This window comes from Ochotona princeps, chromosome 21 (assembly GCF_030435755.1).
Source record: "Ochotona princeps isolate mOchPri1 chromosome 21, mOchPri1.hap1, whole genome shotgun sequence".
NCBI classification, from domain to species: domain Eukaryota; kingdom Metazoa; phylum Chordata; class Mammalia; order Lagomorpha; family Ochotonidae; genus Ochotona; species Ochotona princeps.
In genome coordinates this window covers 32,475,475-32,544,475 of record NC_080852.1, presented here as the reverse complement: position 1 = coordinate 32,544,475, position 69,001 = coordinate 32,475,475, and the positions used below count along the sequence as shown (strand labels likewise).

Below are 69,001 nucleotides of genomic sequence, written 5' to 3'. Positions count from 1 at the left end.
CCGGTCAGCCTTGGGAGCTGACCCCTCCAGCTAGGGGCACCTTGTGTGATAGGGAGAAGGCCTGGGGTGCCCTCTGCTCAGCGGGAAAACTGAGGCAGATAGGACCGAAGACTTGGCAGACTGCTCCAATGTCACCAGGAGGGGCTGGACAAGACCCTAGCTGCCTGACTCCATGTCCAGTGCTCTTCCCTCCTCCACCCTCAGGCTGGCATGCAGCTCTACACTTCCCCTGCCTACCCCTCCCCCTTCTTCCTGCCCTTCCACCAAGAGTTTCTGGGACCTGGCTGCACGTGGCCTGGCTCCCACATGTGAGTGAAGCCCTTGGAAGTTTGCTGTCCAGTGGCACAGCTCAGTGAGCCCACTGTCACCCAGGACCCAGAAACAACACCTGCGAACCAAGCTTGTGGACAGACCACCTGGGAGGTGGAAGAAGGTAGAGGCCAGGAGGGCTCCTTGGAGGAGGTGCTATTTTCATGGAATCCTGAAGGCTGAGAAAGCAGCAGTAAGGCAAGGGTGTGGGCCACTGGGGGAAGGAAAAGGATTGGCACTGCCCAGGCAGGAGCTGGAAGGGGCAGAAGGCATGGAGGGGGCTCAGGGAGGAAGCCTTGCAGGGGAGGGAAGAGAGTGAGAGGAAGGAGGCAGGAAGTAGTTCCTATAGAGAGTGGAGTCGGCAGGCTGGAGCCAAACCACTGCAGGGCCTTACCAGCCAGGCTGCTGGGCGTTGGCTTTCTGCCGAGGTCCATAGGGGCCCCATGGCCAGACTGTGCTTGAGAAACCAGTGGTTGCAGGGGGTGGGTGTGGGGAGCGGGAAACAAACACCGTTTTCAGAAGCCCAAGACCTGGGCAGTAATTGTCCCACAGAGAAGATGCACGTGGCTGTGGTCCAGATGAGAGACTTCGTCTCCATTGTGACAGAGGCCATGCAAATTGGAACCACCGGACACACCATTTCCTACCTACTACCTGGGCAAGCATTGATGCAGAGCAGCTGCGCAGGGCAGCAGCCGGCAAGGTGCACGTGGGTCTGATACCCTGACCCAGAAATCTGGCATGAGCTAGTCCACCTGAACATGTGCTTACACTGTGGCCCAGCACCTGACTCCCTGGGTACCCATCCTCACGCCAATGTCACGGAGAGGCAGGGATGACCCAGCTGTGGTGGTGCTATCTGGAACAAGGGAAAGGGGACCCAGAGGGCAAGCTCAATGCCCAAAGTCCAAAGACTGCTTCGGTGTGTGGGAGCTGGTTAGTGGAGTACTATGCAGCCCCGAATGAAAGTGCAGCTACAGGTACTAATGGGCTCACCACCCTCCTCATGGGGAAGCCCCGCTTTTCTCAGAACCCCTCTCTGGGATCTCTGCACATGGCCAGAGCGTGCCCCCAGCTCTTTTGTGCTCTCTCCTGCTGCCTAGCATTTTTGCAATGGGTGTAACCTGCTTATTGTGTTATTAGTCACCAGCCGCAGAGAATTTGTTTCCCAGCAGATGCAGGATACTGCCACCAGGCTGCTCCTACTTCTGGTACCCTGCCTAGTGTGAGCCAATGACTGCCAGAACTGTTAATCTCTGGGCTCTGATTGGCTGGGTTAGTGGGAGCAGTGGAAGGAGGAGCATCTGACAGCCAATCATGGGTGGACTTGATGAAGCACCCTATGCCTGCTGGGAATTTTGCAGAGAACACACTTTAATCAAATATCTGACAGGGTTAAAATCCAATGTAGGAAGAATTGACCTCAAACTCAAGGTTACCAATGTCCCTCACCCTGCTAGGCAATTCCTGGATTCATATCTGCATCTGGCAACAGCCCGCGATTTCCTGGTAGAGCCTCCTCCCACCCTGGCTTGGGGTTAGCCAATGAGCGCAGTCCATCCTTCCTCTGTTTACAATGATTGGTTAAGACCTGGGCCGCAGACTTGAGAGAGCCACAAGACGTGTGGACCATTGCTCTAAGTCGCTGGACTTGTGGGTGTGGGCGGGGACTGCTGGACAATTCCAGTCACCTGCAGAGATGGGCCTGGGGGAAAATGGAGTGGAGGACAGAGAACAGGCTTGAATGGGGTGGGGGGGAGACGGAGAACGAGGATCCGCAGCGCTTGAAACCCACTCGTCCACTTTCCTGGGACTCAAGTCAGAGCCTCCCTTTGCAGTGGAACAGTGACTTTGCCACTTCAAGTGAAGGCTGGCACCTTGGCCCAACTCAGCAGTGTGCACCCCTGAGTCAGAACTGGAGTGGAAGACAGGGGAGGATGTGCCCTCCCTGCTCCACGACACCAGCCTGGTAGTGTAAAATCCCTCTGCCCACATGTCCCCAAGCCTTCTTTTCTTCCAGGACTAACAGTGTCATCACCTGTACCCTGGACCCTGCCATCTGCCTGCTCCATTGGTTCCAGTAGCTCTCACTGCTCTTCCTAAGGGATGGTACAGGGTCTCTGAGCAACTGTGGCCCCACTGTGTGCTCCCATCCCACACAGCCCATCCTTTAGAGGGTGCCCAGATTCCCTCTCTCCCTGCAGGAGTCCAGCTCCACTTGCTGTGAGCCTGCCCAGGGCACTGAGCTCTTCTGACCATGCATGGTTGCCGGTTAATTATAGAGGAGGCAATGAGGCTGGAGGGCAAGTGGCCGCCTTGAATGTGAGGTGCACCCCAGCTGGGGGCAACTGGATCTGCTGACCACTGCCCCTACCCCAATGCCTCCTCCTGTATGTGTGCAAAGCTGTCTCCTGCTGCCCCCCTGGGATGACCAGGGTTGTACACTGGGCTAGTGCCGAGAGAAGGTCCTGGAGTGGGATGAGAGACTATTTATTGAGCTGTTATTACATACAAGCTCTGCAAGCTGATTCCTAGGTATTCATCTAATCCTGATAACAGCACACCAAGTAGGTGGAGACATGAAAGCACAGCGAGGTAGCTCCCCTGGCCTCCTAGGTACAGGGCAGGCAAGAGGCAGAGCTGGACTTGAAACCTTCAAAGGCAGGTGGCCTGGCTCCAGGGCCTGGCTTGGCTGTGTGGTCTCCACATGGAGGACTGGATGCATGGGTGGCTGGGCAGAGGCTGTGGCTGAGTCCCCGCAGGAGTCTGGGCGTGGGGCAGTGGCTGCGTGTGAAGCTGGGACTGGGCCCATATCCCGAGATGGTATGAGGCCAGGGCTGGCCAGGCACAGGGAAGGACTGCAGTCCAGCTTCTTGGGGACTTCTCTGCTGCCAGGGGCTGCAGCCAGCTGGCCACTGTGGTCCTGAAGGCATGCCCACCCACTTCCCCACTGTGCCTGGGGCCTTATAATGGTTGTGTAGAAGAGAGCAGAGGATGAAGTGGTTGGAACAGGGCTGCAGCTGCCCAGAACACCGAGCTGGCCCAACCATGGGTGCACAGGTGACTCTGCGTGCTCAGCTGGGAGTCAGTGTGTGCTGAACTTTGGGGCAGTCACTCCAACTACCTCTGAGATTCAGCTTTGTCATCTGTGAAGGAGACACACAGCGTTTAGTGGCCAATGTGGTGGACCCGGGTGCAGGAGAGGAGCACCTCATCATCTGTTACAATGCGGTGACTGCTGCGGCCTTTAGCAAGTTAGCATTAATTAGCTGTGCTGTGCTGTCCAGGGGGGCAGAAGTGTGGGAGAAGGCGGGCAGAGGCCCGGAGGTGCCAGGAGGAAGGTCTCAGAGTGCTGGGCAGCTTCCAGAAAGCTCCCGGAGAGGCTTCGGCAGCTTCTTTGCCAGGGATGGGGGTGCTCCTGGATTTTGCTGGGGCCTCTGGCAGCAGCTCTCAGTAGGTGGCCTTGGCTCAAACCCCAGGGTGGGCGGAGGGGTGTGGCCAGGGCAGCCCCAACTGGGGAATTTGAGTGACTGCTTCTCGCAGTCCCCTACTCTCATAATGCCCGAGGGTGGGGTGGGTGCAGCTCTGTCATTTACCTGTTAGGTCATTGGAGGCTATTTGCAAGTTCAGAGGTCAAGGGTTATGATTTAAACAGAACTTTTCACATTCTTACAGGAAGAAGCCTCCAGATATGACAGGACAGTTCCTGCCTCCACCCAAGGTACTGTGTTAGAGGACAAACCAGCTGGAAGAGGGTTAGCTAGCTTACATTTCTTAGGGTGGAGGAAGACTTGGTAAGCACACTCAGAACTCCCAGTGGGTGTGTCTCCATCACAGGTTAGCAAGCCTGTAGGTGGAAAAGTTCAGCACCAACCAACCAACCTGGTAATAGGGGGTGTGCGGCATGTGCTGGGCAGATCACTGGCCACCATTCCTACTGGGCCAAGAGTTCTTGTTGGTCCTTCAGAGAAACACCCGCAGAGTGAAAATGAACTGAGAGATCATGAAAAACTTCAGGGAGAAGGTGCATGCATGAAAAACCAGGCGTGCTTTCCAAATGTTTTGCACCCAATCAGCTTGTCTTTTCATCATTCCCCACCCTCCCCCCAACTTTCTAGTGTATTCTCATGGTATGGTGTGGATAGTCTGGGTGTCCTCCAAAGACCTATATAATGGGGGGTTGCCTCCCCAAAGTCTTCTGCTTTGGTTAATAAATGTTCATAGTTGATGGATTGGGTGGGGAGATCTAAAGATGGTCTGAAGGAGTGGGTCCAGCTGAAAGTTTTCAGATTGTGGGGGGTGCCCGTGGAAGGTGGGGCCCTAGGGAGTGGGTTGTCTGAGATCAGTGTGACCTGGCTGCTTCCTCTGTTCTCTGTTCCCCTGGCTCCCTCGCTATGTCCTCTGATGTCTCCCAGCAGCCCAGGGCTCAGGGGAGCATGAGACTGCAGTGGTCAAGCTTGTCCCCGCTGGGGGGGGCTCTTCTGAAGGGCCTGGACAGCCTCCGTAGATGCGGTTTCCTCTAGCCGCCAGCAGATGGCGGCGGATGCCTCCCCGCGCTGCCAGCTTAGGCTCTCTCTGGCTTTGGAAGACGCCATCTTGCTGCAAAGGACCTTGAGCGCTCTATTTGTCTTTCCAAACGGATATGTCGGAACCGGAGTCGATTTCTCCCACTTCACAGATGGAAAAACCAAGTTCCAGAGTGCGCTCAGCAGACTTGGCCAGCGCCAGGTCTGCCCCTGCGTGGCCCCGCCCCATCGCTTGGGTTTTCACTGTGCAGCCTGAGGCAAGCGCCCTTCCTTGCTTTTGCGCTGAATGAGCGGCCCAGCTCCTGAGGGAGTCCCAGCCTCTGAGCTCAGCGTCCCGCCCCTCTCCTCCCTGCCTGGAGTGCTGGCCCCAGCGGCAAGGCTGGGCCTAGTCCTGTCCAGGGTGACCAGGACTTCTAAGAAGTGCCAGAAATTTCATCACAGCAGGCGGGGGACGGCGGGGGCTGGCCCGGGTGAGTCACAAGTGAGCGGGGCGTCGGGAGGTAGGCGCTGGCCCTTCCCAGACAGGAGGAGGAGGTGGCGGACTGGGCAGCTTTCCTGGAAGGAGCAGGGAGCTTGGGAAAGCCGCCCCGAGACCAAGCAGCAAGCACGACTGTGGTGGCTCCGTCCCCCACTTCCACACAGCTCTTGCTGGGACCCTGGCAGGGGCTCACTGGCTTACATACCCCAGGTGAATGGGAGCCCACTGCCTCACAGCAGGAAAAATTAGGCTGACTCTGGAGTTGGACCACTCTGGACTGGAGCCCTGGCAATCCCTGGCACCTCAGTTTGTTTGCATGTAAAATGGACACAATAAGGTTACTCAGGGGGTATTATGACTTTTTCTCCATGGCAAGTATCTTTCATGTGGTTCACAAGCTATGAATGTAAAAAACCATGCAGGTCTTGTTCCCTTTGTTGGGAATGGGTCTACAGGGCAAATTGCCCTTGGAAGGAGCCTGAACTTTCTTTTCTTTTTCTTTTTCTTTTTTTTTTTTTTTAAGATTTATTTATTTTTATTAGAAAGGCAAATTTATAGAGAGAAAGAGAAGCAGAGAGAAAGATCTTCCATTTGCTGGTTCACTCGCCAAGTGGCAGCAATGGCCGGAGCTAAGCTGATTCAAAGCCAGGAACTTCTTCTGGGTCTCCCATGCAGGTGCAGGGTCCCAAGACTTTGGGCCATCCTCTGCTGCTTTCCCAGGCCACAGGCAGGGAGCTGGATGGGAAGTGGAGCAGCTGGGACACAAGCTGGCATCCCCATGGGATGCTGTGTGTGCAGGGGAGGACTTAGCCACTGAGCCACTGAGCCACTGTGCCAGACCCGAGCCTGGACATTGATAATACATGGGTCCCAGTGGCCAACCTCAATTTCCCAAGTGGCTGGGAGAACTACACCCCTTTGTTCTAATACACTCCCCACCTCCCCTTCTCCGGTCAGAGGGGGCCCGACCCTGGAGCCCACCCTCTGCAGCTGGGGGGTCTAATGTTCCTACTGCAGAGTGTTCAAATGGGCAATTCAAACCGGAGACTCTTCAGCAGTTCTAACTCCCCTAAAGGTTCCTGAATCCCCCTCACCCCACTCCCAACCCCTGCTCAGCAACTCCTGCTGTGGTGGGGCTTGCTGGGAAGGCAGGACAGTAGGCAGTGTCACCCCCTCCCCTCGGGGTCAGGTGGCCCTGTCTGTCCACCACTGGCTGTCCTCTTTGCTGTACTTGGAGTTATGGAATTCTCTTTTGGCTGCCTTGGTGGGCCTAGATGTGGACTTGGCCTGTCCCCTGTGGCTGGGGATGGGCAGCAGATGTTAAACGGGTGTAAAGAGGGAGAAGGGAGCTGACCCAGCCCAGAACTTACTGTTGGGGCTGTGGGTGACACATCAGCCTTGGGAGGTGTGGAGCCCCAGTCCTGGTCCCTGCTAGTGCACCCATATGGGCAGCTGTTGCCCCTCTAGGCTCGATTCCCAGAGACCCTGCCAACATTGGTCTGCTTCTTTCTCCCAGTCAGCTGAGGTTGTTTGTAATTAGCAGTGACGCGAGGCAGACAGATGTAGCTGCCCAGTGCATTTAACAAGGATACTGAAGCCACAGGGGCGAAGCCACCTGCTGAGGGTCACGTGCAGGGATGTGGAATTAACCAAGGCCTCTCAGCCCCCAGCTCCGGAGTCTATCCTTGTGTCCGGGGCCCATTCAATTGTTCTTCTCATTTTGCTGGTGATGCCAGGACTGAGGCTGGGAGAAGTGCAGGACCTCTCCAAGACTCCCCAGGAAGGCTGCAGGTCCACCAAGCCCAGTAGCCCTCTCTGCCCGCCCAGGTGGGCCTGGTGGGACAGATGAGCCTCCATCTGTAGGCCCTGGTGCCGTGATGCCCATGGGGCTGCCAGATGGTCATGATATACCCAGTGTTACTACCTACTGCGTCCATTCTTCCCTGGCCTTATCAGCTTGGAACTTCCTCCAAGTGTGTCTGGACCAGTCTCTGGGGCCCCAGATTCTTGGTGGGTGATGCATGCTCTTTGTGCGATAACAGCTTGGGCAACTCTCCAAGGGGGAAACTGCTGGTTGCCTGGGCCAGCCTCGCACTCAGATAACGGGGACTGTAGGAGTGTCTCCTCCGTATCTGGGACTGCGGGCTTCAGGAAGGCTTGAATCTCAGTTCCCCGCTTCTGGTCCAGCAGGAATCTGATCCAAGAGGGTCTGGAACCTTCCAGGGCTCCTGGCCCCTCCCTCAGACAGGAGGAAGGATTCGCTCTGTTCCTCATTCGACAGACATACTCTGAGTGCTCCCTCTGGCTCCGGCTTCCCTCGGAGTGCTTTTGCATTTTAATTCAACCGATCTTTCCAACCATTGTGCGCAATAGGCCCTGATGTCATGCACACTTTACGGTGGAGGAAATCAAGGGCCAGAGAAGGGATAGTGGCTTGCTTAGGGTCGCACAGTGGGCAGGCAGGGCAGCCAAGTTCCCAAGCGTTGAGCTGTCTGCACCATGGCTGTACTTTAGTGGATGAAAACACCTGGGTCTGTGACGTGCACTGCAGGCAGAGGCGTAGCAGGGAGGGGGCCCCAGGGGGCCGCCTCGGCTGGGGTCTCAGGGAGAGATGCCTAGGGTGGGGACACTCCAGCCCCAGCTCAAGGCAAGGAGGGGAGACAGCCCAGGGTGAAGGGGCCTGTGTAGGGTGTGGACGCCAAAAAGGTTGGGCCCAGGTTTGCCATTCGGGCCTTGTCTCCTTCATCTCCTGCTGGCTCTTTTGTGATTCCTCATCCTCTCCAAGCCCCCTGGGCCCTTGTGTATTCACCGCCCCCCAGCCATGGCCGGGCAGATGGCTTTCCTTTCCTGTGTCTTGATGCTTGGCTATGTTCCTACCACCACCTCCAGGCCTGGGCTGCTTAGAAACTTCCAGAAAGGGAGTGAGGCACACTTAGGGCCCATAGCTGCCTTCTGTATGGATGAGACGGTGACCACTAGGCCATCAGCAGACAGCGGAGGGAGCTGATTTAGTGTCTCAGGTGGGCCCCAGACAGTGTGACATCAGGACCAGGAAAGGTACAGAGATGAAGAGATGTAGAGACCAAGAGAGACAGTCAGAGCAGACTGATGTCAGAGCAGAAGGAGGACTGGCATAATGACGTAGTGATGCCTGCGACACAAGCATCCCTCATTGGAGGACTGGTTCAAGTCCCAGCCACTCCACTTCTGATCTAGCTCCTGCTAATGCAAGTGGCAAGGCAGCAGAAGATGGCCTAAGTGCTTGGGCCCCTGCCACCCACGTGGCAGATACAGGTTCCTGGTTTTAGTCTGGCCTTTAGGATCCTGAGCAGGTGCTGGGGAAGGACTAGGACTTGCACTGCCTGTTCCAGAGTCCAGGCTGCTGCTCTTCTGGTGGGGTCTGGGTGTATAGCCCGGACCAGGAAGTAGGCCCTTGGAGACTGCCCTAATTCTCATGGGGCCTCTCACCACATGTGACTCCCGGTCTGCAGATGCTGGCGAGTCTGAGGTCAGCCCTCTGGATGGTCAGTGCTGCGGGCTAAGTTTGTGGTTTGCAGAGTGTCCAGGCTGGGCCTGTTGGCTGTGTGCTGGGGGCTGCCCATCAACAGGGGCTAAGCCATTCAAGAGAAGCAGGTGAGGAGCAGAGAAAGGTCACCAGTGCTGGCAGATGCCACCTCAGGACCATCCACAGCCCAATTGGACCAAGAGGAAGGTCAAGTCCTATAGTGCCCCAAGGCCGGGTCCTAGGACCATCTGTCTGCCCAAGGCATGGCAGGAAAGGGACCTGTTGGCAGGCAGGTGTGGAGCAGGGTCTGACTGGGCCCTCCCGCGGTGTGCAAGATTGCTGGGTCCATGTTGATGGGGCAGACGTGGAACTCGGCTGAGAACTAGTGGCGCCGCCTGGGGTCCGGGACGCGGGTGCGGTCCCCTCCCGGCGGGGCGCCGAGATCCCGCCCCGGAGGCGGAGGCAGAGGAGGGGGCCCGGGCGGTTCGTCCCGCCCGCTCGCCAGCGCCCCGCCCCGCGCCGCGCACAGCCGGGGGGCGCCGGGACTCTAGACGCGCCGACGGCGGCAGGGTGAGCGGTCTGGCCGACGGGCGGATAGACGGACTCCGTGCACATCGCACCGCGGTGAGTGCATGCGGCCCTCCGCGCGGGGCTGGACCTCTCCGGCCTGCGCCGCACCCGGCCCGACCGCTGCTTGCCGCTCAGGGCGCGGGGGCGCTCGGACGCCCGACGGCTCAGCGGACCGACGGATGCGCCCCCGCGGGCTGCGCACGCCAGCCCGCTGGGACCTTGCTCTTTGCTTCTCAGCTGTGGGGACGGCGCCCGAGCGGCGTACGGGGACCTTTTTACAGATGCAGGCACGACACCCGGTGCAGGGTGGGAGCTCGGGGGCTCGCGGATGGGGTACTTCACCAGCCAGGTCCGTGGGTCATTCGCAGTCTCTGGCCTTGTCCCGGCAGATCTCACTGGGGAAGCCTCCCACAGAGTAGGAAAGGCGGGTTCCTGGTGCTGCACCACCCCTGGCCTCCTCCCCCGCAGGCGCATTCACTTGAAGTTTCCAAACAGGAACAGTCTGCCTGGGCGCCACCATGCCCCTCACCCATCCCCAGCCTTGCAGTCCCGCCCCAGACCCCTCCCCCCATCTCTCCTATAAGCTGGGGCTCCCCAGGCTCATCCATTTCTCTCTCGATGCCTCTGCTACACGCGCAAGCCTCACATTCCCGCGCAGGGCACCAGGGTGTCGCTCAGACACGCTGCCGGCTGCACTGGCAAGCAGCTGTGTCCAACACGTGTGTAGCTGCAGCGACATATATGCATGCTTGCACACAAGGGCCCCATCGCATGTGCCACGCGAGGCTCTGGCATACCTGGGGCATCCAGCCACCCAGCCGCATCCTGGGACATGTTGGCTGGCCTCCTTGGGCACAGTCCTCTTGCTCTCCTGGGTGGAGTGGGAGCCCCAGCTGCTGGGGCGGGGGAGGCAGTGGGTGGGGTTGGCTTCCTGGTAGGGCCTGGGTAGCCCATTGGGGAGCCTGGGTGGCTCAGCCTTCAGGGGTGGCCCTCACTCCTCCCACTCGCCACTGCCACTGTGCATCCCTAGCCTCTCGCCCGACGTCATCCTAGCGGGGGAGGGGAGGGGATCCTCCCTCTCTGCTTTGCTGTCTAGGTTTTGCCCCATCTCAGTATTGTAGTGAGCACTGGAGCAGTCTGGGTTCTTCTCGGCCAGCAAGTGTCCCGCATGACAGGCCAGAAAAATAAAGGAGATCCCCTGCCCGGTTCCTGCCAGAAGGGAGGAATGGACCAGGAGTCACTGCCGGGGTGTTCCCTTGATCATCTGCATCCAAGGCTGTGCCATGGCGGATGGTGTGGGCAGGGGTGAAGTCAGGGAATCTTTCCCGGAGGCACAAACCTGCCAGCCCTGGCTGTGGCTGGCCCTGTGTGTTTAGCTTGGCTCTCCCCGTGTTATTATTATTTTAAAAAATTTAATTAGCTGCCAGCATTTACAAATTGGCAGGTTTCACCTTCAAGTCTGGGTTTCCATCCTCTTTTGAAAAATCACCAGGCCTGGCATCCTGAGTTTGCCTGCATGCCCTTGGGGCATCCCCCTGGTTAGAGTTGCCCCTGGGGAGGGAGGAGGCAGGAGAGCTGTTTGGTCCCAGTTCCCGTACAGCCCTGTGGCTCCTTCTCGACTCCGGTCTGCCAGAGTTGGCTGTTGGCTGTGGCTGCTGCTGGCTGCACAGCATTGCTCAGTTCAAGGGTAGCCCAGACTCAGCCAAGAAGCCTGGGTGAGCCTTGTACCATCCAAGGCCGCCCAAGGGCTGTCCAGGGCCTGGACCGTTCACTGGATGGCTTTGTGACAGCAGCTCGTGCTTTTTGCTGGGCTGTGAGGACAGTGGCCTCGGATGCTTGTGGAGAGGTGGCACGAGTTGCCCGGCACGCGTGGAGCTCTGCTTCTGCTCCTGTGTCCTGTGGTCCTCAACAGTGGGCAGTGGTGGGAGAGCTAGCATGTGACCCAGGCTTTTCTGACCCTGAGTTGCCAGGGGAAGCTTGTTCATCCTGGAGTGGTGAGTGTCCTGAGCCTGGGCCACAGCTGACAGACAGTAGGTACTTAATAGCTGCTGCTGGAGAACAGATTTTTTAGTGTGGAGTCAGTGTGCAGGTTCATGTGGGGCCGAAGGTGAGGTCTGGCCGTGGACCTTGGCATCCTTCTGATGCACTCCTGATGCTCGGCTATGATTCAGGGCGTGGTTCTGCCAGGTGTTCCAGGGCCGTGGGGTACAACTGCTTCTTCCATAGACCCTGAGTCAGCCTTGATCCTGAGGGGGCTGCTCCTGGGTGCTGTCCCAGCCCCCGTGAGCTTCTGCTCTAAGAGGCTGGATTCTGATTGTCATGTGACATGGGGTGTGACTGGAGAACAGGCCTGTACACAGCAGGGGCTTATATGGGCTGGCTGCAGTGCTGACCTCTCTTGGGCCTGCTGGAGAGGGCCACCCCTAGGCTTTCTGCTTTCCTTCTGGTGTGGGAGGCCCTGGGCTCATCCCTCCCTGGCTGGGCCTCTGATGGCTTCCCAGTGTCTGTGGTCCTGCAGTGGGGAAGCAGGGCAATGGAATTTGGGTGGGAGGAGGGCTGCTGCCCAGGAGGCAGGCGAGTCTTGGTCCGCCTCTTTGGCTTCCTGGTCACTGAACATGTTTTCTTGCCCAGGTAGGGGCAGAATAATCAGGGCATGTGCTCTGCCAACCCAGTGCCCCGTGCAGATCAGCAGCACCAGAGGCATCAGGTGGGCTGCAGGAGGGGCTCTCACCCATCCTGGACCAAGCATGGTGCAGGCGGGCAGCTAGTCCTGCGTTTGCTCCCATGCAGTTTCTGTTCTGTGAGGGAAGGAGCGGGGAGGCAACATATAACCAAAGAGGATGTATTCAGACGGGAGTCAGTGCTGTAAGGAGGTATGACCAGCCAGGCAGCCATATCTATGTGGGCCGTGGGCCGGGAAGGCCCCTTGGAGAAGTCCTGAGCTGGCTTGCCAGTGGTAAGGGGCCACATCTAACGCAGAGGGCCTGGGATGGGGCCCCCCCTCTGCATATATGAGGGACAGAGAAAAGAGGGGAAAAAAAAAGGCTAAGGCAGAGTGAGGGAGGGTGGCTGGAGGCAGAGAGGGTGGGGCGGGGAGTTTAGGATTTACTGCAAAGCTTGGAGCCAGGGAGCCAGGGAGCCGTGAGATCCAGTTTCCGTTTCCAGACGCCCCTGCTAGCTGCAGGACCAGGAGGCTTTGTATGTCTGGGACAGGACATTGACAGCAGTGCTTAGAGACGCTGTGCTGGGGCGGGGACCCCTCGGCTCAGGTTGGGGACAGACCTGTGGGCAGCTGGCAGGGTGCAGGGCGATGCCTGCCAGATGCGTATGGATGATGCCATTGTTCAGCGGCTGTAAGCGTAGAAGAAGTGCTCTCAGGAAAGAGTCAGGATGTGCTAAGAAATGTGCAAACTACCCATTGCCCACAGGTCCACAGAGCCAGCTAAGAGTGAAGGCTGGGAACTAATTGCAGTGGCTATCAGTGGTCACCTCATGGGGGACAGGGTGCCCGAGGACAGGGAGGGGGCATGCCACTGTGTGTCTCCTTAGGTTCTGGGTCTTGACCCTTGCCATGATGTTGTGCGTTCAAAATACTGCCTGAAATCAGAAGTGGCTGCGGGTGGGTGTTCACCTGGGAGTTTCACGTGGGCATCTGGTGGGGGGAGTTGTTAATCTCCCTCTTTGCGCAAGCTCACGAGGTGCATCTTTTCCCTCCATGCTCAGGATGGGTCTCCGGGCTGCTGTCTGCACAGTTAGGCTTACAGACACAAGGGGCTTCCCCATGGGTGTGCTTCCTTCTGGTGATTTCATTGTAGGTGCTTCCTGGGATGGGCACTGCTGTGATTAACATCCTGCCTGGAGCCCGTGTCCTCAGGCTGCCCCACTGACCCCAAGCTTAGGGAACAGGTCTAGAAGTAGGGGAATACCCAGCTGGGTCACTGTAGAACTCACTGACCAGCCTTACTGCTCCAACACAGTGTGTCCTTGGGGAGCCTCGGTTTCCTGTCGTATCAAATAGCTGTGTGCGGCTCTGGCTCTGAGGGCTGCTGGAAGCAGGCAGTAGGGCACTCCTTCCTTTCCAGTGCTGGTATTTATCCAGCACCTCTGGGCGCTGGGGGTAAAGCCGGGACTGAGAAGGCAAGCTCCACCCCCACAGAACTCACTCCCATGAGAAATACAGATGGCGGCACACAGTGGTGTGCGTGCTGTGTGGGGATGGCTACAAGGGGAGGAGAGGAGGGGAGGCTGAGCCAGGACTCAGACTGGGCGCGGGGCTGTTTTTGGTGGAACATCCATGACACAAGGAAGAGACATTAAGACAGAAGGCACAGCAGGGACGAGCAGCTCAAGAGTGGGACCTGCTGTGGGTGAGAATGGCCTGGGGATTGGGGGTGGGCACATATGGAGAGGTTGCCAGGCAGTCCCAATCCTGGGAGAGCGAGGGCTGAGTGACTTTTTTTTTTTTTTAAGATTTATTTATTTTTATTGGAAAATCAGATATATAGCAAGGAGGAGAGACAGCAAAATCTTCCGTCCAATGGTTCACTCCCCAAGCGGCTTCAACAGGTGGTGCTATGCCGATCTGAAGCCAGGAGTCAGTAACTTCCTCCAGGTCTCCCGCGCGGGTGCAGGGTCCCAAGGCTTTGGGTCGTCCTCCCCAGGCCACAAGCAGAGAGCTGGATGGGAAGTGGGACTGCTGGGATTAGAACCGGCACCCATATGGGATCCCAGCACGTTCAAGGTGAGGACTTTAACCGCTAGCCCACTGCACCGGACCCAACTTTTTTTTTTTTTTTTAAGATTTATTCATTTTATTACAGCCAGATATATACAGAGGAGGAGAGACAGAGAGGAAGATCTTCCGTCCGATGATTCACTCCCCAAGTGAGCCGCAAAGGGGCCGATGCGCGCCGATCCGAAGCCGGGAACCTGGAACCTCTTCCGGGTCTCCCACGCGCGGACCCAACTTTTTAAGGTTTTATTTCTGGAGGCTGGAGGAGTGCCTGCCTGCAGTCTCCCAGCAAGCTAGGGCGTAGTCCACCTTCTTGGCCCATGCCTCCAAGGTGGGGGCTACACCGGCTGCCTGGTGCCATGAGTCCCTTGCTTTGTGCCCGTCCCTCCTCTTGAGGCCCATCAGGGGTCAAACCGTGCGTCACTTTGCACCATTGTCCTCCCAGTTAGTGGAATTTGGAAGCATTGCAAAAATGCCTCTCTTTTCTCATATACAGAGATTGCTGTGAAGAAAGGGCTGCTGTGGGGAAAAGGTTATTTCCTTCCGCAGGGTGGGGAGCAGGCTGGGCCAAGCAGGGCACTGTTGTTGGCAGCCTCAGCGTCCTGCCTGGGGCTGGGGGAAGTGGTGCCGCCCACCTGCCCCGAGCAGTCTAGGGGGGTTGGAAACATCAGCCAGGCCAAGGGGGCAGGCAGCTCATGAGCACCTCAGTGCTGCAGCCACTTGAGGACTGTACTCCAGGTTGTCGTAGTGCCACAGGCCTCAGTTTACCCATCTGCGAGTTGGGTCAGCCTTCCTTGTTCTGCTTGCCTTTGGTGTTTCAGGAATGGCCTGAATGTGGGGAGTGGGTTCTGAGGTGCAGTGAGACCACCCGGGGTGGGAAGCACCTAGAGTGTGGAGTGGAGCCACCGGTGCCTGGAGGGGGCTGGTTCTTTCTCTCAATGGACCTAGGGGGTCATGAGGCTGAAGGTTGTGTGAACCTTCAGCCTGTTCTCCGAGTCAGCACCGAGTCAGTTCTGTGTCTCCGAGACAGCACCGTCTGTGCCAGCGCCACCCTTGGCCCTTCAGTTGGCTGCACGGGGACTTGATCAGCCCCCCCAGAGTTCTTCTCTCCACAACCTAAGACCCCATATCCTAGCCCTGAGCCCCCAGCCCTGTCCTGGGTTTCTGCTGAACTTGCAAGCATTCCAGAAAGTTCTGTTCTTTTTTTTTTTTTTTTTAATTTTTTTGAAAGTTCTGTTCTTAAAGTCTTAAAATGAAAGCATGACATCAAACAGATGGCAGCAGGGACCCCTGGGAACCCAGGAACAAAGGTTTTGCCCCTGCATGTGTGGCCCTTGGCTGAGCAATGGCCCTGAGGGCTGTGGGTGTGGGATGGAGACCTGCGGCCTAGAGGGGAGTTGGGGAGGGTGAGTGGGGACTAGGCCTGGGCAGGGGCTGTGCTGGACCCCAGATCTGGGCCTCTGGCTGGGCTCTGCTAGCAGTGCTGACCCCCCAAGGGCTCAGTCACACCATCCTCATTAGCTTTGTTAACCTTGCTCCCCCCAAAACACCCACTGACACAGAGAAACACACAGACACAGATGAACACACAGTAACACACACAGGGACACACTGACACACAGGGAGACATACACAGAAAGAGACCCGCACAGACACACACAGGGACATACACAAAAATATAAACACAGGCACACAGAGACACACAGAAACACAAGAGATCCTGACTGACACCAGAACATGGCGAGAGACACAGATACACAGAGACCATGCCAGCAAGCCGCTGTTGTCACTGTGTCGAGGACCACAGTCCTGGTACTTCAGTGAAGGTTGGGGGCCGACCTCGGGGTGAGTGGAGTGGCAGGCATCGTGGGGTGCTCCCCTGTGTGTCCCTTCTCACCTGTCTGACCCAGGGTGTTCAGCACCCTGGTGGCTATGTCTGCTGGTAGGGCCTAGGCCCCCTGGATGAGGAAGCCACGGGTGGGGCCTTAGGCTCGTGACTGATGGGCTTGCTGGCATGGTTCTGGCCATGGTCTCCCAGTTCTGCCTTCACCTTACACTTCTTGTTAATTAAAAGTACTCCTTCAGTTTAGCTGACACCTACTGGAAAAGGAAACCTTTGATCATAACTGTGGATCGAAGTCCGGGACACTTGAGCCATACCCAAGAGGATAATGGTGGCAGAGCGAGGCGGGACCTGTCGTTGCAGCCACTTCTGCTCCTGACCTGGGCCTGGGCATGCAAACCTTGCCCCATTTGTGCTCACAGGGCCATCATTGATACTGCAGGGCTGCGGAGATGCCTGCTGCTGTCCTATTGGTCAGGAGAGCTTGGAGAGGTACATTCCTCTCCGTGGTCATCTTGGCCCTGTTTGTGCACCTTGTGTTTTCTGGGGTCTCCTGGGCACTGTTTGTGCTGGGGCAGGTCTGGGAGAGGAAGTCCTGCTCCCCTGCAGCATGAATGTTTTCTGCCAGATCAAGCCACTGTCCCCTGCAGGCGCTGGGGCTGTTTTTTTCCCTGAGCTTTGGCATGGATCTGTGTGCGGGGTCATGCGACTGTCCTAGGAGGTAACCGTGTTGGAGAGGGAGAGTCCCCAACCAGTGGCCCAGGGACCCTGAATGTGTGGATGAGGAATCTTTTAGCAGGCTGAGGGTCAGAGGTACCTGAGGATCTGCCATCACAGCCAGCATGTTTCTTCACTGTCACACACAGGACCCATTCGGAGGGGATGCCAGGATGTCTGAGATGATCAACTGTTGCTGCTCCTGATCTGGGAATGGTTCCTGTTAAAATAGGGAATTGTAGTAAGTGGTGGTTGTGGGGTCCTGGCATCCAGCTGAACCACACTACCCCAAGGGCCACACATGGGACATGGGCCCTCGGTTCCTCTCTGAGAATCTCTCCTTAGCATCTGTGTTTTCATCCTGAAGGGCTGGGAGGGGAGAGGAGGTTGCAGAGGAAGCTGTGAGCTATGGAAACACAGGATGAGATGCTGAGCTGGGTCTTCAAGGATGCATAGGAGTTTGCCAAGGAGTGGGAGGGAACAGTAGGGTGGGGAACGGGGAGCGAATGCAGAGCCAGTGGTTTTTCACATCATGCGTTTATGGAGTACCTGTTGTTTGTAAGGCATGGTGCTGAGGTCTGGTCTCCTCCAGTCTCCTGATGAGAGTTGGCGGAAGCTCAGAGGTCACGTGCTCCTAGCAGGAGTGGAGTGAAGTTTGGGTTCCGGCTCACCTGTGGGAGTGTGAAGTGTGGTCATGCTGGGCTTCCCTGCTCTGCCCCACTGCCTCGGGGCCTGGGAGCTTCCTGGACCTGCCGGTCCCAGCTCAGCCTGGCCAGCCCCTGCTATGGGCCACACACGGGCAGCTCTGGGACATTCTCAAGTTTCAGAGCCATACACGGGCGTGCCCTGATGAGTTGTGGAGAGGCCAGACTAGCTGCTCCCTACCTCGCTCCTTCCAGACGCTGTGGCTGCCTAGGGGCTGGGTCTGCTCTGTGCCTGCCTGCCTGCCTGTCTGCTTGGCTTTTGGTCCAGGCTTCTCAACCTCTCTGTCTTGCTCTTTTCTTTCCAGAGTGTGTATCACACTCTGTCTCTGTTTGTCTTGGTCCTTCCTTGTGTCCCTTTGTCCCCACTCCCTGCCTCCTCCCTTCTAGTATCTCAGGTTGCCAAAGAGGAAGGGAAGACACCAGGATGTTTCTGGATAGAGGATGGTGTGCACCTTGTTATCACAGCGGGAGGCAAGCCACCAAGCCAATGGCCTGCCAGCTGACCTCAAGCAGGCATTTGTCTGGCTGGAGCCCTTTGGGGTTGTGGCACACTGTCACTCATCACATGCTGTGTGCTGGAGTCTTACCTGTTAATTAACCTATTTCCTCCATTCCGGCACCACCCACCCCCACACTCATCATAGCAGCTATCTGTCCGTGCACCCCTGCACCTCAGTCTGCAAACTCATTATCCATCCTTCCATCCATCCATCAATGCACCCATCATCCATCCACCCACTTATTTACCATCCATCATCCATCCATCCAGCAACAGCAACCTGAGTGACCAGCATGAGCCAGCCCCTGGGGTTTGGGCTTTTCTGCATTAGAAGGTCCCAGTGCAATCATGGAGACAGACAGGTGGGAGATGTGTCAGTGCAAGATGCGTGGCTCCTCTGTGTGGGGAAAGAGCCCCCTGCTTTCCCCGCTTCTTGGCCTCCAAGGAGCATCCTTCTGGGGAGAGGCAAAGGCAGATTCTGAGATGGGCTGAGCAAGTGTGGAGTGCAGGGACATGAACAAGGCTGTGTACCGTGAGGTTAGATGGGAGAGCAGGGTCACTTGAAGCAGGTGAGTGGGCTGTGATGGAGGTGGGGACGGGAGGCAGAATCAAATGAATGAGGGTGTGTGTGTGTGTGTTTGTGGCATGGTTGCAGTAGAGGGGAGTGGGGAAGGGGCAAGAGAGGACCCTCCTTCCGCTTCCTGTTCCCCTCCCCCTCCTCTGAATTCTCCTAGCCTCCTCTTCCTTTTGAGTTTCTCCAGCCCTGCTCTCTACCTGAGGACAAGATGGCCTCCAGGCCCGACATTACATCACCTTGTCTACCAAAGGGAGCCCAGGATCTCACCCAAGTGGGCTCCAGCTTCCCTGGTGGCTGTCCCCCAGGGAGGTATTGCTGTGAGGAGCACGAAGGCACTGACTGGAGTGACAGGGTATGCTGCGGACCCCAGAATGCAGCCTGGATCTCTCCTGCAATGGCAGGTGGACATGAGCTGGGAGGTGGGAAGCCAGCCAGCAGCTTCCAGAGCTTCGCTTCCATTCTCTGATGGTAGGGCAGCAGTGGGATGTTTGCTTTCCTCCAATCCCCAAAGGGGAGAGTTTGTGTCCAGGGCTGGGAGGAAAGACTCCAGGATGCTGAGCAGGTTGGGAGAGGGGGGCATTAAACCAGAGAGAGACCTTTGGCTGGTAGAGCCCACGGGTAAGGTAAGCCTCAGGCAGGAAGCCCTGGCTTTTGCTGGGGTCAAGGGAGAGGGAGAGGGTGGGAATGGGGATGAAGCCAGGGAAGGAGCAGGGAGCACAGCCTAGGCTGGGCCACAGCCCTGGGAGGGTTTCCTCTTTCCAGAGTGGTGCCTCCTGGGGATGGAAAGCCCCAGCTCCCTCCAGTGCCAAAAACAACATTTTCTTTTCTTCGAGGTTGATCAAAAGTCCCGGGCATTGATGTCTGTAATTTTTCACCTGCTGATGGCAGTAATGAGATTAGTGATTGCAACGCTAGGGTGAGCCCTCGCCAGAGAGGTTGGAAGCACCTCATTCTGAACTTCTGCAGGACGGAGGGGGCCCACCCCTGCCAGTGCCTATGGATGGATTAGTTTCTCAGCGCTCTCAGCTCGCCTGGCTGTCCGAAGAAAGGCCCGGGAGTGGGGTGCTGGTGAGTGTGTGAAGAACACGGGGGCGTCTGCATCCCAAATCTCACCTGGAGTTGCTCCTTGGGCCCCACTGGGATTTGGATTCTCCTTTTCCTGGGGGATCTCAAGGACCCACATGTGTCTTCAGCTTGGTCTGCCCTGGCCTGCACCCCACCCACAGAAAGTTCCCCTTCCCAAATCCCCTGGCCCCCAGCCCTGTGCTTGCTGGCTTAGACAGAGCTAGAGCTGTTTATCTTGAGGACTCCTGTCACCTGATCCCTTGAGTCTCTCAGGCCCTATGCTCCGTCCTACCAACTCTGGTTTCCCTTTCCCATCTGTGGACACCTGCCACCAGTCCTTGGTTCTCCTCTGTCAAGCATCTCCATAATTGTGGAAAAGCATCTGACTAGACATGTACCTACCTGGAAGTCAATGTCCAGCGGCACAGTCTACCCTCAGGTCACCACCACCTGGCCAAGGGAGAGGATACTGCCCGCCCCGGGGGCCTTCACAGCCCCTCTCACTCCCATGAGTGTCCTGTGATTCTGTGTCACAGTCCCCAGATGCCCTCATGTCCTCATCCTTTGGCTCTTCTCTGGAGTGCTGGCCACCTCAGGGGTGGACATTCGTGGGTTTTGCTTGATGCAGATCCCAGCCTCTGGAACGGCTGGGCAGGTCGCTGGTGCTTGTTGAGCAGATGTCAACAGAAAGATTAGGCTGACCTGGATTCAAATCCCGTTGCTGCGTTTTACTGACTGTGACCTTGACTGGGCCGTGGTTTCCTTCTGTGGAGCGCAGAAACGTAAACATCCCTGGAAACTCAGTCTGGGATAATAGATTATGTCTGTGCTGAGGAAGTGATAGTTAAACAGGAACCTGAACAGCTCAAACCCCTGCTTGCATTTTGTGCCAAGAGCAAGTTTATTTTTCCTGGTGAACTAGATGACTTCCTCTTATCAGACAAGGAGCTCCAGGTTACCCTCTAATTTCCCTTTTGGCCTTGGTCCCAGGAAGCTTACTACTCAGAGGTGAGTGTAGGAACAGCCCTTACTTCCTGCTAGGGCTTTAGTGCAATTCTCTTCTCCATTTCCTCTCTCTGTGATTTGGTTATTCATTTTTGAAAGGCAGAGAGGAGAGAAAGAGATCTGTCTGGTTCACTCACCAGGTTCTTGTAGCATGTAAGGCTGGAGGGCTGGGCCAGACCGAAGCCAGGAGCCAAAAGTCCAGGCCTCCCCATGGGGGTGGCAGAGAGTCAGTGCTGCACCCCAGGGTGTGCATTAACAGGAAGCTGGACCAGAAGCAGAGTAGCCAGGACTCGAACCAAGCCGTCTGATACGGGGTGTCAGCGTAACCTCTGACTCAGAAGGCCGCCCTGATTGTTTGCTTGGGGCTCTGTAATACATGCATGTTGCTTTTCACTTTGGTGATTTATACCCACATGTCCCTGTGTCAGCTATAGCACCTGGCAGTCATCTCTCTACCTGCTGTGTCTGGACATCACATGTGAGCAGAATCCCATAGTATATGTCCCTTCACTGCACCATGTCCTAGGGGTTCGTCCTCCCAAGGTCCCTGCCTTGCCCAGGCCATAGGGTTGCATTGAGTGGAGTGGGTCACACCTCATTTGTTCACTCCAGTGTTGGTGCCCACTTGTGTGCCTTACCTTTTTGTGTATTCTGAATAATGCTGTAGTGAACAGGGGTGTGCGGATACATTTTAAAAAATTGTTTATTTTGATTGGAAAAGCAGAGTTACACAGAGAGGGAGAGAGAGAGAAAAAAATCTTCCATCTGCTTTTTCACTCCCCAAATGGCCTTAATGGCTGGAGCTGAGCTGATTCAAAGCTAGGAGCCAGGAATCTTTCTGTGTCACCCACAGGAGTGCAGGGTCCCAAGACTTTGGGCCATCCTTTGCTGTTTTCCCAGGCCACAAGGAGGGAGCTGGATGCGAAGTAGAGCAGCTGGGACATGAATGGTCGCCCATGTGGGATCCTGGTGCTTGCAGGGGGGAAATTAACCAATTGAGCCATTGTGCTGGGCCCTGTCCAGATACTTATTTCAGTAGGTGACATTCTTGCATCTCCAGGCCTTGGCTTGTCCCAGTCTAGGTGGCAAATTATAGGTCATATTTTGGCTGGTCTCTAGGGCCAAATCATTGTATCTGCTCTTGCTTATTTGTTCCTGTGTGACTGTGTGTGGTCCTTGCAATGTCCCATCCAGTTCTCCCTCAAATGGAGGCTTGTGTGCCTTGCAGCTGCTATAGGTGTGGACTGCTGATGGCTCCCACCTGTGGCTCCACTGGCTGCAGGCCCCGGGCTGCAAGTGTGCATCCCACGAGCTGCCTGAGAGGTGACTCTGCCTGGCCTTTGGCCAGTGACCGACTAAAGCACTGGGGACAGCCCTCCCATGCCAGGGCCCCTGCAGCCGAGAGCATGGCTTTGCACAGCACAGTCCTCCCTCTGCCTGCTTCCTTTTTGCCTTACTTCTAGAAACCTCTGTTGCTCGGTAAACCACTTGCACTGTGTTCCCATGCCACACTCTGCTTCTAAAGGGTCCAATGAAAAACCCTCATGATTGTGACTACCAGAGGGATATCAGCAAGTTCGTGGGGGAAATGAGATACAAAGAGTTTATTTCTGTGCCATACAGTCTTTGGATAATACACATTTTCCATGAACTTTGTGAGAACTTATCTTTGCACAGATTTCAGAATTTTTGGCATGAGGAGAAGTTTCCTTTTGCCCTGCTCCCCCCTTTCATATTCCAGAGGGAGAGAGAGGGAAGCACTTGCATCTACTAGGTTCATTTTGCAAATGCTGGCAGTGGCTGAGACTGGGCCAGGACAAAGCTGGGAGCGAAGAACTCAGCCCACGTCTCCCCATGTAGGCTGCAGGAATTACTTGGAATGTCACTCCTGCCTCCCAGGGTCTGCACGAACGGGAGTTGGAGCCAGGAATCAGACTCGGGTTCTCCTTTGTGGGTCCCAGGCATTTTAACTGCTAAGGCAGATGTTATCTTTTCACAAAGTTTTTGAAGCATTGAGTATTTTTCCTTCCCTTTTTGGGTCTTGCTAAACTGGAGTATTACATTCTGATAGGTTGGCAGTCTAAGGCTGCAGATGGTCACCTGGGAAGGGGTTAGCATTCCCAGGGTCTACCACATGGAGGTACATGTGAGGCATCAGGCTGGGGTGGAGGTACAGCACCATGCCCTGCTTCTGGGCCTGCATTCCGTGGGTGTGCACGAGACAGTCAGGGCCTTGAAGAACTGGAAGCCCAGTGCTGCCAACAGGCGGAGCATGGCTCTGGGTAGGCGGCACAGCCCGTCCTGGGTGCCTCTGCCCTGTGCTGAACCTAGCTTGCCAGGTGGAAGTGATTGCTTGCGTGTTTGACTGACACATCTGTGAGAATCTTGGGTGTTTATTTTCCTGCTGTCATCCCCAGTCCTTCGCAACTCCAGGCGTTTTGCTGTGCTGCCAGTTGTTTAAAAGACAGATTGCCTGCGGGTCCTTGGAAAGTTCCAAAGCCACGTGCATGCCACCCTGAGATGTTCTTGTCTCAGGTTGTCTGGTCACTTGCAAGCTGACCAATAAAATGATTGGCTGTGCCATTAATGCATGCACCCCCAAGCTCACATGGGATGTCTCCTAAACAGTTACTCATGGTTTATCTGAACCCCCAGTGTAGCCACGTGTTCTGTGTTGCCTGTTTTCATCAGGAAAACAGGTTCAGGAAGAGTTGCCTTCCTGGCACATTAGCAGGAAGCTGGGCTCAAACTAGTGCTCCAGTATAGCATGCTAGTTTCACAGGTGGCTGCTTAACCCAATGCACCACATTGGTGTCCCCCCACCCACCCCCCACCTCCGACCTCAACACTTCCGTGCTGGGGGCCAAGTTGCCAGCACTAGAGCCTCTGGGGGGACAAACTCAAATCACATCCAAAGTGTGATGCCCTGGATAGGAGCCCAACCACCTGCCTGAGAATCCAGGACTTCTCTGACTCTGCTGCTCACAGCAGGGGTCTCATCCAGAGACCAGAGCTGCACCAGCCACTCTGGTGTTTGCTACCCCTTCCCACGGTCCTGTTCCTCACTCTCAGGGCCCAATGTCCTGCCTCCTGCCGGGTGCTCCCTCCTGGAAGCTGCACCTGCCTCCTTTGCACCTGCGAGCCCTTGCCTCGGAGCCAAGACGAAGGACAGCAAGAGGCAGAGCTGCTTCGTTTGGATGACAGCTGTTGCCATTTGACCACACTGCTCTGGGCTGCTGTTCCGGCTGAGGTGTGGGAAGGCGCAGCTCGGGCCTGGTGATGTGTCAGACATGTATCTTTTTAGAAACTGCCTGCACATGTGTGTCTCTAGCCTTCTGGGCCTCACTGCTGAAGCCTTACCCCTGAAAGCCTCTAGAACATTCCCAGACCACTGCAGACCCCAACAGTCCAGTGGAACCAGCTGCCCCGGGGCTGGGTGCTAGAAGCCATGGTCATTGATGATTTGTTCTGGAATCGAAGCTGGACTTGGTGTGGCCTTGTTCTTCCCTGTGCGGTGTAAACAGGGCAGCTGATGCCCTTCACCTGTCCCCTGGGCTCATGGGGGCACCCAGAAGGCGTCATTCACAGGCCTGGTACTCCACAGGGGGAGGATCTCTGCTTGGCAGGACAGAGATGTCTTCCTGAATCTGAGAGTAAAGCTTACAGGCCCTAGCAGCCATCTGCCAGTGCCCTGTCAGAACAGCCTGTGGTTCGACTTGGTTGCAGGCCCTTCCCTGGCCATTTACAGTGGGGAGGGGATGAGCCTGGCGGGGAGTGGTCACCCGGTGCCTGGGGCCACCTGAGCTCATCTGAGCCCTCATCTCTTGGGGAGGTATCCAGCTGGGACCAGGGTTTTTTGTTTTTTTGTTTTTTTTTTTTTTTGGACCTCAGCTGCCAGGAGTCAATTACACTCCTGGGAGAAAACCCTGGCATTATCTCTGGCTCTGTGGGGTTCCGCCCTTATTTGTTGATTTGTTTATTCCTCTTTTGTCCCCACTGTCCCCTGAGTACTTGCACATTCCTGAGTCTCCTCTGTCCTGGGCCCCTTCTTCTGCCCCAGCCCTTCCAGTCCACAGCAGAATCCTACAAAGCTGCCTGCGCTGTGCATCCCCTTCCCGGATCTCTACCACTCCATCCCTCGCGTCTGGGCTTGGCCACCTCCTGCCCCTTTCTGCCCGGCTGGCTCTCCTGTCTTCCCCCTGCTGTTGCCAGAGCCCTCTTGACCTGCTGCAGCCACTGCGTGCTCTCAGTCACTCCCAACTGTGGTCCCTGGCTGCCCCTTATAGCATCCTGCTGTCCATGCTGCCTGATACTCTTCGTCTCCCATAGACCACTCAGATCTTACCTCAAAGGCCACCTCTGCAGAGAAGCCTTCCCTGACTGCGGCTGAGATGGGTGCCTTCTCTCCTCCCTCCTCCCATCCCCCAAGCATTCCCTCTTTCTGTTCCTTCGCTGTGTCGGTTCATCCCTTAGGGTACTTGTTGCTCCTGTGTTTATTCTCTGTCCCCTGTCATCCATACAGTATTACTGCTGGGGCGTGGCCCCGGGGCCTTTCCTATTGGTGACAGCCTACCTCCCATCCTTCAAGGTGCCCTGTAGGTTCTGCCTTCTCCAGTCACTGGAAGGTTAGGCACAATGGAGACAAGTTCAGGTCACAAAATCGCTGCCCAGTGCGTTCAGGTCATGCCAGCAGGGCTCTGCCAGGCAGCCTAAGGCTGGGGACAAGGGCAAGTGGGCCAGTCTTTGCTCTGAGCCCTTGTGAGCTGTGAGGCCTTGATTGTTGTACAGGGGGAGAGGTATGGACTGGTGACAAGGCAGCATTTTGATGCCTGGTGAGGAGGGGTGCCCCTGGGAGCATTCAGGCCTGTTGGGGGGTGTCTCAGGGGTGATGGGTGTCAGCTGCCCGGCCTGGAGGAGGATCAGGTGCTGGAGGAGCTGGTGCTCTCAGATCCTGTTGGCTCAGGAAAAGGGAGGGTGTGTGTGTTGGGGTTCAGACAGTGAGGTGTCTAGGGAGTGGTCGCTGGTGCTGCAAGGACCGTGTGCGCAGATGGCTTTCTCCTGGGCTGTTCCTGAGTGCTGAGCTGCAGCTGGGGCTACTTCTGGTTCAGTGTGGCTGCTCACCATAGCCTCTGGGCTGGAGTGGGACAATTGGGTGATTGGGTGTGTGCACAGAGGACTTTGGAGGCAATGTGTGAAACAGAGCTCTTGGGTCCCTGACCGTGGTCCCTGGTGTGTAAGTGGGGATGTTAATGCTTACATGTGTAAGCGTGTGAGTGTGTGTGTGTGTGTGAGTGTGGGCATAGAGGGGCAGTGTCACATCTGGTGGCCTTGAATAAACAGATAGGAGGTCGTGCTGGCGACTACAGCAGCCTGTGTTGGGGCCCATGGCAAGTGCACCAAGATGTGTGGGTATTGCCCTGGTGCCCAGCACCTGTGTGCATGGCAGGAAAGCTGACAGGATGTGTGCATGGGTGCATGTGTGAAAGCAGGTACAAGAGGTTGGCTCTCATGTGTGTGCATGCCCTGGCACTGATGGGCCTCCTTTTTGATTCCCTAGGACCTCACAGGACCATGCTGCTCCTCTGGGAATCTGCTGGAGCCTGGCTAACCCTAGCAGTGACCCTGGCCCTGGGCCCAGGCCGAGGTGGGGCTGTCCCGTGGCAGGACTGCACAGGGGTTGAGTGCTCGCCGCTGGAGAACTGCATTGAGGAGGCGTTGGAGCCGGGTGCCTGCTGTGCCACATGCCTGCAAATGGGCTGTGCCTGCGAGGGCTACCAGTACTACGACTGCGTGCAGGGTGGCTTCGTGGATGGCCGGGTGCCTGCTGGCCAGTCTTACTTCGTAGACTTCGGCAGCACTGAGTGTTCCTGCCCACCTGGGGGTGGCAAGATTAGCTGCCAGTTCATGCTGTGTCCCGAGCTGCCTCCCAACTGTGTTGAGACTGTGGTGGTGGCTGATAGCTGCCCACAGTGTGGCCAGGTGGGCTGTGTGCATGCTGGCCATAAGTATGCCGCTGGCCACACTGTCCACTTGCCACCTTGCCGGGCCTGCCACTGCCCTGACACTGGCGGCGAGCTCATCTGCTACCAGCTCCCAGGTTGCCAGGGCAACTTCTCGGACACAGAGGAGAGTGACCCCGAGCGACACTATGAAGACCCCTATAGCTACGACCAGGAGGTGGCGGAGGCAGAAGCAGCAGGCACCCTGGCTGGGGAGGTCCAGACAGGTGCAGGGGTTCCCCCTGCTGCTCTGGAAGGTGGAAGTAATCCCCTGTCCACCCTGAAAGCCAGTCCCTGGCCAGTTGCCCTCCCCAGGCCGACGGCAGCCACTGCCCTAGGGCCCCCAGCCCCTGTACAGTCCAAAGCCAGAAGAGTGACAGAGGACAGCAAAGAGGAAGAGAAGCAGATGGCTGGCACGAAGCAGCTCACAGCAGGTGGCCTCCAGCGGTTAGATGCTCCGTCCACCACAGCCCCAACGGGTCCCAGTCTCCCTGTCCAGGAGGAGGAGGAGGCAGAGGCCGGGGCAGGGCCTGAAGAGAACCTCATCCCGGAGGCTGAGGTCACCCCCCACAGTGCCAGGCCTGAGGGGGCCATGCCCTTGCCAGCATCAGGCACAGCCGATCGGGTTCCTTCACCAACTGTGCCCAGCTCTCCTGATGACCCGGTCAAGCCCAGCACCCAGCCTGTCCTGGCCACGACTGCGCCTGACACAGCCCAGGTCTCACCCACCCAAGAAGTACCTGAGCACCCACAGGTTCTACCTCGTTCCCGGGCAGTGGTGGTGGCAGAGGACACAGACCCCAACTCCGTCCATTCTGTCCCCAGAGGAGACTCTGAAGGTAAGCCTTCCCCTGCAGGATGGTCACCAGGGCTAAAGAGCCAGCCTTGGCAGGTTCAGGAGGGGGCAGAGCAGGTGGCCAGGGGAGGCCTCTGTGGGAGGAGGGCATGACAATCCTCCTCCTCCTCCAAGTGTCCTATGCAGCCTGGCCCCATCACCTCTGGGCCTCCTCTCCTGTCTCGCAGCCTCCACTCCCTGCCCCAGGGCGTTCATGCCTGTTCTCCCATGTCCCTGGGGCTCCTGTGCCTCCACCAGCCCTCCATGATGTGATGCCCCTCCTCCACCTTCCACATTTTCTCTGCTGCTGTCCTTCCTCTGGGCTGCACCTGACCCTCCAGCGCAGTCTCCTGAATCCTTATCAAGGACACATCAAGTGTCACATTCTTGATTCAGTCTCCTGGGCATCTTGCAGGGCCTGCACACAGAACCCTATGTGTATCAGGTGACCCAGTGGGGGATTCTGGTTACTCCTTGCCCACCCGATTGTCTTCTCTGCCCCTCATTCCTGTCTTCCTCTGAGTACCCCATACCCTCTCCTGTCTCTTCCAAGTGTTGGGTCCCGCTGTTCCTGGCTGGCTCTGACAGTGCTTCCTCCAGGGCCTTTGTGTCAGTCACCCCTGTCCTCTCCAGCTGCTGCTTCCCCTGTTCCTCGCTTCCGGGAGCCCAGAGCTCCTTCCCCATGTTGTCCTCCATGTCGACCTTTGTTACAAATCATCTATGAGCAAGTCCTGGTGGTCCTGGGAAGGCAGGGTGGACCAGTCTATACTTAGTCCCTCAAGACAGGGGCTGTGAGGGAGGACATCTGGGAAGGCTTCCTGGAGGTGTAGATTAAGGTTAGATTAGTGTTTTTGGGACTTGTCCCTTCTTACCAGCTCCCTGTCCTACTGTCTGTGGTGCAGTGGCCTCAGACAGTTCCATTACCCAGTCTGGGCTCTTATGGTGCTTGCTGGTCATGGATTGTGTGTGTATCCTGTGCACAAGCAGTGAGAGTAAAAATGGGAGGGCTAGGGGGCTTCCCAAGATCCGCAGGCCCCTATCCACGGATGGCTCTGCTGAACAGAGCAGGGCAGAAAGAGGCGTGGCTGCTGACTCTGGGGTTCGTCCCCCACCACACTCGTGTAATGAGGAGCATGTGTGCGGGGAGGGCCTGGCTGGGGAGCGTGTGTGTGCCGTGTGTTGGAACCGCAGCCTTTGGGGTTTCCAAAACAGACGCGGCCCCTGCCCTCGCCCCCGCCTCTTAACTGCCAGAGGCTGCTCTGGGGTCTGGGGCTTTGGAATCCTGAATCCTAGAGAACTTCTTTGTTCTCAGGGGCCTTGGTCTGGTTTATTTTCTCTGCCCTGGGCTTTCTCAGGCAGATTTTGGGGTGTGGTCTGGGTGAAGGTTGCTGGGGATCCCCCCTCCCTCACTGAGTACCTCCTGACTCCATGCCCCTATCCCATCTGAGGGCTGTCCTGGCTGGGGCTGCAGAACTGGCAGTGTGGATAGGCAGCTGCAGCTTTGGAGTGGGGGTGGGCTAGAGTCCAGCTTGATCAATGCCCACTGCTCAGGGTCTGCTGTCAACTGCCAATGCACGTGCTCTGGCTCATGACGCATAGAGCTGGGCAAGTGGATCCCTGTTGGATGCCTCAGTTTCTCCAACTGTTAGAGGCAGAAGTCTCCGCTTCCCAGGGCTGCGGTGGAATTCTGTAAGCTCCTTTGTATCAGGTTCTGGGACCGAGCTGGTTGCCTGCTGGGTAGTGAGAAAGGTCAGCAGTGCCCAGTCCCCTGCTTTGCAGTCTGAGGCCCCTCTGTGCCAGCGAACGTGGCTGCACAGCGCTGCCCTCCTGGCCTCTCTGCTGAGGGAGGAGCATCTGCTGGCTGGATTCATGCAGGGATCTCTACCATCAAGATCGTGGACTTCCCGTGATGTGATTTGGGTGATGGAGCTTTCAGGGTGATGGATTGTACCACCCCAGGGAAGTGGAATTTGAGTCTAGAGCTGCCTGGCTCCTGTTCTTGACGGGAAGCCTGGAGATACCCCATTGATGCTGGAGCCTGCGGTGGGGAGATGCCAGAGAGGCTGCTTTGCCCAGCCCAGCCCAGCCCTTAGGTCCTGCTGAGATGCAGGTGATGGGCCTGGAAATGAACCAGCCTGGAGCCTGGAGAGGCCTAGGGCCTGGAACCTGGAACCTCTGGCCCAGGGCGTTTCCAAGCCACTGCCCTGGTCTTGCCTGGGGTAGGGGTCCCTTTGAGCCAGAGCTGTGCCAGGGTTCCAGGCTGCCCTGGCTGGGCCCTCCCCGCCGCTGAGCACGTCCAGATGTGCCTAATGGAAGCCACATGCCCGGCTCCCCGGGCCGGGGAGAAGGAGCAGGCGTCTGTTGTGGCTTGGGGGCTCTGTGGGGGGGCGGCTTCTCCCCAACCTCCGGCTGGCGCTCCATCCCACTGCCTTCCTGGGCTGCAGTGGAGAGTGGAGAGACTCCAGGCAGGGGAGAAGCTGGAGGCAGGTCCTGACCAGGAAGAGGCCCCACTGTAACCTCTGCGGGCCCCAGGAATGTGTGGCAGACAAGGGGCCCCTTTCTGGGATCTCACATAGCAAGCTGACTTAAGAGAGCGGTGAGTCTCTGAATGCTGGGACGTTCAGCTAACAAAGGAACTTGTCCAAATTCAAATGGATGTTTGTGTGACTTGCAAAGACCACGTGTGTGACTCGTGCTGAGTGTTGAAGTGAGCAGCATTCATCCATGCAACAGCACCCTCGGGTACTGGGGGGAGGGAGCCTCAGAGGGTCAGGTCCCTTCCCTGTGGCTGCGTGCTTGGGAGGTGTAATGTCTTCACCCCGACAGCCAACAGCTGAATGTGTGCCTGGCTGGCTGGGACTGACTGTGTGGAGCAAAACCCAGCATAGGTTCTGCTCTTGAAGAGCGGGAGCTTAGTGGGACAGGTGTGAGGTGCTGAGCTTTCTAGGGTTTGAATGATGTGCAATCCTGGGGATCAGAGAGGGCTTTCTGGAGGAGGTAATGGGGATTGGTGGGAAAAGGGTGCTGCTTGCAGGTCCAGGGCAGGGGCTGGCACCATCTGGCTCATTCTGGAGATGCTATCTCCAGTGTAGGGAGGAGGACCTTGCCCTCCTCCCCCACCTGTGGCCCCAATCTGAGCCTTTGGGGATGTTAAAACTTAGAGAGGGTCCTAGGAGTCCTCCAGCCCAGCCTAGGATCCTGGGCGCCCATGGCACCTAGCACCCACAAGGTAGGCAGGTGCTCCAGGATGTTGCAGTGAGCTTGGGAGGGGCCCTCTGTCTGCTGGGATGATGTGCCTGGAGCTGGTCACCCTTCTGTACAATTCCTGGGCAGGTCTGGCCCTGGCTGCCTGCTCCAATGTGCCTGGCCCAGTGAGCTGGATGCCTGATGGGCAGCCTGGAAGTTGCAGCTGGCCTTCCCTATCCCGGGTTTCCCTTTCTGCTATTTTACAGCAGTGGCTTGAGTGTCCCTAGTTTTGGGTATCCTGGGGCACGGCTAGTTGTACTGGGACATGTCCCTGTGGATACAGGGGATAGCCATGTGACCTGGGACCTGTGATGCTATCCTCGGCACTCCAGTCATCTCCTTGGTAGGGCACAAGGGCTGCTGTGAGCACCTATGGATGCTGCCGCCCGGTTGGAGCAAGTATTTCATGGGGAAGTGCTGTGTCTGCCACAGAGGCTTGGTGGTAGGACGATCTCCCAGACAGCCTCCCACCCGTGCCCCAAGGCTGGCTTTTGGTGGGGTATCGGTACACAAGCCAGGAGAGCTCAGAGCTGTTCCGGCTGATGGGTGCCTCTGTGTTTCCTGCTGGCCTGGCCCTGGTGTGGTTCCCAAGGGGTTGTGGTTCCCTGAGCGAGCCCGGGCGGCACCCATCTTACAGACAGGAGGACTTATCCTGAGGCAGGGTCTCCTTAGGAGGTCCTGGCAGAAGGGATGGGCTTGTGGCTGGGGAGCAGATCTGGAGCGGGGAGTGGAGCTCAGTGACCTGGGGCTGGGGCCCCTGTGTTTGCTGCCTGGGAGGGAGTGGGCACCTTGCACAGCTGTGATCGTAGCAGGGGTCTGGGACTGGGGCTAGGCTAGTGATGGATTTCTTGGTTTTAAAAGTTGACTCTATTTTCTTCCAGCCGGCTTTGGGATCTCATTTGTATGCTGCAGAGCTCCCCATTTGGAACAGGCAGAGCGTCAGGTTTGAATCTCTTCAGAGCTATGCAGACATAAGCAGCTCAGAAACATTCCCATCACACCTCACGTCCTGTAGCAGTCACCTTCTGTCCCCTCCTTCTCTGCCCCTGGGAGCCTGCCTTCCAGGTCTATGGATTGGCAGGGCCCAGCTGGGAGTCACATGTGCCTGTCTTCTGTGGCCTGGTGGGCCATTTTCCAGGCTTAGCCATGCCTTCGTATGTGTTGGGACTTGGCCCCTTCTTCCTGTGGCTGCATGCTCTCCCATCGTATGTGCACCACATTCTTTCATCTCTGCAGCCATGGTGGACATTGCATTTCCAGCTTTGAGCTCCGAGGGATGTGGTGGCCATGCTGTAGTATGGGCATGCTGTAGTATGGACAGAGGACATGTGTTTTCGTTTCTCTGGGAAAACACCCTGGGGTAGGACCTCTTGTTAGCTGAACCACCAAACCATCCTGCAGAGTGGCTGTGCCATTTTGCCAGGTTCCACCAGCAGTGCCGTGGTTTTCCATGTCACCGTGTGTCTATGTGTACCTGTTGTTGTGGCTACCCTTGAGGGGGATGAGCTGGTGTCTCATTGTGGTTGTGATTTGCATTTCCCTGACAAGATGCTGAGCATCATTTCGGATTACTTTAGAAAGTCCCAGCAAACACAGTACCCAGCACATGTTCCCCTGGCAGTGGTAATGCCATCACCATGTCACGTGATCTCTAGAGAACCCCAGTGTGCCCACTGTGCAGGGCAGGAAGAGTGTGAAGAAGGCAGCCGGAACCTGAGTGTTGCTCTGAACATCATTTTGATGGAGGCATCTCGGAAACCCCCTGGGATTAGACCATATTTGAGAGCCACTGCCCGACAGCTGCGGGTATGCACAGAGATACATCCTGCTCTGTCCCGTGCCTTGATCGCTTAGCAGCCACCTTTGTCACTGCACACCAGTCCTTGTCACGGCCTCCTTCTGGGGCTTATAGCAACATCCAGGTTCAAAGGACAAGCAAAGTGTTTGACTCAGAGTTGTGCTTCTGGCCCTCTTGCTGGTAGAACCTGGGGATGTGAAGGCCTCTTCCATGCCCTGCCCCAGCATGAGATCTTGGGGGTCATTGTGTGGGGGCCACACCCTTTGCCTGCTGGCACCTCCTCCAGCCTGTGCTCAGCTTGCGTAGCTTCTGTGGTGTCTTTGTCTGGCAGTGTCTGGGCCAAGGGGAGGCTTCTGTCTGGCTGTGGTCAGCACCGTCTGGACTAGACTCTTCCAGACTCTCCGCCCCATTGTGGTCTCTTGGTCTCTGAGATGGGGGGAGTCAGGACTGTGGCCAATCACTGGGGGCTGTGTGACCTCAGGTGAGCGACTGGCCCTCTCTGAGCCACAGTTTCAGCATCTGTATGGCGGGTGGATTATCTCAGGCTTCCTTAGAGAGCAAGTAAGAAAGGCAGCCAGCGCAGATGGCTGCCTGGGGCTGTGTGGCCATAGGACCACTGCACTCTGCTGGGTGGGGCAGAGACTTGAGTTGTTTGTTTAGGTGGACAGATTTGTGTCTTTTTGGTTGGGCAGAAGCTGTCCCCTCTGTCAAATGAACTAAGCGCCAAGCCTGTTGGGGTTGGGTGGGGGTGCTTAGCCGCTCACTTCCTGACCCCCACCCACATGTGTGTCATCCAGCTGCCTCCAGATGTGCAGCCCAGCGTTCCTTGATGGCTGTTCCTGCCCCAGGCTACACTGAGCCTGCACAGCCTGGCTGTGAGGCTCCCATCCCTGAAATGAAGGGGAGGCACACTGGTCCACTCAGGCTGCCTGCCAGAACACCTGTCTGTCACCTGTAGGGTGTGCATGGAGTATGTGCTGTGTCCTAGATGTATGTGCATTCTTGTGCATGCACCGGCCCACCAGGCCGCATGTCACCCCTGTGGGTTTGGGGGACATGCTCTTGTTATGCCTATCTAATGGACAAGGTTTTTGAGGTCCAGCCAGGTTAAATGCATTGTTCAAGGACCATGAGGCTGATGAAGCAGAGGTTTGCCAACCACTGCTTGGGTCTTTTGTTCCAGACACTTCCCAGGCTCTCCTGGCTACTTCCTGAGTTTACCCAGCTGCTCTGTGCAATCAGGTGCTTCCCCATGATCCAGACAGAGGCCCTGGGACCACTGTGATTGCTGGCCCTTGGAAGTGAGAGCAGGGCTGGGAACAGGACCGGCAGCAGTAGGCTCTATGTCTATCTGTGCCCCAGACCTCTTCCCTGCAGAGTAGGACAAGCTGGGCAGGCTCTGGCTACAAGGAACAGGCCTGACTGGGTGTCAAGAGCAAGAAAGGACAGGAGCATCCCCATGGCTTCCAGTCCCACCCTTTGCTGTCCATACTCACTCAGGTCAGCTTGGGGGCTGGATACTCTAAACCAGCCTTGGCTGGTTGTCTGGGAGTTTGTGGGAAGCAGAGAGGTTATGCTTGTTGGGTGGGAATGAGGAGCCTGCTTTGATGCCAGAGATGGGTACAAGCATGTGGTTAGGTATGAACTAAGCATAGCATCTTAGGCTGCTGGAACCAGTGGGAACCGAGTCCCTTCCCTTAATCCCAGGTGCACCTGCTGTCCAGCCCAGGTGTGGTAGGGCCCCTGCATGACCCATGGCTTTGGGTTTCCAGAAAGAAGCCCTTGCTTTGTGAACATTAGCAGTTCATTCAGATGTTTTAAAGCACTGGCAAAGTGTGCCATGGGCACTGATTTTACCACCACAACCTGTGCTCATAAATGGGTGACTCCCTCCCCTGGCTGTATGACCAGGACTCCACAGAGGCCCAGGGTTCAGAGATGGGGTCCAAAAGTTTTGACTCTCAGCCTCATACTCTCCATCCTGACCTGCCTTCCTGTCTGAGGCAAAGCTGCATGAGGCAGTGCCATGAAGGGCCACATGTACTGGAGACAGAGAGAGAACAGTGCTTGGGCAGGTGACAGTGGGATCCTGGGGCGTCTCCATGCCAGCCTACCTCAGTGGAATGTGCTGATCTGTGGCAGGTGCTTCCTGAGATGGTTCCCCAGAACTGTGTCAGTTCTCACATTGGAAGTGTTAAAGCTAGCTGCTGGGGGCTCAGCGTGTGGGCCTGGACCAGAGGTGGAAACCGAGTCTAGATCAGCTGTGCCGTGGCCCTTCCTCACCAAGCAGGCACCTTCCCATTGTGGAGAGAAAGGCCCCAGACTCCCTGCCCAAAGTCCTTGTCCTGTGTGGCCCCTGCCCGAGGTCCCTGTCTAGTGTGGCCCCTGAGATAGTTTTTGGCTGCCTTTTCTAGGTGTTCTTGGCCTTCCCTCCAGACGAGAGTGGGTGAACACCTCCCTGACCAGCCTGGTCACGTGGCACTTAATGTTTACTTCCTGTCTACCTGAGAGAAGAAAACACTTCCAGTTTTGTATATTGGTGACATTAAAAAAAATCTGTTATCTATTTGTGTTAATATATGTTTGCGTTTTAAAGGGTGGATACTGGCCTGGGAAAACTGGAATTACCTATAGTCAAGCTCCTTGTAGACAGGCTGCTCAACAAGTCCATGCAAATGCACGTTTATAAAAACTGTGTGGATTTCAGACGTTTTTGTACTGAAGTAAACTGACCCTTTAATTTCGTCTTTGTACAAGTTTTTCCAAATCCCTTTGTATTAAGCCATCTGCCTGTCCAGCTGAGACTGGACCAGGCTGATTGCAGGAGCCTGGAACGCCATCCTGGTCTTCTGTGTGGCTAACAAGGCCCCAAGCCCTTGAGCCATCACTGCTGTCTGTGTGTTTGCAGGAATACCGACTCGGGAGTGGAGCTTGCTCTTGAACACAGGCCCTGTAGTATGGATCGAGGACATCCCTAGCTGCATCTTGACCAGTGTACCAAATACCTTCTCCCAGCCCGTGCATTTCTGTGTTTACAAACCTGCTAGGGTTCTAATTGTTATCATGTATACTGTGTGGCTCAGTTTTGAAAGAATTGACATCTTTGACCATGTGATTTTGAACTGTTGGGAGACCAGGGTGCAGTTCCAGACTTGGCTTTGGCCTGGCTTAGACCTGACTGTTGTGGCCCTTTGGGGAAGTGGACCAGTGGAACGAAGATCTCTGCCTCTGTGACTCTCGCTTGCTCTGTCACTCTGCCTTTCAAAACAGTAAGTCAGTCAATTAGTCAGTGTTTAAAGCAGCTCTGCCTCCTCCCCCAGTCATAGCCAGATACCCAGGGTTCTGCGCTTCTGCGCTAGCTGAACTGTGCTGTCCTGAACAGGTGGATCTCTTGCATCATTTGGAGACCTTCCATGAACACCTTTGCATTTCCATTGGTGGTTTTTTCGGTTTCTGGAGCCATTATGCTTTCTCCATGGAACTGGCTACAGGCGATTTTGGAGACTCTGGGGAAGGTTGGCTCCCAGAGGCCTTTGTGGAGGAGGCAGAGGAGCCTGGAGCCTGGCTTCCAACCCCAAATAGAGTGATGGCTGAGAGCCATTCCGAGAGTGGGCCTGGGCAGGAGGGCCCTGCTTCCCGTGGGAGAGGTGGTGCTAAGGGCCTCCATCCTGCCTTCTCCGCCCCTCACTTCCTTCCTACAAGTTTTGCCCAAGAGCTGCTTGTAGGAGCTGCTGGCCTGGATTCTGGACATGTGGCTCTCGCTCCTACCTGCTGTCAGCTGGGATGTATGGCTTGGGGCAAGCTGGGCCTCCTTTGTCAGCTGGGGTGGGGTGCAATCAGGGCCCCGCAAGAGGGTTCCTGCTCCTTCCTGCCTGGGGTGCGATGGTCAGCAAGTGGGTGCAGTGGTAGCTGTGCCATGGGGGTACAGGCAGTCTACACCTTCCCCAGGGGAGCAGGAGAAGGTGTGGGTTTGCAGCTGCCCTGCCGGTGTGGTCAAGGAAGCATCTCTTGGGCTACACTTAGTGGGCACAGACAGCATCCTCTGCCCTCTGGGGTTGGCCTGTTTCTGTGGTCTTGGGGGTTGGAAGTCAGAGCTGAGCTTGGGACGCCTTCTCCTTTGTCCACCTTGCAGACCTCACAAAAAGATGCAAACAGCACTGGGGGTGGTCAAGGAAGGCCTCCCCAGGGCAGGCAAGGGTAGCCTCTGCCCCCAGCTCAGGAGCAGCCAGGCTGCTGGGGACACAGGGCTCATGCCTGGCTTTTTCTGAGCTGTTTGATCAGGCCTCGCAAACATCCTGTCCACAGGGGCCCCCATCACCTGTGCCTGCCAGATGTGCACATTTCTTTGCAACCTTTGCAAAGCCGAAATTCTTGAGGGCTTTAAAGTCAGGGGCAGGGGTGTGTCCTGAGAGGTGGTGACCTCTGGACTGGATTGTTCTGGGCCCCATTGTCTTGTAATCGAAGAAGGAAGATGTGAGACACCAACCCTCCCTCCCCTGGATTCTCAGCATCCTTTTCTAACGGAAGTTACCTGAATGGGTGATACCTGGCTAGGGTCACCACCAAATACAAGACACAAAAGGGGTAAACAGCCCTCTCCAGGGCTGGCCACCCCCTCCACCCCCAGGTCCAGTGTTTTGAGACTTCTTCCAGAAATGCTGCCTTTGAAAGAAACAAACGATAACATGTTGGGCTCTGATTTTTTTTTTTCAGAAACATTCAGAGATTTGTTCCAGAATCTTGCATGCAGATCTGACTCCCATGAGAAGGTGTAGAAGGTGGTGTGGGTGTGACATCAGGTGTTTTATGGCAAGGTTTCTGGAAGCTTTGCTGCCGTCTGGGTCCCTGTAGTGAGTGTCCGTGATGCTCTTGTCCATGCTCATGCGGAGCATCTGGCAGCAGAGCAGGTTCCTAGAAGGGCAAGTGCTGGGTCCAGTGCTCTTACTTCAGTGCACTGAGTGGTTATCACTGAACAGGAATGTGGTAGCTCTGGAGTGTGCAGCTCAGTGCCGTTAAGCACGCTTTCCAGAACTTTCTCATCTTCCTCTGCTGAAACTCTCTCCCCAGGAAACCCCAATTCCCATCTCCCTCCCCTAGCCTGCTGCATCCTGTTCCTGCTTTCTAGAAGTCCGAGGGGCCTGGGACCTTGGCGCCCTGTGGTGTTGTGTGGTGTCAGGCGTAGTGGGCTTTAGATTGCCTGCTGTCTCCAGCTCTGCTTCTCTTGTAGGTGTTGGGGATGGAGGAGGGTGAGGCTGGGGGAGTGTAGTTGAGTCAGGCAGAGGTGCAGCAGGAATCATGGTGGCTCTCAGCCTTGCCCTCTCTCCTGCACAGTCGCCACCCCCTTTACCTTGATCGTCCCTATTCCCTCCACTCCCTTAGGTTTTCGCCACCAGAACAGTCTTGCCTTGCTTGCCCTGTTCTTGAAATTCCTGTGCGTGCGCTGCGTGTGCAATGCTTTCCCATGGCTCCCTCTGCATCGTCACCTGTGCACAGCCCAGAGAGTCTGCAGTTCTGCCTTGGTGGATGTTACCCCTGTCACTCAGAAGGAAATCACAGGACCTAGGTTTGCACATCTCCCACGGCCCTGGGAGCAGGCATTGGTTCCCTAAGGGGCACTGCGAAGGGCATGATTGCTACCCTGGTCTCACTGCCTGCTGTCAGGCAGTGAGTGTGGAGGGCGTCAGGAAGCTGGGGTCCTGTCAGGTCACTGTGAGTCCTGGAAGATCGGGGCTGGGCCGTCACGTCAGGGCATTGTCTGCTCACATCCCTGGAGTTTCTCAGGGATTTCCTTCCCCGGCACACACCTTTTGCAGAACAGCCCAGTGGAGATAGCCTAGGCTGTGGGCTCCTGTCGCTAGCACATTCATTGGGCTGCAGTCTCTTTGTGTGGTGATTCCTTTGTGAATGAACTCATCCATCCAGAAGGTCATCATGGACGCCCTGTGTGTGTTTGGGGAACTGGGGTGCTGCCTTTCCTGAACCCTTCTTGTTTGCCTGCATTCCTGTTTTGCAAAGGGCCCCTGGGGAGGGGCCTTCTGTCGGTGTTGGTGTTACAGGTGTGGGAATGGCGGCTAGAGGATGGATGACTTGCCTGAGTCTCCTAGACCAGGAGTGGTGGGCCAGATGGCAACAGTTTCCCAGGATGGAAACTGCTATGCAGAGGTGAGGTTGAGGGGAGGCAGCTGCAGAGGACTTAAATTCTTCCTGGTTACTGCTAAAGCCTCGGGCTGTGTGCCTTAAACTTGAAGAGGACAAAGGGCAATGACCATGGACTTTTTGGTCTTGACAGTAGCTTTCAGTGGGTTGACAGACAGGAGTCTGAATTGCAGCATCCAGCCCACAACTGCTCCATCTCAGACCTCTGCTATGCCCCCAGCTGGCAGCTGGAATCCTGAGGTATTTCAGACCTAGGCTTAGCCCGTGTCACCACCCTCCCTCTGGTGGCTGGGATAGGTATGTCACTTGGCAGTGACACCCTCCCAGGAGGAAGTTGCCTGTGATTTAGGCATGCTGCTGGCTGGAGCCCAGCTGATAGGCAGGGAGGGATGAGGACTGGTGCTGTGGTGCAGGGTTTAAGCCTCTGCTTGCTACATGGTTCAAGTGCTGGCTGTTTCCGATCCAGCTCCCTGAGTACGCACCTGGAAAAGCAGCAGAAGATGATCTCAGTGCTTGGGCCCCTGAACCCACCTGGGGTTGGAAGGGCTGGCCTCAGGGGGCTGGAGTGAGACAGGTCAGCATGCCTACTGATGTCAACCCATTGACCCCTGCTCCAAGTAGGTGATCCTCCCAACATCTGGGTCACAGCTTCAAGTTCCTGTATTTGCAGAGGAAGAAAGGAGGATGGCAAAGGCGGCCAGTAGAGTGTCAGGAACCTGGTCTGTGGTCCGGGAGAGGCAGGGGAAGGCATTCCACCTACAGGAGGACTGGGCCACCTGGCTGGCTGCTGCTGGTGAGCAGTGGAGGTGACCTGAAGGATGGGCTGCCCTGAGTTGCCTGCCAACAGACACGGTGAAGCCGAGGCCTGGAGCTCCAAGACTAGAACCCCCCACCTCATCTGTGAAACATGAAAAATGACCTGAGGGTTCAAGTGCTGGGACCTGGGCCTGGCTTGTGGCCAGTACTCTGTCTGAGCTGTTGCTGTTATCCCTGCTGGACGCCCATCTCCAGCCCTCTGGCAAAGGCCCAGGATCTGTTGCAATTGCTTAATCCCAGTAAGGCGGATTTGGGAAAGGGGTTGGGAGGAAGGATTCAGTCCCATAAAAACTGGAATGTTGTGTGTTGGAGCTGTGTGGAAAAGGGACAGGCTGTGGGGGTGACAGGCGTGGCCAACTTCCTGTCACCAAAATATTCAAGCAAGGGGAGACCCTCCCATGCCTAGAGTGTAACAGGAGGGGCTGGGGTGATGGCTGTGAGACTCCAGCACTGACTGCGGCATCTGGGCAGGGAGCGGCAGGGCCCCACATGGCACCCAGCACTTCTGAGTCCTGGGCCTGGCATGTCAGGGCTGTGCTTAGTTCACATGGCCCATGGTACTCCTGCCTGCCCAGGGTCTGATCCTCTTCACGAGTGTTCAGGGAACACCTGTGTCAAGTTAGGTGCTGTGCTAGAGGCTGGATTGTACCTTCTCACCCCAACATGGCAGATGGGATGCTGTCACCTTGGAGTAGGCTCTGTGGAGGAGAAGACAAGTCGTTAAGGTCCCCTGTGTGTCTGTGTGTCGGACAAAGGCTGTCTTGGGGCTGACCTGATCTAATCCTGCCTGAGAAAGTAGGAACAGGAAGTGGGCCCTGCCCTGCGGTTGCATCTTCTGTTGACTGTGGCTCCCACCTTGGTGCCTGATTCCTTCCACACTCTGCTCTGTTCCTCTCCTTATCTGTGTGTCTCGATTTGTAGAACTTAAATATGTATTTACTAACGGAGAAAGACTTACCTTCTTTTGCAGAAAGATTCCCGGATGTCCTTAAACTTTCTCTCTTGAGATGAATTTTCACATCAGTTTGAGGGATTCTGTGGTAGTTATGCTGGGATGTTGGGACTGCACTGAAGTAGATTAAAAAAAAAAAGATTTATTTGGGGCTGACATTATGGAATAATGGGTGCACTCGTTGGACCTCTGCATGCACATGGGAGACCCAAATGGAGCTCCTGGCTTTGGTCTGGCCTACCCCTGTCTTCGCAACCATTTGGGGAATGAAACAGTGGATGGAATATTTCTCTTTCTGTTTCTGTTCTTGAAAGGCAGTGTGATAGAAAGAGAGAAAAAAAAGATCTTCCAACTGCCGAATCACTCCCCAAATGGCCACACTAGCTGGGACTGGGTCAGGCCCAAGGCAGAAGCCAGGAGCTTCATCCAGATTTCCCATGTGGGTGGCAGGGGCCCAAGCACTTGGGCCATCCTCCTCTGCCAACTCAGGTGCATTAGCAGGGAGCTGCATCAGAAGTGGAACACTGGAGCATTTATACGGGGTGCCTGTGTTGCAGGTGGTAGTTTAACCTGTGGTGCCACAATGCCAGCCCTGAAGTAGTGAAACAAGGAACTTCCATCTTCAGATCCTGACTGTCGCCAGGCATTTGGAAGGCATGGCTAGTAGCATCCTCTGCACTGGATGGCCACATTCTCTCAGTCTCTTGGATGGCGCACACTCGCCGTGTGTGCATGGCTAGTGGGGTTCTCTAGGACTTTTTCTGCTGACTTTTCTGGTGCAGAACCAAGTTACTACTGTGAACATTTTGGCTTTATTTTTGGCCACCCTATCTTAGAAATTCGTCTTAATCCTTTGTAAGTTTTGTTTCCTGTGGATTCCCTAGAAAGATGAAGTGGCACCTGCACACAGGGACACTGTTCCTCCTCGGCAATCCCTCTGCTCTTTCCTCGCTTTTGTTTAAGGCCTTTGTTCACTTTTGTTTAAAGCCAAGTTGTTAAATATTATTACAAATTAAAAATGAAGTTCTTGAACATGTCGAATTAACTGACATGGAACACTTTTCAAAGCCATTAGAGGTGTATCAAGGAAAACAGGCTTTGAAACAAGCTTGTGTGTACTGACCAAAAAGAGACATCTTCTGGTAAAAACAACACGAACCTGTCCTGCCCAGGTAGCGCAGGTGGTCCTCTCTGGGTGGGCATCAGGCGGAATGCAGGTCCTGCCTCAGGCCTCGCCGTTTCTTACTGCTGCTCCTGTCTTAGCTGGGCTTTCCTGTTGTTTGCTTCTTGGATAACAGAACCGCAAACCATGGTGGAGGTGGTCTTGGGACTTAGGAATTCACAGCAGGAGGAGTGGCTGCTGCTGCTGTCTCTGCCATCTGTGGTCTGAGGCTCCTGGGATTCCGTGCGTGATTGGATCTGCCTTTGGGTCTCCTCTTGTTTTCCTTCCCTCTTCGTGCCTCCCTCTTGGCTGCTCTCTGTGGTGATTGGGGCGCTTGCGGGATTGCTGTCTATGATCCTGGAGTGCTGGGATGGATGTTGCTGTGGTTCCTTGCCTGCTATGGTTGTGCCTGGCTGTCATGAGCACTGCTCATCCCTGCTCTCTGCCCCAGTTCTGAGGTCCTTGCATGGAGGAGCCTGTGATGTGGAGACCATCTGCAAGGTCCTGGCCACTGTCCTACTGGAGCAGGAGCCCCACCAGAGTCAGGAAGGTCAGCTCCCTGAACACCTTTTCTCCTTCAGTGACATCTGGCTCCACTCCCTGCACTGCCATGGGACTTGGTGGGGAGTCTTCTTAGGGATTGTGTGATCCCAATATGTCTGCCTGGATGTCATTCCTGTGAGTGAAACCATATCCCTTCCCTTGGCCACTTGGCTGTCCCCAAACCTTCCTTGTGATGACTTTCTTGTCCCTACTGGCAGGTACCCTAATCATGCCCCTCTGCCCTCGCATCCTCCCACCCCCTGTGCTGCTGTCCATGGTGCTGAGCTTGATGTCCATACCACTGAGGACAGGGGTGGTGAGCTGGGGTGGGGGTTGGGGAGGAGCTGCTGGGTCTCAGGCTCTCTGCTCATGTTTGTGGTAATGGTGAGTGGGTCCAGCTGGGCAGCTGTGGCTCCTCCCACGATGGTCGTGGGGCCACTGGTGGGGCTGTGCAGCGCTCTCTGAGGTCCGCCTAATGCTCCCATGGCTGAGCAAGTTTTTTTTTTTTTTTTTTTTCCTACTGTATTACATTTGCTAGTGTCACCATCTGTGGTATTTTTGTCATAGTAAGGACTTTGGGTGGAGGCCCAAGGAGTGTGGTGTTTGCTGATTGTTCCAGGTGGCCGTTAATGACCGGAGTTTCACCCCTCCTGCTGCTGCCACCGCAGAAGCAGAATGGTACTGGTTGTCACTGAAGGCCATCATCTCAGTGTTAGTGAAGAAGAAGCAGAAGCTTGGGGAGGAGCATGGACTGGCTGTGCGGCGGGGCGGATTAGGCAAAGGACCCATGACAGGCTGCTGCTCTCACTGCCACTGTCCCCCTGGGTGTCTGTCCCTCAGCCAGGCATGTTGTGTGCGTTACATGAGTTGCTCAAGTTGTGTGAGGCTCCTGGAAGTGCTCCACCTGGGTGGCCATCTAACCCCTGCACAGAAGGACGTGGAGTCCTTGTGGGGGGAGCGGTGCCCCAGGTGGGGCTGACATGGTCAGGAGCCATCCAGCTCAAAGAGATTGAGTCCATTGTGTTGCCTCTGCTCCTGGGTGTTCTCCCTGAGCCTGACACATGTGTCACCACTGTCAGAACTGCAGGGATGGATGCCTGGGCCAGCTGCCCACTTCCTCCTTTCCTAATCTCATCCTCCTATGTGTGTGTTTTCTTCTCTTTGATCTTGCTCACCCCTCCCGCTCCCGGCCCGCCCTGGGTGACAGCTCCTTCTATCCGATCTGTACTTTCTGTTCTTTCCAAGTGTGCTGCACAATGAGCCTGAGGGTTCTGTGTGTGGGATTTTTGATCTGTCTTCTGTTGCATCTCATTCAATTCCTCTCCCTCCGAATGGTGTAACGTCTGTGTGTGTGTGTGCTGTCCTCCACCAACATGGGCACCAGGAGCTCCCCTGGGGAGTCATTCACATCCCTTCCTGCTACCATTTTCTTAGCTCCTGTCTCGCCATGGTGTCTGAGGTCAGGCCCTGTAACAGCGGGATTTCTTGTGCACGTGGGGGTTCATTTGGGGCCACTCCTAAGGATAGACTGTCTAAGGAGTAGGCAAGAGGAGGTGGGCAAAGCCATGGTCTCCACAAGGTCTGTTCCCACGGGAGCTCGGGAGAGACTGGGTTATTGGCTGTGCTCCTTGGGCTCATTATGCCCTTGTGGGTAGGGCTCAACCTTCTAGGTGCTTCCCCAAAGAAGGTGTGGTTTGTGGGTTGTCCGTAGCCAATTGCCCTGCAGCAGGGGGTGGCTATGTTTCCTTGCCTGGTAAGGGGAGTCTGGTAGGGCACCAGCAACACCTGCCATCCTAGTGGCCCCCTGACGCTCCCATACCTCCCTGTATTGCTCCTACAGGCTCCACCAAGGACCTGATTGAGACGTGCTGCGCAGCTGGACAGCAGTGGGCCATTGACAATGATGAGTGCCTGGAGATTCCTGAGAGTGGCCTGGAGGGTGATGTCTGCAGGTAGGGAGGGCACTTTGGAGCCAGCAGAGCCCCTGCCCGGCAGCCTGCTCGACCCCAGGCTTCCAGGTGTGCCAGGGCAGTGGGATGCAGCTGTGGTGAGTCATCAGGCTGGGCTTTCTCCAGGGGTGGAGAGTACAGGATTGGCCCTCACTTTTTCCAGTGCCCAGCCCCCACTGCTTCCTTCAGAAAATGTTTTGCTCAAGCTGTGTACCTTTCCTTTCCTCGCTGCTGTCTCACCAAGTCTGGACCACCTAGGCCTTAGAGTGTGTACTCTCTGGGTCCCAGGCGTTGCAGCTGCATGACGCTGGAGCATCCTTACGTCTTTAAGGGATGGGGAACTCACCCCCTTGTGGAGGCTGCCTCTACCCTGTACCCAGACTTTCTGGAACTGGATCCCCCTGGCCGTCTTGGTAGGAGGATCTCTTTGTGCTACCCCCTGAGCATCAGTGTTCCACAGCCAGGAGGACCCTGGGCCTGAGGCTTTTCACGTAGGCCTGGAAGTGAAGTCCACTTGCTGCAGGCTTGGGCAGGTGCTTGCCTGCTCCAAGCCTTGGTTGGAGTTTCCTCTGTGCCCTGGGGGCTGGTACGCCCCTTGTGGAGGGACCCCCCAAGTTAAGCCATGCTCTGTGTTGCAGGACAGCCCAGAAGCAATGCTGTATCTCCTACCTGAAGGAGAAGAGCTGCGTGGCTGGCGTCATGGCGGCCAGGGAAGACGAGGCATGCGGGGCCGAGGACGGCGACAGCTGTGGCGTCTCCCTGTACAAGGCAAGCCCTGTCTGCAGCCAGCCTGGATCCTTGGGTCCAGGAGCCTGAGGTCCTCCCTGGCGATGTTCACTCCTTGGATGGGGGGTGGGGATGGAGTCTGAGCCCATTTTGGGCATTAGGGACACAGCCTTGAGACAATCCCTGCTCTCCCTCTCTTTCGTATCGGAGAGACATAGACCTAGATGAACTCGTTGCTGTGTGTTATATTAGGGGGTGAGGGTGCTAAGGAGTAGGAGGAAATGCTATGGAGTCTGGAGCATGACAGGCTGGGGACAGCTTCCCCGGGAAGAGGACTTTTGCATAAACTCTGGTAAACCATGGGCATGCCTGCAGGATGCTGTCCATGAAGCTGGAACCACCCGTACAAATGTCTTGGGGTGGGAGCTTGGTTAGCCTGTCACTGAAGTGGAGCCAGCGAGGAGGGCACGGGGTAGGTCCTGTCCGTCATCACAAAGCCCCTGGTTCTGAGTGAACCATGCAACTAGCAAACTTGAGAGACAGAGTCTGCATCATCTCTGGTAGTTGTGGGGAGTAGTTGTGAGTGGGTATGCCATGCAGTGGGGCAGAGAAGGGAGGGACGCCCTTGGGCAGTGGGAACGGCATGAGCTGATGCACAGAGGTAGGTGCGAGTGGTTCAGCATCTCTAACTGTAAATATTTAACTGAAAACTCTCTTGGGGCAGCAAGGGGAGGGTCCCTGGGGGCTGTGGGAGGGGGTTTCAGGAGCTCAGTTTTGTATTGGAGCCCACACAGGCTCTGGGTGGCAGGGCTGGGGCATCTGTTTGGCTCCAAGTAATGGAGACCTGTTGGCAGCCTTGGCTTTTCTCTCACTTGCTGGGTGCTGGAGGTCAGAGCCAGAGGAGCGAACAGCTCTGTGACATAGCACCTGCTGTCCTGTGACTCTGCTGGCAGTTTCCCCATCTATACAGTGGGGCATTGAATTAGTCCTCGGGGGGAGGGGTGTCATGGTCCTCACTCAGCAATGGTAGAGGTGCGAGCTCAGGGCATCACCTGGCTCCTGCTGTTTACCAAACCGAGGCCCATGCTTAACCCAATATAGCATCTGAAGTCAGCCAGGCACTGGTTGCTGGTGGGGCTGGCATGCCTGGTGCCTCCCTTGGTGCCGGATGGGTTTGGGTGCTGCCTCTGAGGTCACTGGGATCTGCTCCATGCAGTCTGGCAGGTGCTTGAAGGCTTCCGTGGGCTTGTGCAGCCAGAGGCTGGACAGGGCTGCAAGGCGAGTAGACAGGGACTGTGTTACAAAACAGATAGGTGCAGGGCAGATGACCACTTGGAGTTGTTCCTGCAACCATTTCACCCCTGTAGTTGAAACCGGTAAAACCCAGTTTGGTTTTGGAAATGGACAGTCCAGGGCTGGACTGAACTGTATCTTTAGGGATTCAGGCCTCTAGTTTTCTGCTTAGTCATCCCTGACTTATTACATCCATTTTCAAGGTCATTGCTTGGCCAAAAGTAAGCTGCAAGCAGCTCATATTTGTCCCGTAAGAGAGAAAGGGGAGGGTCCGCTGTGATGGCTCAATAGCTAAATCCTCATCTTACAAGCGCCAGGATCCCATATGGGTGCCAGTTCATGTCCTGGCTACTCCACTTCCCGTACAACTCCCTGCTTGTGGCCTGGGAAAGCAGTAGAGAATGGCTCAAGGCCTTGGGACCCTGTAACCACGTGGGAGACCCGGAGGGAAGGTCTTGGCTCCTGGCTTTGTGTCAGCTCAGCTCTGGCAATTGCAGCTATTTGGGGAGTGAACCAGCAGACAGATCTTTATCTCTTTCTCCTAATCATAAATCTGATCTGCCTTTCTAATAAAAATAAATGAGAGCGAAAGAGAGAGAGCGTGGGCAAAAAGGATGCACTTGGAAGCAGTTAAAAGGGCTCTCAACAGCTCCACCTAGTGGATGTGTCTCTCAGTGCTAGGGCTGTTTGAGCTGGGTACTGGTGTTTAGCAAGGGGTGATAGGGAATGTGGCCGAAGGCAGATTTCCAGTTCTTCCCACCAAAGGCTGTTTGCTTAGTTATCTTCAAAAACTCGCACCGGCTCTTGCCTATGTCCTGGGACCCCATGTGGGTACCACAGGCTCACAGGTGTGGAGAAGGCCAGACCCAGACAGTGACAGCCATGCTTCCCCCTGCAGCAATGCTGTGACTGTTGTGGCCTGGGACTGCGTGTGCGGGCCGAGGGCCAGGCGTGCGAGTCCAACCCCAACCTGGGCTACCCCTGCAACCACGTCATGCTCTCCTGCTGTGAGGGAGAGGACCCCCTCATGGTGCCTGAGATCCGCCGGCCCCCGGAGCCTGCGGCAGCACCACGGAGAGGTGGGTGCTGCCTTGCCCTGGCTTGGGCACTGGGGGAGGTTGGGAGAGAATAGTGGGCCTTTGTGAGGACCCTGGGTCTGTGGTCAGCTGTGACGCAAGGCCTACATGCTGCTGTAGACAGAATTCTTGGGCATGGAACTGTCACCCCGTTGTTTCTGAGATGGGCTCTTGTTGAGTCCTGTGTGCCTCCCACTACCCTTCCCTAGCACCAGCTGCCACCATTGGCTTCCACTATCCACTCCCCACCTTGCCAGTTCTGTTCCCATCTACGCCTCTGTTCATCTTCCTCTCTATCCAGTCATCAGTCCGTTCTCCATTCACCCATACACCTATCTACCCATACAACCATATACCCATTCATCCTTCTACTGTCCATACATCCGTCTATCTACCCATCCACCTATCCAGTTACCCATCCACCACTCACTCGCTCATCCATCTAAGTACCCATCCATCCACCCATCTAGTTACCCATCCATCTATCCACCTAGCCACCCACTGCTCTCCTTATCCACCCAGCCATTCACTTACCCATCTATCCACCTGTCCACCTGTCCACCTACTCACACATCCTTCCTCTCATCCCCACCCTGTTTTCCCATCCCCACTTATCCACCATTCCCATCCTACTTCCAATCCACTCGCATTCCCACCCCTCCCCCATCTGTTTCTATGTCTCCACTCATGTGTCCACTTCCTCCTTTATCCACTCTTCTGTCCATCTGTCCTGCCAGCTGGCACCCAGAGGTCCTTGTGGGGAGTCGTGTCGGTTTTCTGTGGTCTGTATTCTCTACCAAGCTGCCTGAGTGCTGCCTTCCACTGCAGTGTCGGAGGTGGAAGCGATAAGCCGGGAGGCCCTTTCGCTGGGCACAGAGGCTGAGCTGCCCAACAGCCTGCCGGGGGACGATCAGGACGAATGCCTGCTGCTCCCCGGGGAGTTGTGCCAGCACCTGTGCATCAACACTGTGGGCTCCTACCGCTGCGACTGCTTTCCTGGCTTCTCGCTGCAGGACGATGGCCGCACCTGCCGTCCAGGTCAGTGGCGGGACAGGGGCGTGTGAGATTCCCTGGAGGAGTGAGCATCATGCTCCCACCACCTCACTTGCTAGAAGCAGTAGGTACTGGTGGCACCCAGCAATGGGGGAGCGAGGGGCCGGGTAGATAGAGGCTTCCCTCCAGGAGCCCCATCTGCCTGACTAGGTCCAGAGCCATGCCCTGGAGTCAAGCACAGCAAACCTAGCAGCATCTCCAGCACTGAGCATCTGATGGTCAGTCAGGTAGTCAGCCGGAACATTCTCCTTGCTGGCTGTTCAGGGCGGGACTCATTTCTACACCCGATGCCCATTCCTTCCCGGTCTCCGGCTGACCGAGGTGTACCTGCACCTAGAACTTCGGCTGCCTCTCCTGGAGACGGGACGGCAGCTGAGATGAGACAATGGGTCAGGGTCCATGTGATGCCCAGACTGGAGGGCTGGTGGTGCCTGTTGGTCCCTGAGGGACCAATGAGAAGATGTGATCTTCCCTCCTTTCTGCTCTGCCCGGACAGACGGTGATGCCTCACAGCCGGAATCTGCACAAGAGGCCCCCAACACCATCCCATTGCCCTTGCCACAGCCCAACACCTGCAAAGGTGAGCAAAGGGGCTGCAGGGGGCATGCACCCTCCTGAGCACTGGGTGTGGGCATCCAGACCCCTCCAGAGTAGTTGCTTCTGCTGTGTCCTCAAAGGGCTCTTCTGACTGTTGTTGGGTGTGGGGCTAAGGATATAGCTCAGGAGGCCAGACCTGGGACTAATTGGGCTGAGTGTGGAAGTGAGATGGGGCGGGGATGTGGCCTGGTGTGTGTGTGTGTACATGCATACCTACTGTCTGTCTCCATTCTGGTGGAGGCTGAGATAGCAGGCCCTTGCCTGTGTCCAGGAAGTTCTCCCTGCACTTCATCCCCTTTCTTTCTGCTCACCTGTCTGCCTTCTGTGTCCCTTCTCTCAGTCCCTGGCTCCTGCTCACTGTCATTGCTGTCCCTTGAGGACTGGGTTGGGATCCCAGAGGTGGGTGGGGGTGATCCAGGTCAGTGCTCCTGACCCTGGCCGGTGCTAGAGATGATAGAGTGAGTGACCCTGGGGTGGGGTTCCTGGGCTCTCTGTGTCTGTGTAAGGTGGGGGAACAGGAGGGGAGAGGGAAGGCCAGCCGGAGCAGGCTACTGCAGAGCAACCCCGTGGGCTTGCTCTGATGCACATGGTTTTGTTGCAGACAACGGGCCCTGCAGGCAGGTGTGCAACGTTGTTGGGGGCTCTGCCATGTGCTCCTGCTTTGCCGGCTATGCCATCATGGCAGACGGTGTCTCCTGTGAGGGTAAGTAGCTTGTGCAAACACAAGGCAGGGCTGGCGAGGTGGGGAACTGGCTGCACTCCTCCCGCCTGGTGGCCCTGCCACCTGCTGGAGCAATGCTCTCAGATGCGGGCCTGTAGCTGTGTCCCCAGGGAACCTGGTGGGGACAGGGACTCTTCTCCAAGGATGCTGATGAATGGGTCTGGGGTGGGGCGTGAGGATCGTGTTTGTAACAAGGCCCTGGGGAAGCAGATGCTGCTGATCTGTGGATGCCACTTGCACCTGCCCTGTTCTTGCCAGTTGGCTGTGTGTGTGTATGGTTTGTGGCCTCTGGGTCCATGTAATGGTTTTTTTTTTTTCCTTTTAAAAGATTGATTTATCTTAAAAGAATTACAGCAAGATAGAAATATTCCACTTTCTGATTCCTTCCTCTGAATAGCCATCCTGCCCAGGGCTGGGTGGATCTGAAGCCAGTAGCCAGTAGCTTCCTCTGGGTCTTCTACATAGGTGCAGGAACCCAAGGCCTTGGGCCATCCTCCACTGCTTTCTCAAGTCATTAATAGGGAGCTGAATCGGAAGTAGAGCAAGTAGCATCCTTATGGGATGCCAGCACCTCGGGCTGAGGATTAGTCTGATATGTTGTTTCAAGGGCAGAGGGAAGATGCAGTGTCCATGCCCATCCCCCATGTACCTCTAGGGATAGAGTCTCTTGTTGGGCTCCATTGCTACAATCAAGGACAGGAAATGGGTATGGAGGACCATGAGCTGCCCTGCCATTCCCAGAAGGGGCTGGCAGTGCACAGGGCACACCCCAGCAACCATCTTTGGCTCCATGGTGCCTCTGTGGCCAGGATCTCCCAACTGGGAGGTGGAGGACCCTGGGTGGAACCACACTGCCTGAGAGCTCTGGGGAGCCCCACAGGTCAGCCACGTAGCCTGCAGTCTAGGAAAGCACAGAGCCAAGTCAAGTTCAGCAGACACAACCAGTGTCTGCTGGGAAAGCAGAATCAAGACTCTTCTCTGGAGTGCAAAGACCACAGCCAGTCCCTTGGCTGAGAAGGCCTAAGTGGACAGAAATGGCACTGGGGGCTCTGAGGGCAGCAGACTTGCCCAGGAAGCATGGCATGGCCTTTCTCTCTGGCAGTGGGGCCATGCCTCAGTTCCAGGGGTGCTGGGTTTTCTGGGCACAGCTGCCCCCACCTCCCAGGATCCTGAAGGCATGAGGAAGGCCTTGCTGCTGGGTCAGATCCTGTGGTTACAGCTGCCCCCAGCCTTCTCTGCCCTCAAGTTTGCAGCCCTTCTGTTCTACAGCTCCTTGTGGACATAGGATATGTGCAGAGCATGGCTGGGAGGCTGTGTTGGGCCTGGTATGCTGTGTGCCTGTGGGCAGGCCACTTACCCTCTCTGAACCTCACCCGACTCTGTTCTCACTGGGGCAGATGTGGTGCGCTGCAGTCTGAGCTGTAGGCTCCAGGCCCAGCTCCAGCATATGCCAGCTGGGTGGCCCCTGGCAGTTGCCTGCCCACCTCTAGATCCCGGCTTCCCCACCTGTCGCTGAGTGCCCCGGGTCAGGCCAGGTCCCTCTAACGGCCCCTTTGTTTTCTCCTGCGGCTGCCACTAGACCAAGACGAGTGCCTGATGGGTGCTCACAATTGTAACCGACGACAGTTCTGTGTGAACACCCTGGGATCCTTCTACTGTGTCAACCACACAGTGCTCTGTGCCGAGGGCTTTATCCTCAACGTGCACAGGAAGTGCGTGGGTAAGCGAGAGCCCCGCCTGCTGCCCACTGCACTGCCTCCACGGCCTCTGCTCCACTGCCAGCCCACCCTGCCGCGGCCACATGCCAAAGGGTCTGCCCTTTGCATGGGAGCTTTCACACTCCATGTTCCCTCCATGCCACACCCTCTTGTCCTGGTGTCCTGTTGTGCTTGTCCGCCCGCTCCAGTGGGGGCTGCTTTCCTTGGGGGACAGGCATTTACGTCAGATGCTCGCCCTGGTCGGGGGTGCACAGGCAGGCCGTAGGGCAATGTGTTGGGGCTGGGGGTCTAGGCAGTACGACAGCAGCTCCTTGGCCCTCGATACAAATGAGTCTTCCAGCCTTGGCGTCCTTGCCTGTCGATCTCCGGCGACATTTATGGGGTTTGTGCGTGGTGTGGCACAAAATCAGGACCTTGTGAGTGTGCCATGCTACAGCGCCATGTAGGTTGTCCTTAGATGGGTCCAGGATTCTCCCCAGAGGTGAAGGGCCCTGGCACTGCTCCCCAGCCTGGCATCCTTTGCCACAGAACTGTCTGTCCATTCTGAGCATTAACCACAGAGCCAGAGGACTGAACCAGGCCTTGTGCGCATCACCCAGCCCGCATGTGGCTGGGGTCAGGGCTAGTTAGTGGCTCTTTCCTGCAGGGTCTGGAGTGCCAGGTGCACTCAGTGGGCAGTCAAGAGGGTGGGCCAGATGCTCATATCTGGGCCATCTCATGTTTTCACCTTTGCCCTTGTTTCCAGGTCATAAGCAGAGATAGACTCAAGTCTCAGGGATTGGGGCAGAGCATGGCAGGTGTGAAGACTGACACCTGGGCTGGCACCTGGGTGTGCGTGATGGAGAAGGTGGGGCGGGCACCACTTTCCACATCAGGGTGGGCATGCAGTGGGTATGGCGGCAGAAACCACGCAGAGTGTGCCCAGAATGTGTCTGTGTTCTCTGTCTGTTCGGGCCTGCATCCCACCTGGCCATGTGCCTTTGCTTCTTCATGCTCCACTGCTGGGGACATGGGCCCGTGGCGCAGGGGCTGTGTGGCCCCCTACTGACATGGCTGCCCTGGGCCCTGCAATCATGGGCACAACATGCACCCTCCTTTCATACCTGCTTGCCTGCGGGCCGGGCAGTGTGTCCCGTCTGGGTCAGGTCTCTGTGCGTATGTGTGTGTGTTGTTGCTGTGGCCAAATGTGCAGGCTCTGTGGTGGCTGTGAAATAAGGCCTTGTGCTGATGGAAGCTGAAAGCAGGCTGTGGAGGGAGGAAGCCAGGGTCCGTCGCATTCATCAGAATGTAGGCATCCATGTCCTCAGTCTGCCTTCCTTCTGCTCCATCGTGCACAGCCCCTCAGTGATGCCCTTTGTCCTGTTCCCCAGCCTTCCTGTTCGCTTTGTCATCGTTCATGCCTCCTCTTCCTCCTGTTCTGAATGCATCTCTCCATCCTGCAGGGGCTCTCCTGCCTGTCCTTGATTTGTTCCACTTGTGCTGATTCACCCAGATGGGGGGGAGAGGAGGCCTGGCCAGGATGAAGCATTTGCTCTCACAACCCCCCACCGTGACTGTGCCACATGCTAGTCCTGGGACCGTGACCAAGCCTTACCCTCTGGGAGCCTCATTTACCTCATCTGGGAACGAGATAATTGGACGCACCTCAAAGGATCACCGTGGAGATGGAATGAGTGGGTGCAGGTGCTTAGGTCTTTACTGTACCACAAGTATGTTTTTACTGAAGCAACCTGCAGGGGTAATGAGCTCCCCATCCCTGGAGGTATGTGAACCAGAGGTCCCCAAAACCTCTGTCAGGGACTCCCTTTTGTGTCCTGCAGGGGCTGTCCTGGCCACCTGAGAAAGTGCCCCCTGCTGTGGGGGGCTTAAGGGGGTGCAGCTGCTTCCGGGGGCCAAGCCTGCAGCAGGGGCTGTATGGTGAGAAAGGGCTCCAATGCCAGGCCTGCACACCAAAGGGTCCACCTGGGTAGGACCACAGGCCCACAGTCGTGCCCCTGGCTGCTCTATAGGGTCCCCTGCCCCCTGGTTCTTTGTCATTGTCACTGATCCTGAGAAGCAACCGATATAGTTCAGAACCAGAGCAGGCAGTGCCTAGCTTAAGTCTTGGGGACCTTGTGGGAACTAGTGTCTCCACCGCCCATCCTGTCCCTGCTCCTGGACTGGCCCCGCCTTAAGGACGGGGCTGTGGCCGACACTCCTGCCTGGCGTAGGGTGCCTGTGTCCAGTGACTGGATGAGCAGGTGCTTGGGGGTTGCTCCCCTGCCAGACGTGTGGCGGAGACAGGAACTGGGGCCTTTCCATGGCTTCCCTGGTCCTGCCTGGCCCATGGGCAGTTGCTGAGTTGGCAATGCTTTCTCCTTCGCTGGCCTGCCCCTTCGCCAGCTGCACAGCCTTGGTATATACTGAAAGTTGGCCCTTGGTTGCTGCCTTTACCCTCTCTCTGTGGTGACCTCAGTCATGTGGCCACTTTCAAGTGACATCTCCCCCTGAACGCTGTCCTTCATGAACTTGGAGGTGTCTCTGCTGCTTCTGATCTCTAGCTTTGCCCAAATCCCTGGTGCCCTGCTGCTCAGCTGGGACCTCTCTGACCTCGGGACTCCTTTTCCTTCCACCAAAGGGTCCTGTCGGAGCTGCCTCCCCTGTATTCCTGGAACCTGACTGCTTCTCTGAGCTTCTGTGTTCGGTGGCTCCAGGCACCCGTGTCATCTGCCTGAACCATCCTAACAGCCTCCATACTCACCACCAGGAGCCCTCAGCTCACATGCTTCTCCATTTGCCTCTCCGCGGCTGCACCTGCCTCCTGACAGGCACTACGTGGCTGGCCCCTCTGCCACCGCTGTCTGGGGTCGGGGATCATTCTGAAACTTCCTCAGAGCCTTGCTCCAGTGACTTCGCACTGGGATCATTCACTTCTGATGCCTCTTCCTTGAAGCATAGCCCCTTTCCTCCCCACCTGACCCTGTCTGATGTCTACGCTCCTGAATGTGGCTCTGCAGGGACACGCAGTCCCATTTTGTGCGTTGATGCACGGTGCGGGGGCGTGGCGTGCTCAGGCTTTCTTGAACGATGGGCTGCATGGATAAGGGGATGTTGCCTGCTTGCAGCTCCCTGGACAGTGACTTCTTGGAGGGCAGGGTCTGGCAGTAGGCCCGAGGAGCTCCCTGGCTGCCATCCTCCGCCACCGTCCTGGAGCTCCCCACAGCCTCTGATGGCCTGGTTCTCCCTGCAGACATCAATGAGTGCGTGACTGACCTACACACGTGCAGCCGGGGCGAGCACTGCGTGAACACGGTCGGCTCCTTCCGCTGCTACAAGGCACTCACCTGTGAGCCAGGCTATGTGCTGGAGGACGGCGAGTGTGAGGGTGAGTGGGGCAGCAGCAGGCCCTGCCCCGCCCTGCCCCGCCTCTCATGTGTCCCTGCCCATGACCAGGCTTGGTCCTACCCCCAGCCTGCCCAGAGCATTCTAGGCCTCAGATTTGCTGCCTTTGGGGAGACCTCACAGGTGGTGGTGGTGGTAGAGGGGGCAGGATGGCGGAACCAGGGTCTGCTGGCATTGCTGTTGCCCTCCGCTGTTGAGGTGCCCCTGACACCCGTCCATGCCTCCCCTGGCTGTGCTTTGGATTGGAGCCCCATGGAAAGGTCACTTTTATCCCGTTCACTGGAAAGTTCTGGCTTCCTAGAAAGGAGGAGAGTTTTTAGTTCAATCTGCCTTTTAACATCCACAAATTATTCCAAGTTGCTCTTACACAGCCTTTACATTCTGGGTCCCAGGGGTTCAGATAAAGCGATGGGTACTGGTCCCAGGGGTCCAGATGAGGTGCTGGGTGCTGGGTCGCAGGGTTCCAGGTGAGATGCTAGGTACCTGGTCCTAGGGGTCCAGGTGAGTGCTGGCTGATGGTAGAGGGAGCAGGATACACACAGGCTGTCAGGCAGATAGTAGCATAGCTGTGGGCAGGTGCCATTCAGGGGGAGCACAAGGAGGCCCTGGTGATGCTGAATGTGTAGCTGAGGCTGGGATGCTGAGCAGCTCCTGGGAAGGCTGTTCCCAGCTGAAGGAACAGCAAGCAGATGTGGAACCTTGCAGATGGGGAGGTTGGTATGCTCAGAGAACATGGTCGCAGGGGCTGGAGCCCTGGTGTCACTGATGCCACATCCCGTAGTGTGGACACCAGGGCTCACTTAGGAATCACAGTGTTTGTCCCACTCCTGTGCACTCCAGCAGGTGTGGAGCAGTGACAAGTCCCCAGGGTTCTGGTCCATTTTCCCCAGCTGCTGTGTGCCTCCTAGGGAGACGGGGGTGAATCCGCACCTGCTTCTGAAAGTTAGGAGGATGGTGGGAAAAGGCATCTCTGAGGGCCAAGAACATGGCCTGGGACCAGGGAAAGCTCGGCGGATGTGGCTGCGTCACATGACCAGGGCACTACAGGAACGCGCGAAAAAGCCCAGTTTTCTCTCAGAATGCGCATTTTCCATGAGCTTCCAGAAGCCGTTTTGTGCTGTGAGCTGTGGGGGTGGGAGGTCAGAGCCTCTATGGCTTAGATGCCCTGTGGGTGAGGGTGTGTGCAGGTCTCAGCCACCCCTGATGCCCGGCTTCTGTGTGGCAGATGTGGATGAGTGTGCCAAGGGCACGCACAACTGCCAGGCGGGCTTCTTGTGCCAGAACACCAAGGGCTCATTCTACTGCCAGGCACGGCAGCGTTGCATGCAGGGCTTCCTGCAGGACCCCGAGGGCAACTGCGTGGGTGAGTCAAGGGGTGTGAGTGAGGCCATGCTTGGACTGGGTGGGGGATTGGCTTTGGATAAGGCAGAGGGTGAGGCAGAAGGACTGGCTTGTGGAGCAGCCGGGACATGAACTGTTTATGGCAGTAGCTTTACCCACTATGCCACAATGCTGGCCCCTTGGGTGCTTTGGTAAAGTAACAAAACCCTAAGTGGGAGATAAACCTTGAATGAGAGGTTCCTCTGCGTGGACTGGTGGTCAGGATGGTTTGGGCAAGGACTTGAGGATTTGAGGGAACACATGGGAAGCCATTCGGAGGTGATGTGTGCTGTGTGTGTGTTATCGGAGGGATGGGAGCCAGGCTGTGGCAGGAGGCCACTGGGCTGGGTAATAAGTGTGAGGACAGTTGGAGAAGGCTGGGCTGCTCCTGCAGAAGCAGGCACAGGGGGTAGCTTAACTGTTCCCTCTAACTGCTCCAGTAGGGTAGATGTGAAGAGAATGTGGTCCCAGCCCATGCTCTGGGAGGTGGATCCCTTCAAGTCATGGGGCACAGGACAGGACAGGGCTGGCCCAAAGTCCAGGACTGGCCACCTCCCAGTCTGGTCCAGGCCCAGGTGCTGAGGTGGCAGGGAGGGGCCCGTGCCCGGCTGCCTGTCCCTCACAGCCACCTCTACAGACATCAATGAGTGCACCTCGCTCTCGGAGCCCTGCCGGCCTGGCTTCAGCTGCATCAACACCGTGGGGTCCTACACGTGCCAGCGGAACCAGTTGCTCTGCAGCCGCGGTTACCATGCCAACGAGGATGGGACCAAGTGTGTGGGTGAGGACGTCTGCCCACTGCCCTGGGCCTGCCCCGGGGATTCCCATGCCCAAGGCTGGGAAGGCCCTGTGCAGCGAGTGCCTGGGCCTCAGGATGCCCTGCTTCAACCCCTCTGCAGATGTGAACGAGTGTGAGACAGGCGTGCACCGCTGTGGCGAGGGCCAGCTATGCCACAATCTCCCCGGCTCCTACCGCTGTGACTGCAAAGCCGGTTTCCAGCGGGATGCCTTTGGCCGGGCGTGCATTGGTAGGAGGAGCTGGGGATTTGGAACCCCTCCCTTCCTCCCAGGAGGCCTGGGACCGCCCCCCCCTCGCCTGACAACCCCAGCACCCACTCTGCCTGAGCAGTGCCTGCCTGCCCAAAGCCCCCTGCCCTTGCTGCTGGCCTCCCACCAGCCTCCCCAGGCCCTCTGCCGTCCTGTCCTGCTGCCTTGGACCCTTGCTGCTTCTTGTGGTTTCCAACTCAGTGGCTGCTTCCTCTTGCCTTCTTGCCTCTTGGTTCTGCTGTCCTGTTGTGGCTTCTCACCTCGCTCTGACTTGCTGGTTTTCCTTTGCCAGGCCTCTCTGCCACTGCTTCCTCCATCCCTCCCTTCTGGCCTCGCCCTGTCCCTGGCCCTTCTTCAGCCCTGGGCAGCACCACTCACCTTGGGCCTGCCACTCATGTTTCCCACAGACGTGAACGAGTGCTGGGCATCACCTGGCCGTCTGTGCCAGCACACGTGTGAGAACACAGTCGGCTCCTACCGCTGCTCCTGCGCCTCCGGCTTCCTGCTGGCTGCTGATGGCAAACACTGCGAAGGTACCACTGACCTCAAGCCCCCACGACCCGGCTGTCCTTGGAAGGTCTGGATGCACCTACCACGTGCAGGCCTGAATCTTGCTGGCCTCTCCCCATACTCCCCGTGCAGCCGCCCCTTCTGTCCTCCTCCATCTACTTCATGCCAGCCTCGCTGGTCCCACTGGCTCCTGCCTTGAATCCTCCCCCAGGACCTGGGGGCCCATCTCCCCAGACCAGAGGAACTAGGTCTCTCTGGCATCTTTCTTCACCCTTTGGCCCCCAAGAGCCCCTCAGGGTTGGCATGACCTTCAGGACCAAACACCTGGTCCCCCTTCGCTGCTATGAGTTGAAGCTGTAGGCAGGAAATGTGAATGCATGATACACAAGACAGAGCCCCTGGCATCTCTAAAGCACCTGCAGGAATGGTGGCCATGTGGCCCCTGTGGACTGCTGCCAACAAGTGTGCAGGCCCACAGTGGCCCCACTTTTCAGGAGTCAGAGATATTTTTGCAAAACCCACTGCTATACACCTGCTTCTGGTGACTTTGAGCTTGGAAAGAGCAGAGGTGAAGTTTGGTGAAGCAGGTGTGCAGGCTGCCCCTGCCCCAGGCTGCGTGTGAGGTCTGAGCTCAGCTGTGTGGGGCACAGGTGCTTGTAAGGGCTGCTGAAGAGGCTATCACCCAGTCTGCACTCACTGTTGTAGTGTGGCAGGGACAGGCCTGGCAGGAACCAGTGTTAGGGAAGGCCACAAGACTGCTCAATGAGGGGGTGAGGCCCAAACTGAGGTAGCCTGGGGGTGGTGGCCCCATTGACCTGCTGTTCTGCACTCCCATGAAGTTCATTTCTCACGGGCCTGCTGTTGAGATGTGCTCTACTGAGTCCTCTCTGGAGACTGAGCCTTTCCTAATCACCTGAGCTCCCCTGCATGAGGGCCAGTACAGACAGGGGAGTGTGGGCAGGTCGGGCTGTGACATTGTCCCCCCCCATGAGCACCTCCTCTGCCCAGGGGTTCTCATGTGGGCTCTGAGCCCAGTGGAGCTAATGCCTGTGGTCACTCATGTGTGCGTGCATTGCGGTCGCATGGGGAGTATCGGGAGAGGCCAGCAAGATGTCTTGTGAATGAATACCTTGTGTGATATGAGGTCCCAACTTTCCCCAGTTGGCCTCAGTCATACCAGGGACCACCTTGCTGCACTTGGAATACACTGAACATGCCCTGACCCCAGGACCTAGGCACATGCTGACCTTCTGCTTTGAATAACCCTTCTCCCACATGCCCCATCCCCATCTCTGCTTTAACTTCCTCTAGGACACCTGCTACCTTCTCATGTCCTTATTATGTCTCTTGTGTCCCAGTTCCCTCCTGCCACATGTGCATGCTAACCCCATGAGGAGCTACAGTGTGTGCATAGCTATGTCCCTGAACTTGGCTGAGTGTGGCCAGGAGGCGAGCCCTGCTACTACCTCAGTTGTGTGCCCTGGCAGTCTCCTGCCCTTTCCTGTGCCTTTGTATCCCCCTTAACCCTAAGGGAGACGCTGGGATGAATGCCCCCCACAAGACAAAGCTCCACACGAGCCAGGAACCCTGCCATGATCGCCAGCTGCTGTCCCCACAGATGTGAACGAATGTGAGGCCCAGCGCTGCAGCCAGGAGTGTGCCAACATCTATGGCTCCTACCAGTGCTACTGTCGCCAGGGTTACCAGCTGGCCGAGGATGGACACACCTGCAAAGGTAGGCTGCCAGGGCCCCTAACACAGGAGCCCCTGGCCAATATGTACCAGGCTCCTATAGAGATTGGGGTGCTTAGAAATGTTAGAGAGCCACATTCGAAGTGGGGTCCCAGCCCCGTGTTTTGCTGACTTTGCAGACTTGAAGAGATGGCCTATGCCCTGACCCCAGGCTGCTGCTTTATAAAACGGGGCTCAGGGTCCTTCTCTGGTAGGACAGAGGACATAAAGATCCTGTGTCCCAAAGGCCCAGACCCATGGCTGTTCCTGATTGGCTGTCATCCAGGGAGCACCCCCAGGGAGTTGGCACTGCCTTGGGGAGTCCAGTTTTGCTCTGTGGCTTTGGGCATCTGCCTTCTGCCCTCTGAGCCCTTATTTCCCGCTTTGTCAGATGGGCCCCTGAACTGCCTGGGGTGCCTTAGGTGACGGGACTCACAGGTGCCACCCCTTTCTCTGCCAGACATTGACGAGTGTGCTCAGGGCGCCAGCATCCTCTGCACCTTCCGCTGCCTCAATGTGCCTGGAAGCTACCAGTGTGCATGCCCAGAGCAGGGCTACGCCATGACAGCCAATGGGAGGTCCTGCAAGGGTGAGTCCAGAGTCCCCCACACCTGCTAGGGCCTCGGATACACTCTGAGTGGGCCGTGAAGTCCTCCTGCTGTCTGTGCTGACTCCAGGTGGGTAGCCCAGACTGCCAGTGCACTGAGAGCTGTGCCTACATGACGAAGGTGATGGTTTTTCTTTCATTTGGTCTTACTAGGCTGCTCTAGGCTGGGCTCTGCTCTAGACCCTGTCCCAGGAGTACAACAGGCATGGGGGTGGAGGTGGGAGTGGGGTCCTAAGGAGGCAGGAGACTTGCCCAGTAAGGACACAGGCAGAGCAGCTACAGGATCCCAGACATTGTCCCTCTGTTCTGCAGTGTTCTCTAAAGACATGGGGTAGAGGAGTCAGGAGTGTGGAGCAGAAGGCCGGGTGGGGCCCAGGAGAGGAATGGGGGCCACAGGGGACCAAGCCCAGTGGAGTGCCTGTCTGAACTGGGCAAGGAGGAGGAGGGCTGCCCATGGTTGGGGCTGTGCAAGCCAGATCGGGCAGTCACCTGTTCGCCTCACCCTAGTTGAGACCAGGTTCTGTGACATGAACTGCCACTTTCTGGGCCTGACTAGTGTCCTTAGCAAGGTTGTGGGGAGAAAACGAGAGGGGCACTGGCCTCCCTGAATGGATGAACCCCTTAGCGCTGTAGAGCTCAGGCTCCTGCCCTTTCCTATCCAGTCCCTGAGCAGAGCAGCTGCTCCTTGAAGGGTCTCCAGACCTTGTATAGTTCTATGTGGCTCTGTCATACATACATGCCTGCACTTATATGCTCATACCTACACACACACACACCCCTGCACTCACAGGCTTGCTTCTCTGCATGCATCAGGGCTGTCTGGCCATGTATCTCTCCATATCTGGTGTGTGTATCTCCTGGTCCTGGGCAGGTCCTATGTATGTGTGTTTCTGTACTCCCACATGCATGTGCTTGAGCCTGTGCATGTGTTCAGCCTGTGCCTATAGGAGGTTGCACACATATGTTTCTGTGAGGGGGTATACAAGAAGTGTGAGCTTGTCCGTGGAGCTTACAGGGGCCCGTGCAGCTGTGCACCTGGGAGGGAAGAGGTTTGTGAGCACTTGCTGCTGGGCTGCCCTCCAGTGGTGCCAGTACTGCTGGTGGCTGGGGACCCTGAGGGGGTGAGAATGGCAAACCCTGCCCTCCTGGAGCCTGTGCCAAGGAGCAGCCACACAAGACCACCTGGTAGACTTCACAGGTGGCGAGCAATGGAGAAAGATAGGATAGGTTGGGACAGAGGATACAGGGCAAGAGAGACCACTGTGATGGTCAGGTCACCCTGGAGGAGGTGGTCCAGGGCCCAAGAACCTAATAGATGAGAAGGAGCTGGCCATAGGAGATGTGGGACAAGTGTTCTTGCAGTGACAGTGAGATGCAGAGACCCTGATGTGGGATGAGGCACACCACAGGTATCCAACAGGATTGCAGCCCACTGGATGGGGAGGGGCTCAGAGAAGGGCCTGAAAGGCCCTGCCCCAAAGGGCTTGCTATCCAAGGGAGGGGCTTGGGTTTTATCCTGAGAGTGAGAGAGGCCATCAGGGACATGACATTTGAAAAGCAGGGCCTCCTGCTGCTGGGCTGAGCAGGCAGGTGGGGCATGGGGGCACAGTAGGGCTGCTCCAAGGCCTAGGCTGCCAGCCCGGTGGCCCCCTCACTCTCCTCTCATCCCCCACAGACTTGGACGAATGTGCGCTGGGTACACACAACTGCTCTGAGGCTGAGACCTGTCACAACATCCAGGGCAGCTTCCGCTGCCTGTATCTCCAGTGCCCGCCCAACTATGTCCGTGTCTCTGAAACGTGAGTTCCCCCATCTCCACTGTCTACCCCAGAGAGGCCTAGCTCCCACAAGCTCTCCACACCCCACAGACTGTTGGGTCTCTGGTCACAAGGACCCAGGCCAAATATTACAGCCAGAAAGCTCAGTGTAGGCATCAGAGCGAGAACTCAGGTGAGCTTGTGCTCTGTCCTTGGCGGGCACAGAGATGAGACCATGTGTCCTGCTGGTGACAAGCTGCCTCAGTACTTCCTGTGTGTCCTGGGAGCCTTGATTCTTGCACCTGGTCTGGGGCCTGGGTGGACCTGGCTCAGGGTCTCCAGAAGTTGTGGTCTTGAGCAACCTGCCAGGGCTGTGTCCTGCGGACCTGTGGGTCCACCTGCTCTCCTCACCAACGTGGCCTTACCATGTGGAGCTGCTTGATCTGTGACATGGACCAGCCCTAGTTAGCAAGAGAGCGAGTGACAGTCCAAAAGCTCAACTGTGGATGTGACAGATCAGTACTTCTGTCACCTGCCTTGCAGCCCAGCACGACAGAGCGGTGGGAGGGATGCCTGGGAGGGTACCAGGCAAGGTGTGGCTGGGCCTACTGGGAAAAAGGAAGGGAGGAAGGAGAAAGAGGGGAGAAGAAAGTGAGGAAGACACTGATGGCCAACCCAGCCCAGCCCTGCGAAGCACAGCCTGGTATTTATACACGCCCTGTGCTCCCCATGAAGCCATGAGGCTGTTCTCAACACATTGCACAGACAAGGAAAGTAAGGCTCAGAGGCAGAGTTGCCAGGGGCTGTTGGGCTCCTAAGCTCAGCTGTCTCTTGAGACTGCCTGCTGCCGTACTGGTGCCACATGCTGATTGGGTGTCCATGAGCCTTGGCCTCCTGCTGACCACATGACCCACCATCCCACAGGAAATGCGAGCGCACTACATGCCATGACTTCCTGGAGTGCCAGAACTCGCCAGCGCGCATCACATACTACCAGCTCAACTTACAGACAGGTCTCCTGGTGCCCACCCACATTTTCCGCATCGGCCCAGCACCAGCTTTCACGGGGGACACCATCTCTTTGACTATCGTCAAGGGCAACGAGGAGGGCTTCTTTGGCACAAGTAGGCTCAATGCCTATACAGGTGCAGTGTCACTGCAGCGGTCAGTGCTGGAGCCCCGGGACTTCGCCCTGGACGTGGAGATGAAGCTGTGGCGGCAGGGCTCTGTCACCACCTTCTTGGCCAAGATGTCCATCTTCTTCACGGCCTTTGCCGTGTGAGCCCAAGTCTTGCCCATGCTGGCAGGTGCACCTCTGGTGCCACTCAATGCTGTGTGGGTTGGGCCGGATTCCCAGTGGTGGTGGCTTTCTCTCTCACTCTGCATATGAACTTCATTTCCCTGACTTGACTCACACTGCTGACCTTCCTGGGATGCCACAGGACAGAGCCTGGCGGTGGGAGACACAGCAACCCAGAGACCCGTCCTCAAAGCTGACATTCCACTTCTTGTTCCACTGTGATAGTTCTTTACATTTTTTAAAAATCACTTTTTTTTTACATTTTTTAAATTGTAAAAGTAGCACATGTACATTGTATTAAAAAAGTCAAATTGTCCAAAAGGGTTGTGAAAATAAAAAGGTAAAATCCTGCTCAGTCTCTTCCTTCTGTGGAGTGTCTGTGATGGTCATGTCCCCAGCCTGCCAGTATGTTGTTTCTTTGATCCTGACCCCACAGGATCTGATGACTTGGGTGATTAACCCCCAAACCAGGGGTTCCCCTGGGGTGGGTGGGAGATTCACAGTGCAGATGAAGCTTGCCTGGGAGCCACTCCTCTTGGTTTTCCTCCTCTGCTTCCCTGGGTTCCCTTCTTCTGCGTGATCCCGTCCAGGCATCCTGGCCCTGTTGCTGGGGCGTGAAGGCAGCAGTGGGCCAGCATGGGAAGGCTGGGTGAGTTGTCTTTCCAAGAACTTCACTGAGGGTCTCTGGCTCTTCTGGGCTGGGACACACGAGGGCGCCAGAGAGCCGGGAAGACCCAGGGCCTGAGAGAGACAGGGTGAAGCCGTGTTTGCCTTGGCCTTGGCTTCCAGGAGCTGTTGCAATTGCATTCATTCCTACATTCGGTGTCTGGAACTCAGCATGTAAAATGACAGAACAGGTGGACAAGGCCCATAGGCTGACTACAGAGCACCAGCAGCAGCGCTGTGTCTGCACATGTCTGCCTGCATATGTGTACAAGTCCCTGCCTGTGGGCATACGTGTGGCACATATGACTGGGGTCCTGTGGGCAGGGGAGGACCCATCCTACCCTCTCATTTCTGCCTTCTGGGACTCCAGCTGGGGTGGCCTGACCTGATGGTCTCTGGCCTCCCTACAGTGCTTGGAGCATTTGTGTATTCATTTGGGACACTCCATGACGACTTTTTGTACTTATTTATTTGAAACAGTACCAGAAGGAGAGGGAAAGGAAGAAGGAGGGAAAGAGAGAGAGACAGAGAGAGATTCCATGTGCTGGTTCACTCCCCAAATGTCCACCAACCTGAGCCAAGCCAAAGCCAAGCCAAAAGCCAGGAGCCTGGAACTCCACTCAGGTCTTCCACATGGACAACAGGGGCCCAAGCACTTGGACCATGTTATATCACTTTCCCAGACTCACTAGCAGGGATCTGGGTGGAAGCAGAGAGCTGGATTTCGAGCCATCACTCTAGTATGGGATGCTAACATTGCAAGTAGGGGCTTAATTTGCTGTACCCCAAAGCTGGCCTCATTACAACCTTTTAAAACTACACTGAGCCTGTGACCACCTGCTGTGGGCAGCATACTGTCTTGGGGGGCCCTTAACCTCTCCCTCCCTGCCTATGCATCATACTGTCCCATCTCCAACAACAGGTGGCAGAAGCCAAGATATCTTTGCTAGGGGTCCATGATACTCAGTCCTCTTGCTTGTCTGGTTTCCACAACAGATGGTTGAGCAGGTGACTTGGTTGTGCAGGCTTCTGCCAGGCCCAGGAGGGGACAGTGAGGGAACTTCCTGTGGAGAGGATGCCAGGGAGGGAACACATAGTTCCCCTGGTATAGTTTGGGGCCTCCAAGTCCAGGGTCTCCCCCAATTCACGGAATGGTGCCTGCCTGCCTTCAGCCGCTGAGTTCTCCCCAACCTTCACTAGCCTTCTCTCCTAGTGGGACAACACCCAAGGCTGCCATGCCGATGGACTCCTCTGAGTGGACCCTCAGCAGGTGCCTGGCACCTCCCCACACTATTGACCAACAACTATTTTCCTTCACCCTTGCAGGTTCCAAGGTTTCCTGGTTCTAGAATTCCATGCCTGCAGTATCTGACAAAGTACAGTGCCCCAAGACACCCACCGTTGTCATGGCTGACCAGTTGTCTCAATGTGGGTGTGCTGTACCTACAGGTTTGTTCAAGTCCAAATTGAGGGCAGTGAGGCCCTGCGCAGAGCCCCAGAGGGTCAAAGGCAGAGCCCCAGGTCTCCCACATGGTGACAGGGGCCCAGGGGCTATGGCCATTGCCATTGCCTCCAGTTGTGTAGGAAACTGGACTGGAAATGGGAAGTACTCCAGTATGGGATGCTGCACCCAAACTCACCCACAGGCATTTTGAAAAACATATGGTGCAGAGTGCCACCCCTTCCTTGCACTCTCCCTGCTCCCGCCCAGGTTGCCTGGCTAATATCTCTCACATCTGGGCACACCTGCTGTGTTACTGAATGACTCCAGTGAAGTTTGTGTGGCCCTCCTTAGTTCCCTCTCATACTCCAGTTCTGTCTCGGGACCCCACAGTGCCATGTGTCCTGGCACTCTTGGGCTGAAGCAGTCCATGACACCTGCCTGATGGCTGACAACCTTGGCAGAGTGGGGAGGACGGCTCAGGCACCCCGGGCATTGGGGTCTGTTGGATTGGGTTGGGCTGGTGAGTTTGGGGCAGGCCCGTTTTGTCACATTCACTGGAGGGTGTGTGCTGCCCATCAGATGGGCCGCGGTCCAGGGTGGCCAGGTCTGCCTGGCAGAGAGTTCTGGCCAGTCTCTGGACTGCACCGTTGTGCACACCATTTGTGGCTGTATGTTCACGGCTGTTTCAGCTGCCCTTGCTGTGTGTACTGCAGCATCTTCCCTGGCACCTCCGCACTTGACCCCAGGCTGTGGCACCCAAAGACATGCAGGAGGGAACTCTTGGACACAGGGTATCAGCACCCCTTGTTCTGACCACGCTATACCAGGTTGCCCCCAGAGACCTAACTTCCCAGAGTGTGCCAGGCTGAGGGGCCCACGTGCATGACAGAAAATGCCCACTGATGTGGGGCAAGAAGGCTGGCTGCAATGCCACGCTATAATCTTTCTTTTTTTTTCTTAAGAATTAAAAAATAATTTTATATCATTTTATGACACAGTTTCATAGGCTCTGGGATTCCTCCAGCCCCTCCCTCCCCAAGCCCTCCCCCATATTGAATTCCTCCATATTGTTACAGTAGTACAGATCATAACCAGTCATGATTCCTTCATTGCGGGCATGGACCATGCAGAGTCCAGCATCTTATTGTCCAGATAAATTCAACAGTTTCATTGGGAGGCCATCCTTGGTCTGAAAGTAGAGCTGGCAGAATATCATCCCCTCCAATGAGATGTCACTACACAACTTCAACAACAGGAAGAGACATTGAAATTAACAACATCATGAAGTTAATTAACATGGTATTGAGTGACCAATATGTTACAAAATGTAAGTTCTTAACCACATCCTGTAACTACTTTCTTTACATCTCAATTTTAGTATATATACAACTGGCTGCTACAAACCTTTTTTTTTCCTCCAAGCTAACATGTTTTTGAGTTTAACCTAAATCAGAGTGGCACAGGAACAGTGACAGGATCAACATTAACATCCATCATATATAACAGCTGAGTACAAACTTAACATCAAAGTTTCTATGCAAGTACATCTTGTTTAGCATTAACAGTCACAAGTTGATACAGTTTTGGGGGATAATCTTAAGCCACAATTTAAACTTTGCAGCATATAGTGATTAAGCATGGTTTTACAGAACTTTGCATTTTAACAATTGAAGAACAGAAACGTTTTAGGCAGGTGAGCAGGGAAATCCCCAACAACCTAGTGAGTGAGGAATAATTTAACTCTACACCCTACTTAGTAAAGTCCAGGAGAAGCAAATAGGGAGCCTGACCAGTAAGTACAGGCTAAATGATTATAGGCTAGTTGGCCTTTTCCCTGGCTGTTCCAGACTCTCCATATCAGTGTCTCTATCTGAAAAGCCAAATGGGAAGCCTGATCAGTAAGGTGCAAGCTGAGTGATTATCAGCTAGCTGGCCTTTATTAGTCTCTATCTGAACCAATTTGGGGGCTCACAAGCAACCCTGATGGTCGGCGTAAGAGAGGGCCGGGAGCCAAGGCTGAAACTGGATAAGAACCAGAGAAAGCTCCTCTCCTGAGTCCAGAAGGAAATTTACAATCTTTTTATCTCTGAGTGCCGCCCGAGGCTCCTGGCTGTAGCTCCGATGTCACCAGACCCTAGGAGAGGGCAAGCTATAATCTTTAAGTTCCATCCGCTCCCACTTTCCCAGGGTGCATCTGTCCCAGGCGGGGCCAGGGCGCATGCTCGGACTCCACCTCCGGTCGGCTGTCTGCTCCCTTCCTGATAGAAGCAGGTGGGCACTGTTGAGCGCCATCTTTCTTTTTTTCCTGTGGAAAATTCTGTGAGAAAAGGTAGCGCTTTCTGCTTCGGACGGGTCGCAGCCGAATTTCGCCGGATGTGCTGGTTTCGGTTGTTCTCTGCCTCACGTTCGCGTTGGTTATGTCTCTGTGTGGGGCGGCCCGCGCCAAGTCCCTCGCCACTAAATGAGTACTAGTCGGCTTAGCGTTTTCTTCTTGCTCTGTGAGAGGGGAATTGTGGTGGAAATTCATATATCCATTGCCCACATCACGACTATGGCAGCTGAGTGTCTGAAGCTGTTTTCTACTTTTTAAAAATGTATTTATTTGAAAAGCAGTGACAGAGCTTCCATCTGCTGTGTCCCTGTGCAGATGCCCAAGCTAAGCCAGGGCTTGGTAAGGAGACGAAAACTTCACCCCGGGCTCCCAGATGGGTGGCAGAACCCCTGGACCTGAGCTGCCCATCTGCTGCCTCCCACGGGTGTCAGCGAGAAGCTGGGCCTCAGGCTGCTGCTCCCACGCGGGGTGCGGGTATCACAGCCTAAGCCCCGCGCTCTTGCGGGTTTCGCTTCCTCTTGCTGCTGAGTCGCACCGAGAACCACAGCCCTGGGCAGACTTCCATCGCTTGCCTGGCACAGCACTGAGAGACAATCTGAGCTGATATGGAAAGGCGGAGAGATGGCACGGAAGTGTGGATGCGTGGAGTTCTAGAAGCCCCAGATCCCTGGATCTCCGGTTTCACAGGGCGATGCTTCGCAACAGAGTTTCTGGTTTTGAAGCCCCAAGACTTTTTGGTTTCTGTAAGACTGGCTGGGAGCCTCACAAAACTCCCCCAGGCAGGGCTGCCTTGTCACGGGCAGGGTGGGCAGCCTGGCTAGCAGCAGGGAGAGTTCCCGTACAAGAGGGGTGCAAGCTGTGAGATGGTCCTGACCAGATCCGGTGGTGGTGGGCCACAAGGTGGATGGATGCTCTGTGGGTGCTCCCGAGTGGGTGGGATGGCAGTGGCGCCAAGCCATGGCACGTCTGTGGAGCAATGCTGCCCCCTGGTGCCACTAAGGGAGAAGGGTGGTTGCCGTGGTGACAGGGAGGCTGGCAGGGTCTCCCTGGGCATGATCCTGAACCTGGAGGGAAGGGCATGATGGGAGCAGAAGTCCTGGGTGAGTGGGGACTAGGAGGGGAGAGCATTCGCTGGGGGACTTGGACTTGGGTGACACCTGGCGTTGGCAGCATGGCCAACCCTCTCCTGAACATCCTGTGTTGTCCTTGTCCCCAAAGATCCCCTCAGGCCAGTTCCTTGAACCCATCCTGGGGATGCATCAACTAAAATCTTACTGATGGGTGACTGACCCGCTATGGGTGGGATACCCTGGGGACGCTCACCTTGGAGGACACCGAGGGGCTTCCAACAAGGCCAGCCTGGATGCCTTGCTGCTTTGTGAATGTGGCACTGTTTTCCCATCCTCCACTTGGGGAGGCTCTGGTCCCTGCTTGCCAGGGGTGAATGCTGAGCCTGGGAGAACAGGTGACCTGAGTTGCCAAGGGACTGACTGTTAAAGCTCATGGCTGGGAGAATGAGATGAGAAGCTGCTCGCAGGATAAACTAATGGCAAAAGACATGGCTGGGAATGGAACTCTTCAAAAGGACACGAACAGGGCCTGGCATGGTAGCCTAGTGGCTGAAGTCCTCACCTTGCATGCACCAGGATCCCATATTGTTGCCAGTTAGTGTTCTG

At 56.2% G+C, this 69,001-nt stretch overlaps 1 protein-coding gene across 3 annotated transcripts; it reads left to right on the top strand.

Annotated features, from left to right (window-relative positions):
• The first annotated feature begins 9,305 nt into the window (after positions 1–9,305).
• Positions 9,306–63,198, top strand: FBLN2 (fibulin 2). Of its 3 annotated transcripts, XM_058678524.1 has the most exons (18): positions 9,306–9,442; positions 26,088–27,368; positions 43,878–43,989; positions 44,625–44,754; positions 46,904–47,084; positions 47,910–48,119; positions 48,631–48,714; positions 49,333–49,434; positions 51,032–51,172; positions 54,400–54,534; positions 55,777–55,914; positions 56,569–56,712; positions 56,831–56,959; positions 57,386–57,511; positions 59,107–59,223; positions 59,680–59,808; positions 61,502–61,625; positions 62,508–63,196. In XM_058678524.1, the coding sequence occupies exons 2-18, from the start codon at positions 26,102–26,104 to the stop codon at positions 62,863–62,865; spliced, it is 3,627 nt and encodes a 1,208-aa protein (XP_058534507.1). In that variant the 5' UTR covers positions 9,306–9,442; positions 26,088–26,101; the 3' UTR covers positions 62,866–63,196. The 3 variants fall into 3 exon arrangements, with proteins under 3 accessions (XP_058534507.1, XP_058534508.1, XP_058534509.1); XM_058678525.1 differs by lacking the exon at positions 51,032–51,172; XM_058678526.1 differs by lacking the exons at positions 56,831–56,959; positions 57,386–57,511 and having other exon boundaries at positions 62,508–63,198.
• The last annotated feature ends 5,803 nt before the right edge of the window (positions 63,199–69,001 follow it).

Coding starts and splice junctions, on each gene's coding strand:
- FBLN2 (XM_058678524.1), top strand. CDS start 26,102: ATGCTGCTCCTCTGGGAATCTGCTGGAGCCTGGCTAACCCTAGCAGTG. Junction 48,120..48,630: donor TGGCCGCACCTGCCGTCCAG/GTCAGTGGCGGG, acceptor CTGCCCGGACAG/ACGGTGATGCCTCACAGCCG. Junction 55,915..56,568: donor CCCCGAGGGCAACTGCGTGG/GTGAGTCAAGGG, acceptor CCACCTCTACAG/ACATCAATGAGTGCACCTCG.